This window comes from Micromys minutus (genome assembly GCF_963924665.1).
Source record: "Micromys minutus genome assembly, chromosome: 10".
In the NCBI taxonomy this organism is placed as follows: domain Eukaryota; kingdom Metazoa; phylum Chordata; class Mammalia; order Rodentia; family Muridae; genus Micromys; species Micromys minutus.
Window position 1 is genome coordinate 6,068,232 of NC_137979.1, and position 72,089 is coordinate 6,140,320.

The 72,089-nt window shown below is 41.7% G+C and overlaps 2 protein-coding genes across 2 annotated transcripts; one reads left to right on the plus strand and one right to left on the minus strand.

The window, feature by feature from the left end:
- Positions 1-4,973: 4,973 nt before the first annotated feature.
- Positions 4,974-42,640, minus strand: HSPA4 (heat shock protein family A (Hsp70) member 4). Its single transcript, XM_080924082.1, has 19 exons — positions 42,246-42,640; positions 34,137-34,194; positions 30,790-30,930; positions 28,485-28,607; positions 26,273-26,372; positions 25,707-25,840; positions 23,197-23,441; positions 17,958-18,034; positions 15,856-16,007; positions 15,188-15,294; positions 14,047-14,180; positions 12,867-13,048; positions 11,990-12,079; positions 9,629-9,781; positions 8,644-8,769; positions 7,760-7,867; positions 6,004-6,123; positions 5,375-5,536; positions 4,974-5,217 (listed from the first exon to the last, which is right to left on the minus strand). Exons 1-19 carry the CDS (start codon positions 42,350-42,352, stop codon positions 5,014-5,016), a joined length of 2,523 nt encoding a protein of 840 aa, XP_080780208.1. The 5' UTR covers positions 42,353-42,640; the 3' UTR covers positions 4,974-5,013.
- Positions 42,641-62,515: 19,875 nt separating this feature from the next.
- On the plus strand, positions 62,516-71,981 carry ZCCHC10 (zinc finger CCHC-type containing 10). The gene is made up of 4 exons (XM_080924083.1): positions 62,516-62,572; positions 65,904-66,062; positions 69,341-69,382; positions 71,058-71,981. Exons 1-4 carry the CDS (start codon positions 62,532-62,534, stop codon positions 71,317-71,319), a joined length of 504 nt encoding a protein of 167 aa, XP_080780209.1. The 5' UTR covers positions 62,516-62,531; the 3' UTR covers positions 71,320-71,981.
- Positions 71,982-72,089: the final 108 nt, after the last annotated feature.

The window sequence follows — 72,089 nt, forward strand, 5'->3', positions numbered from 1 at the left end:
TATGTGGCACGTGTGCAATACCCAGAGAGGCCAGAAGAGGGCACCAGATCCCCTGAGAATGGAATTACAGATTGTTAGGAGCCACTGTGTGGGAGCCAGGAACAGAACCCAGGTCCTCAGAAAGAATAACCAGTGCTCTTAACTGCTGAGCAATCCAGCCTTCAACTTGCTAGGGATTTTTGTTTTGTTTTGTTTTGTTTTATTCACCCATAGGGTGGCGCCACCCACATTTAAGGAAGCTCTTCCTTCTCTAAGTAAACATCTCTGATAAAAATTTCAGAGGCACTCTCTGAGATGTGTCTCCTAGGTGATTCTAAGCCGTCAAGCTGACAGTGAAGATTAAGCACCACAACACAACAGGGTTAGTGGCTAACACTCTCGCCTTCTAGCTGCTGTATGCAACCAGACTGACTTTGTTTACTTCGCCCAGCCCATAGATGGAGGAGCCACCATCTCTTCTGCAAACTTCTCCAAACATGAAGTCTGAATGGTGTGCTGATTCTGACCTGCCTAGCAACAACCCACCATAACAAAGAAAGAACGATGGCGCCCCCGTGTGGCAGCATTGGCACTGCAGCTCACAGAAGACCAGAACTGGCTGGAGAAGAAACTCAGGCTCTTAAGAAATGAGAGCTGGGTTTGGTGAGACCTGCCCCAAGTCTGCGGACCTGGGTTCAGTTTCCACACCTCACGTGGTGGAAGGAGAGAACTGTGACTCGTAAAAGGTGTATCTGACCCTTAGGAGCAGAGCCGAGCACCATGGTTCATCTGTTTCCTGCATGGTCTCATTACCCCACCCGCACCAGGATGGACTCGTGCCGTAGAAGTCCTTCCTTCATTGTATTGCTTTTTTAGGTACTTTGTCCGGGGGTGGGGGGACAATGCACCTTCCACTGGAGTAACTGACATATGTTCTTAGGCTGGATATGCCCTCTGACACAGCTCACCTTGCAAATATCTGGCTAGAGTTTGACCCGGAAGCTGAACCGAATGAAGCTTTACCTTTGCAAGCAGTAGCCAAACTTAAACAGTAGGCAGGCGTGGCTTTAATGTATAAAGAGGGGTTTTAAGACTTATTATTTTTAAGAGTGTGTCTGTGTGTATGCGTGCGTGCGTGCATGTGTGTGTGTGTGTGCACACGCTCGCAAGCAAATGCCTGCAGAGACCAGAGGTTTTCAGGAATTAGAGACAGCCCATTTTGAGCGCTGAGAGCTGAGCTCAGGCTATGCAAGATCAGCAAGCACTCTTAACTGCTGAGCTCTGTCTTTCCAATCCCAACTTTAAAGCAAGTTTTTAGTTCAGGTAGAAAACAAAGCAGAACAACCTGAATCCTGCATTGGTGGTGGGAAAAGCCTGCTAACTGGAGATAAGAAAAATAGTCACGGTACTCTCTCTTCCTCCATTGATCCAGGACTCCAAATTTTAAACAGGCACCCAGCCCTGAATGGATTTAAGTCTCGGCACAGCTCATGAAAGGGTCCGAGACAAACACAGCATTCTCTATGTCTGAGTGCTGGACTTGGATCATGCAAACCCCACCGAGTGATTGGAAGCATATCCCTCCAAGTCTCTCTCTGTCCTGAATGCATTCACTAAAACTGGATGGTAAGGTTAGGGCCAGCAGGTGACTGCCCTTGGGTATTGCACAAATCTAGAAGGCATGTCTGTATTGGTAACATTGCCTGGGCCCCTTCTTTCCCTGACCCCCCAGAAAAGCACACCTTCCTGCTTTCTGTCTTGCTTCCTCCTGATGCTGAGATCACATTCTTCCTTCTTAACCATTCTTAGAGCAGCCTCTGCTTCAAACAGCGACATCCAGTGCACAAGGACAGCAGTGTTCCAGGTCTGAGGGTCATGTCCTGGGCTTGTCCCCAGCAGACATCCAAGAAATGTACTGGCAGACCATGAGTCTCCTGGAGAGTAGTGAGAACCATCCTCATTTCCTTCTAGACCGCTGAACCCAAGCTCCTTAGGCTCAACCAGCTCCCACCTTCTGGAACATTCCTAAAGCATCTAGGCCTACTGGCCAGTCCATTTCTCAACAGTCAGCCTCCCTATTCCCAACACATCTGCTCTAAAAGGTTCTACTTCCTTTCTGGAAGTACTTCTAAATACAGCCTATACTCAGTCCAGGAGGACACCACCAGCCCTGAGACTTCCTTCTGTAAGGGCCTGGAACGACAAGTTTTCTCTATCCTCTACAACCTTTATAACCAGCAACTGACCTGCCATGACCCCCACAGACCTACTCCACCATCTTTTTCATACTTACGGCCTTTAAGTCATTTATTAAGTGCTTCCTTACTTTGGAGCATCCCACTGTAATGCAGACCAGCCTCACACTATACACAGAAGCAGATCTTGAACCCTGATGCTCCATCCTTTCAAACTCTACTGGAGGGGCTGGGATGACAGACACCATCATGCTGGGTTTATGTAGTGCGGAAGACTTAATGAACTCAGGGCTTTTTTGTGGCAAGCACCCCACCAAACAAGCTGTAACCCCAGCTCCAGTCTTCACTTCTCCTTTCGATGAGACAAAAGTATTACTGTATCCTTGGCTGGCCTACTACTCACTCTGCAGACCAGGTTGGTCTTTAACAGGAGATCCATCTGCCTGTCTTCCATACCATTGTGGCACATGCCTTTAATCCCAGCACTCAGGAGACAGGCAGGATGGGAGGCGGGCTTGCAGATGAAATGTGGGTTATAATATGAGGCCTTAGGTTTCATCTTCAGCAATCAGAAAGTCAACCAGACTCTAAGCCTGCTACCTCTTGCCCTGTCACTTGCTCCCCTAAAAGCAGCTAACGGTTTTTAACATAGGCTAAACTGGAGCCACACTGAAATCCTTCCCCCTCCTTCAGGTACATTTTGGCTGCAATGTATTTTCAGTCTTCACACTACAGAAGCTCAGCCACTGGTAATCGATCAGTAAGCACACGGGCAAGCAGCTGAAGCAGAGTGATCAGGACTCTTTATAAAAAAGGGAGGGGGCTGGAGAGATGGCTCAGCCATTAAAGGCTAGGCTCACAACCAAAAAAAAAAAAAAAAAAAAAAGGTAACTTCGTTTAGCCCAAATTATTCTATTGACAGTCTCTCCCCCCATCCCTGCCCACCCACTCAACAACCCAAGTAAATCTCCCCCAGTCTCTCTCTCTCTCTCTCTCTCACACACACACACACACACACACACACACACACACACACACACCAGCCCACATAAGGAAATTAGGAAATCCATTCAAGTTAAGACAGGTTTCTTTTATTAGTTTTTCCTAAACTTTGTCTCATGTTTACTGTTTTTCTTAGTGTAAGGATGTGACCTGGAGTTTTTAACAAACCACCATGGATAAACACTTGTTTGCACTCAAGGCATCAGTTGCCATCTGGCCTGCTCCACACAAATCCAACCGGCCTATATAGACAGAGCAGAAGCTGATCATCCGACTTCTAGCTTTAACTTTAAACCTCAAATTCATCCCCATCCCAACACCCAAACCCTCCCACCCACACACACAAATGTTTACGAGATCATCATTAAGGACAGTCAGTTGCATAAGAGTTGGCTTAATCCTGCAGCCTGAACTTGAGAAAGCTATTGGCCCCACAGCAAGGCCAGTGGGCACTCTTGCAGCACAGCATACATTCGGTCTGGGGCTCCAGGCATGTCCTAAGCGGGAGTCAGTTGCTTAATAAGCGTGCATTTCTTCCTCTCCAGCCAACAGCCTCTAAGCACTTGAGAGCTACAGCAGTCGCTGTGTAGATAGGAGCATAGTAATTCTAACTATGCATGGTTTAAGCTTATTTCCAACAAGCAAAAATAAAGAGAGGCTCTGTTACACAGATCAGTGATTACAAAGACCCAGAACATAACCACACTTGTAACTAAGGCAGGTAACCAACTCTGACCTCTACAGGAGGTACTAGTCCCTTTGTTTGCAGAACATCTCTTTCCTTTAGATTTGCCCCAGGAATACGTGGTGTCCTGACACTGGCTGTAGTCAACAATGAGGTGTTCGTGTGACCTCAGGCACCTTGTCTTTTACACTGATTTCAGACTTGTCCAGGGCAAAGCAGTGCGATAGCTTTACAATCTGTCGGCTGTTTTAACATACAGATTGGCAGATTCAAGACACGTTAACACAATACCAAACTGAGAACCTTGAACTCTCTTCTGTTCCATCCAAACCTCTAATTAACATACACCATCTACCACTCGAGCAGGTCAGGGTACAAATCTTCCCACCATACTAAGGATGGACCGCTCAGATTTACCATGCCTACACCCAACTGTGTTATTTACAACCTAACCTTAAGGTTAAACTAGACTTTTGATGCTTCACTATTAGTGAATGTTCTTTCAGGACGTACGGGAAGCCAGAGTCCAAGTCCCTTGATGCACTAAAGCTCGCTGTAAGTGAAGAGGGCACTTGGCATTTATACTGCTTGTGGACGGAAGAGGAAGACAGGGCGGGAAATAGAGGGCAATGAGAGCAGGCCCTGCTGCGCTCTTCACTCTCCTGTGTTAATCCATGCTTGGCCATTATCTAACCCTCAGAAACAGAGGAAGCACCAGCCTCATAACCCCACAGGCAGAGAATGCTGGGTGGTAATCTCCACTCAGACTTTCCAAGAATAATTTGAACTTCAGTCATGTTTAAGAAAAAGCCTGCCTGGTGGCTGTCACAGCTTTTGTTAGAACTCAGTTTCCCCAAACACACTTCGCTTGTAGAAGCATGATTAAAACAAGGAGGAAGGTAAGAGCTCAGAAAGACTAGCTGGGCTCTTAAACAGGACCATAATGAGAGAGAACAGTGCACTTCATCTCTGGATCTAACTATTTAGAAGTCAAAATGCTCCGTATGTATATTACCTATATACCCCACCCCCGAGATCCCCTAAAAACTGACTAAGAAATCTCCAGTATTTGCTTGCTCTAGTTGATATTCAGAACAAAGGTGACAACTTAAAGCTTTATAATAGTCTGTTTTAATATAAACAAGTGTTGAATCAATCAATGTCCATCTCAGGAAGCTTCTTGTCACCGTCAGAAGGCACAGCTGTGTCTGCACCGTGCTCAGCAGCCTGGGAGCCTGGGTTGTCTCCTTGGCCACCCACTGGTCCGTTCTGCTCTGCATGTTTTGGTTCCTCCTTTGGGGGTTCCACTTTGGGTTTGGGCTTTGAAATTATAGGACTGCAAATATTCGTCAGCTCCTAGAATTACGACAAAGAAAGAAAACTATAGTTTCTTATAAATTAAACAAATTTTATATGACAAACTAAAATCCAGTATTTAAGCCATAATGAAATCCCAACTGCTAAAGCAAAAGTGCTGTCAAGAAATGTTCACAGTAGACAAGAAAAGAACTACCTTAATTTTAGCTTCAATCTCCTTTGTCTTGACCACTGGGTCCACCGTCAGGCTCTGTTTGTTCTGCAGGTTCAGCTTGCTGTTCATCCACTCCATCGCTTCGTTGGTGCTCTTCTCTACCTTTGTCATGTCGGCAGCATCCAAGTGTTCATACTGGTCCTCCTACGATGGCAGTGACAGTTAAGTGGCGGATGAGCAACCGCCTGCCCAATACCACCTCTCAAACACTTCTCATCCTGGGGCTGGAGACAGTTCAGCAGCTAAAGACACTTGCTGCTTTTATACAAAACCGGAGCTCAGTTCCCTACATCCTCATTGAGCAGCTTAAAACCAACGTGTGACTCCAGCCCCAAGACAGATCCAATGCCTTCTATGTGCACAAGAATAAAACTAGTAAGATAACAAACAAAATCTTTAAAAAAAAAAAATAATGAAGGCTGGATGTGGTGGCACGTGCCTTTAATTGCAGCACTCAGGACACAGGGGCATAGAGTACTTTAGCTCAAAGATCTACAGAGCTAGTCCCAGGCCATCCAGGCCTACACAGTGAAATCTTGCCTCAAAAACACAAAATCAAACAAACACACAGTGCCATGACCAAAACTCATAGAAAAACGAAACTAAGATACCTTGTTTTTGAAAGAGCTGATCACTTTCATATACTGTTGGATTTGCTTCCCTAGTTCTTCAAATAATTTTGGTCTTTCTTCAGATTCCTGGAACCGCATCTTAATAGGTTGACCTAAAGTCTAACAGGAGAATACACAGGTTAGTATAGAGTAGCTTAAACTATCCAAGTTATATCGCTGCTATTAGGATTAAGAATAATGGGGTTAACTGGGTCTTGTGTGCACACACATGAATATGAATACACACAAAAATATATACACAACACATGCTTAAAATAACACAGGTTATTTTAAGCTAAATGTTTCTCTAAACCATTGAAAGTAACAGGCACCTTGTCCAGCCGCTCATGAGCACAAGTCCAGACTGTCCCAAGTGGAGTTGTTGCTCATGACCATGGCCCCCAATTCCCACAATAGGAGAACAACCAAGTTACCTGTCCAACAATTTTTATAAAACACACATGTACTATGTATGTATGTATGTATGTATGTATGTATGTATGTATGTATGTATGTATGTACATGTGTGTGTGTATGTACGTACATATATACGTACATATATTCCCAGTCCCAAGAGCTCAGACTCCTTTTGGCCTCCAAGGAACTGTACACACGCAGTGCAAAAACACAGACACATAAATAAAATCTCTAAAAGTTTTTTTAAAACCACATTAGAAATGTGATAAAAACCATAATGCCACTGTGTCAAGGAAAAAGGTGGCAAGTTCTACACCTAGAGAAAACTCTCCCACGCATAGACGAGGAAAAGCTGCAAACACAGGTGAACTACATGCACATTATCTGGGTCCCAATTCTTATGGACTAAATAACCAGTTTACTCAACAGTTATACTGGAGATTTCTGGTACAATAATGGTGCAGCAAGAGGCCATAGGTTTTACAAACTTACTGAAATATTGAGTTAAACATAACCCAAATCACAAAAACTTAACTTGAAGAAGGTACAGAAAAAACAGAACAGTCAAGGTGGCTTACATGATTAGTCTCAACTTTCTTATGCCTAGCATTTTCCAAAGAGAAATTTTGCACAGTAAAGGCAGACAGTAGTGGTACAGGCCTATACTTCTAGCACCTAGGAGGCAAAGGCTGCTGGATCTCTGAGTTCAAGGTCAACCTGATCTACAGACTGAGTTCCAAAATAGTTTAGACAACAAAAGAGAACCTGTCTTTTTTGAAACAAAAACCAAACAAAGAAAAGCATAGTTTAGCAGGACACTTTCCTCCCTGCCAAAGTAAACTAAGCCCCAGGCACTGTTCTTGAGCCTAATACTAAGGATAGCTACAAAGGCCCACTTCCTCCAGAAAGTCCACAGTAAAAGCCATAACAAAAGGGAAACTTCCAATTTCCTGAGTAAATTTACAATTTTATTTTTCAAACAAAAGCCTTAAACTAGGTAATACTTTCTGTGTTAACAATCCAGATTGACAACACGTTCCTCACACAGAGAGGCTTTGGTGGGCATGATGGCAAATGCAGCCCTGGGGAGGCTGAGAAGCTTAAGGATAGCCTCAGCTACACTGTGAGGGAAAGGTACATACACACACAGCCCTGACCCCAAACTATATAGCAAGTACCTGACACCAAGGACCTCAATGCTAATCCACTGGAACAGAAGTGAACTAGTTAAGATAAGAACAAGTTCAGAGTGATACAGTTCTTGCATACATTTTTATCCTGTGCTTTTTACTTGGAAGCTCCACTCTGGAAACTACAGAAGCTCAGATACCTCACTTACTTTTAATTCAGCCAGTTTGTCTACATAAACTTGCTTTGGTTGATCTTCTCCATCTTCATACAGCCAATTTTCAGTATCCTCTAATTTTAAAGTAAAATTATTACGATCCTGTAAATGAACAAACAAAACAGAAAAAAAATCATGTCTGTTTCTCAAACCCACACACACACTGTAATGGGAAACAATATAGAAAGCAAACCAGGGCTAACAGGATGGATCAGTAAGTAGTTATATGCTTGCCATGAAGTTTGAGGGCTCACATTTTGAAACCCAAAACCCATGTAGAACCCAAACTGAAGTGTCAGTTCCTCTAATCCAGCACTCAGAAGGCAAGAGATGGGAATCCCTAAAGGGGTTGCCTAGCTGCACTAGTTTAAAAAAATTAAAGGAAAAAAAAAAAAAAAATCAGCCAGTTGCAGGTTCAAAAGACTGCCTCAAAAAAATTTAAGTGGAGAATAATCCAGGAAGACAGCAGACATCAATTTTAAGGCTTTATACTAACTCATGTGAACCTTTAACACATGTAAAAATAAACATCCAAATAGTCAAAAAATTACAAATATATAACACCCAAACAGAAAGTTTTAGTTTTTAGATTTTATGCATATGAATGTTTGCCTGGATATACTTTTAAGTGTACCATATGCACAGTGTGTCTAAGAAGGCCAGAAAAGGCTGTCCATTCTCTACAACTACAGCTACCGACAGTGTGAGCCACTGTGAGTGCTAAGAACAAAACTCAGGCCTTTAAAGAGCGAGTACTCCTCACCACTCAGTTCTCTCCAGCATTTCTTAGTAATGTGATCACACACAACAGCAAAGCTTCCTTCTCGAGTATCTGAGGATTCCCCTAGACTTCAACAGTAAGGGAGCAGCACACTTACGTCTTCACTCACAAACTTCTCATATTCCCCACTAAGTTTGTCTCTCATCTCATACACATACTCTTCCACCGCATTCTTGGCGTCATTTCGTTCCTTCTCCAGTTTATCCTGCATTATCATCTTACCCTGGAAGAGCAGCAATGAATTAAACACAAAGACAACTATGACCGTTTCCTCTTAAGCATCAACTAACATTAAAAGCAAAGAGCTTTCCCTTCTCGAATCCTTCAATTCTTGAGTCACCCCAACAAAATAGACCCAGAAATAAAAAATTAAAAAAGCTTCTTCTTCTTTTTTTTTTTTTTTTTGGTGGGGCTTTGGTGGGGGAGATAATAAAACCCTCAGAAGAGTGGTGGTGTACGCCTTTGATTCTAGCACTCAGAAGGTGGATCTCCCTGAGTTCGAGGTCAGCTTGGTCTATCAAGTGAGTTCCAGGACAGCAAGGGTACACAGAGGATCAATGTTTTGAGGAAGGGTTGGAAAGGAAAGAGTCCCGGAAAATGTTTATGAGGAGAACCTTTTTGCCAGGCATAGTAAGACATGCCTTTATTCTTAGCACTTGGGAGGCAGAGGCAGATGGATCTCTGGCGAGGCCAGCATGAAATACATAGTGAGTTCCAGAACAGCCAAGAAGAGACCCTGTCCCAAACAAAATAAAACAAAACAAAGAAGCAAAAAGCCACTTGACAGAGCTAGCAATGTAGACATTGCTATCACACACAGAATATAACAAGACACAACTTAATATTTCAGTCTGCTTTTACTAATAATAATAGTCCAAACTGGCAGAAACCTTAAGGCAGTACCACACAACCCTTTCACAGGAGCCAGCTATCAGATACCCTGCATATCAAGACATTTACATTCCAATTCCTAAAAGAAGCAAAATTGCACTTAATGAAGTAGTAAGGAAATTATTGTTGGAGGTCACCATAACACAAGGAACTGAGTTAAAAGCACTGCCCTAAATGAAGTCCAAACATACCTCATTCTCTGTGTACAGGCCGAGCATCTCCCGGTCCAGTTGCCACAGCAGCTGGCTCTCAATGGGCAGGTCCACAGTGCTGGTCTTCACTTTTGCCTTCTTGGCTTGAGGTGGTTGGTCCGTCTTTTTATCTTTTGATGCAGCTTGAGAGGTCTAAAGAAACAAAAACTATGAAGAACAAAACCATACAGACTGACTTATATTTTAAAACAGATCAAATGTTAAAAGCTGATTTGGCCTCAGTTATTATCTAATTCATAATTATCATATCTAGAAAATAAAGAGTGAACAGTAAATTCAGGAGGAGAGTTCATAGAGGTCATTAGGGATCTGGGAAGGACAGGTGGAAATTTTCGTTCTCCGAGACTGAACGTAATAATGAATGCTACAGTGCTGTATGCTTTAAAATGTAGCCAGTTTACAACTAAAAATGAAAAATGTTAATACACATAACAGCCCTCTGCAATCTCATAACCAACATACAGACATCATCCAGTGTACTGCTACAGAGCACAGGCTGAGGCATCAGTTCAAGGAGAGCTTGAACTATGTGAGAACTTGTCCCTAAAATAATGAAGGGGGTGTGAAGGTGGGAGCTAGAGGGATGGATGGCCCAGCAGTTAGCAGCACTGACTAATCTTCCAGAGGATCCGAGTTCAATACCCAGCAACCACATGGCAGCTCACAACTGTCTGTAACTCCAAGATCTGACACCTTCACGCTAGAAACATACACGCAGGCTAAAGGCCAATGCACATAAAATAAAAATAAATTATTAAAAATAATACCACTTACAAAGCTATGGGAAATCTGTCCAATGAAAACAGATTAGATTTTAACTACCTATGACAGGAAGCTGCATAAAAGGCAAGGTACAGCAAGGACAGTGGAATTAGACGGCACGTCACTGCCATAAATAAAAGTAAACACAAAGGCAAAAGTAACCTGTACAAGACTTAAATATTACATGATCACCCTAAAATATTTTACAGTGTATCTAAACATAGTTTTCATAGTAATATCTGTGTGTGCACACATGACTATACATTCGTGGGTGAGAGCAAGCAAGTATGTGCCCAGGTACCCATGTAGAGGACAAAGGTCAGCAAATCAAGAACCTTCGAAGCTCTCCTATAAAAAACAAACAAACAAACAAAAAACAAAAACAAAAACAAAAAACCTGCCTGTATTACTTAGACATGTGTGCAGCTGTGCCACACCAATGTGTGGAGCTCAGAGGACAACTTGCAGGAGTTAAGTCGTCTGACTACCAAGTAGGCCCCAGGGATGAAATTCAGGTTGCTCGGGCTTGATGACAAAGCCCCCTGACCTGCTAAAACAACTTAACAATCCAACATCTTTTTTTTTTTTTGGTTTTGTTTTAAAGATTTATCTATTTATGTAAAGAGAATATTGGATCCAATTACAGGTGGTTATAAGAACTGCTGCTGGGAATTGAACTCAGGACCTCTGGAAGAGCAGCCAGTGCTCTTAACCTCTGAGCCATCTCTCCAGCCCAACATCTTATTTTTGAAGCAGGTTACACCTCACTGGACCAAGAGCTCACCAACTCAGCCTAACTTACTGACCTCAAGCCCCAGGGATTTTTGTGTCAAACTTCCCCATCTCTGCACCTACACACCTGCACTGCTGTATCTTCCTTTTCAAAACCTTACATTCTAAAGTGTATGTATACATGCACGCATGCTAAGGTATGTGTGGGTGAAGTTCAGAAGACAATTTGTGGGGAATCAGTTTTCTTTCCACTATGTGGGTTTAAGGAATCCAACTCAAGTTGAAAAGTTTGGCAACAGGTGCTAGCCTTGCACCGGGTGTAGAAATGTATCACTGGTACCCATCTTCCCAGTCACAGGGTAATGTCTTACAATAGGAGGTGTGGCCCTTCTTGCTCCCTAACCCTTCATGGCTGTTCTTGTTGGTAGCCATTCCACTCAAGAGGCAGAAAAATGGTGACCAAAGACATAAATCTCAACTAGAATAAATATTTATGTTGCCATGTGCTGCTGGTTATGACTTTAAGGATAACAATATTCTTAAATTTACAAATGTGTCACAACAGACTCATGAAAAGTAAACCAATCAAAAATTTTCTTTACTAAAACTTAGCAAAAGAGAAAGGAGGGCGGAAAGGCTGGCAAAATTCAAGAAATGAAAGAGAAAAAAAAAAAACTTTGTGTCTCACTGTTTCATCAGTAATTAAAAAGTAATGGTAAAGTTCTTTTAAGTGCATTATATTAACTGTATAATGCAGCTAAAATGTACACAAATAAGAACTAGCACAGAACCATATCCAAGCCAGGCCCTGGGGTTCCTAAGAGACTGAGAATTCTAAAGCTGTACCTCCATCTCCTCAGATTCTCCCTTGTTTTCTGCTGGTGTCTGTGGCTGTTGCTCTTCAGTATGTGGTTCTTCCTGGTCCACTTGCATCTTCTGAAAATAAAATAAAATAAATAAATAAACAGATAAACACTGAAACCACAAGATTCTAACAGAAAAAAACTAGGCAGCCTTCACAACATATTCAAAGTCACATGGCACAGAATGCCCACTAGACTTACCAGCAATCAATATACCAAGGCTCCAAATTCCAACTATGCACATTTACACAGAGCATCAAGTTTTCCTCTCTGAAGTTCAACATAACAGTGTAGTGCTTGCCCTGCCAGACATGCCCACCCTTCTAGGACTATGGAACTTCTCTGTGAATCACAAAAGACTCAATAGAGTGTGGCAATACAAACCCCAAGGCAAACTTGAGCTTGCCTTCCACATGCTTCCTCCCAGAGCCTTAACTTTGTGAAGAGACCAACAGAGAATTCTTTCAGCACCATTAATAAAGTCTGGGAATTATCTGAAACCAAGCTATCAATGTGGATGCTCTGCACAGTGCTGGTGCCTGAGCCCCGGCACACGCCACACATCTGTGGAAGAGCCAAGCTTTTGGATGTTTACAAAGTGTTGAATCTGATGTACAAAGAGACTAAAACCAGCATTTATAAAGAGTATGTAATGTCCTGTACTTCTAAAAACAATGAACAGACTTAGCAGTTTTCTATAATCAGTAGTACAGTGTTAAGATGAGAAATGGTCAGAAGGGAGAAGTCAATTTCAGTTCCTTTCCATTGGAATGAAATGCAAGAGTGGTTTGAGTGGCCTCAGTGCTCCTGACAGCCAGTCAGCTGTGACCAATATAAATGGTATCAAATGTGCAGGTTACCTCTTCTTCCTTGGCATTCTGATCAGTCTCCATCGGCTCCTCGCTCTCCTCAGACTTGTGCACCTCTACTAAGGCAGCACTGGACACACTGAAAATGCCATGCACGTTGACCCGGACCTTGACTTTCACTTTTGAGCTGGAGCCGTCAGACTGTGGAGTGACTTTCTGAACTGAAAACTGAGCTGTGGATTCAAGGAAAGAATGCATAGAAAGACTGAACTTAAAACATCCATATCCGTAGTAATAAAATAATCAGGATCTCAGGCCAGGATCATTTGTCAGAGTAGCATCTCCTTCCTCTCTCAGCACAGCTTACTCTCAGTATCCCCACACTAAGGGCTCAAATGTCTCCTACTGGGTTCTCTTTTCCTCCAGCCCCAGCATATGTCATCTGCATATGCTGTGCCAGATACTCAAGTATCCAATTCCCACAATTTACTTTAAAATTTTTCCAGTTTGTCATTTTCTAAGAAATAGTCATTTCTAAATCTCTACCATACCAAGAGTTTGTTGTGGAAGTTTATTTTCTTATCTTTTGTTTGAAGTTCATGGAAAGTGTGAGCTGGGCTGCACATCGTGGCAGCTCCCTAAGTGGGGAGGTTGGCCAAGTGCTGGGTCTCAAAGGAAGGCTAAGAAGCCCAATGTTTTAGTGAGCATGCGCAGGGAAGACATAGAAAAGAATACAGAAGTCAGCCTTTCTGGGGAAGATTGCCCTTCCTGTCCTACAAATGGAAAGCAGGAAGGCCAACTTTCTTCCCACAATTCACACAGGTCACTCAAACTGCTCTTGGCCCTTCATCCACTGCACAGATCTTATAGAACTCTTGGTTTCTGTCAAGTTACATTATTTCCAAATTGTAAATGTTCCCAATTTGTAAAGACTCTGGTCAACTTGGTTCCAAAATCTACAATAAATTGATACTGTAAACATCTTGTGATTTCTGTGCAAATCTTGGAACCCTGTATTAGAACCCAAATGAACTCCGACATGCTCTTCATCAGGGCCACTTTAATAACCTACAATGTGCACTCAGCCCAGGAACATGCCACAAAAAGCAAGCCTACATTGAATAACCATGTGACTGCTTCCACACCAAGTACTAAGGGCAGAAGATGTTTGCTTTGTGGCCTAAAGCACCTACGTTTCTGAACAGCCTGTCTTCGTGTCAGTTCTACTCACCTATAGCAGGGTCTGGATAGGGCAGATCCTGAGGAGAGCTGTAGTAGGCCTCAAGAGTAAAAGGTTCCTTTCTATAAAACGTGAGGACTTTAGAGAAAGGAGCAGCATGGTTTTTGGGGAAGACTTCACAGTCACTATGAAAAAAGAAAAAATAAAACCACAAAAATTCATAATACTTTTTTGTTTAAAATATTTCAATCTTTTTATTGGGGGGGGGGGGATGTTTGACAAGTGTGCATGTTGAGATAAAGGAACTTCTACCTTCTCTGAGACAGGAATCTCTGTTGTTTGCTGCCACCCATTCCAGGCTCTCAGCCTGGAAGCTTCTAGGAATTCCTGAACCTCTCATCTCACTCTAGCTTTATATTGGTTCTGGGGATCTGAACTCAGGTCTTCCAGTTTGTATGGCAAGCATTTTCCGCAGACAAAATTCACGACATTCATGACCTCTGACACGTATATCATAGGTTTATAATTACTGAACAGTCCTAGTTTCTCCTTGTCAGCTATCATCATCATCATCATCATCTCCAAGTTCTTTAAGAGAAGGTAGAGATGGCTCAGAACTTAAAGAGCAGTAGATGCTCTTCTAAATGACATGGGTTTGATTCCCAACACCCACATGTTATCTTAGAACTAGTGCCCTATTTCTGGCCTCCTCATACACTAAGCACACACATGATACACAGGCATACATGCAGCCAAAATACACAAGGAAAACAACAATTTTTGAAATTCTTTAAAGAGTGTTTAAAAAATAATATACTTTGTAAAAAATAAATAAATAAATACCCAATCAACAGAAAAAGAACCAAATCTGAATGGGAACAAGTATATATAATTTAAAAGGACAGGGTACTATAATTTATTTGTATCTTTAAAAGAAAAAAAGACCATCTTATGCAGCTCAGCCTCATATTCACTATGCAGCCAAGGATGACCATACCTCTCGATCCTCCTGCCTCCCTGTAACATGCTAATTACAGGGATTCACTATCGTACCTGGCCTTAAATTTACACCAACAACAATCACAGTGTCTCATGCATTAGACATATATATGTGTAAATTGAAATGAAGGACAACATACTGCCTAGATTCAACACCCAACTGAGTACATATAAAGAAGACTGGTAATATTACCTTGACCCCTCTTCAGCTGGAGAATTCCATCTCAAAGATATTGGATATGCTACCACATCAGTAATAGAAAATTCTCTGACTTTGAAAGCAGGTGATAAGATTGCACACTACAATGAAAATTTTTTAAATTCCATTGACATATACAGACAGTATAAATTCGTATTATAGAATTACACACAATGACTTCAGGAGGCCATCACTGATTTATTTAATATTTTCAATAGTAATACAATGGTATCTGAACAGTTGTACAAACTACTGTCATTGTCAAATTTACTATGTAACTAGTTAATTTTTGAAGTCCTCCTTTAACTGAAGTACACTATTTCATAAATCAACAGACCCTGCCCCCTCCCACCTCTGCCCCAAGACAATGTTCTTTGTGTATTCCTGGCTGTCCTAGACTCACTTCACTCTGTAGGCCAGACCTCAAACTCTGCCTCTACCTCCCAGGTACTAGAATCAAAAGTCCTACATCAGCACAGTCCCCAGCTTCTATATCTTCTGAACTCATCTTACCACACACTACTCCAATACCTTTTATGTATGTCAGCTATCCATTTTAAGCAAAGGCTTCAGAATCTTACACCTTAAGAACATCTTATACTGCCCTGATGTTAATGTGTAGATCTGTGCTTACTACGACCAATGAACAAGACCAAGCTCACCTGCAGAGCACAGCCTCGAGTGACAGCTTCGTCTGCATTTAATGTTGTGCTGAGTTCTTTACCAAAAAACTTGCTGATCTTCTCTTTCACTGCAGGAATGCGTGTGGCACCGCCCACTATCTCCACTGCATAGATATCTTCTTTCTTTAACTCTGCAAAAGAGAGAGAGAGAGAGAGAGAGATTTATAAAACAAATCTCTAATTCGTTTTTTTACAATTTAGAAAATAGTATAGCTGATGGTAAACGAATCCACAAACTTAGCTCCCTCACATCCACATCCCAAAATTCATCCGCCCCACACACGCGCGCACACACATATTCTCATTCTGTCTCACACATAGCCTCTGGTAAAAAAGTAGCCATCCTAACTCTCAAAATAATAAAATATAGCACAGTAATAATGGGGTCCGGAAGGCACTACATAAGGACACTCCACTTTTGCCTGTACAGGTCCTGCATCCCTTCAGAGTGCCACACAAAAGACTGTCAAGAGATTCAACATTCCATCCAGCATGTCATCCCCAAGCAGACTTCAAAATACTAAGTCATCCATGACCTGCCATGAAGAAAAGCAGTTTTAGCCTCATCTAAGCTCTCCAATGCTCAGTTCAGAGAACAAGGCACAGGCACATGGCCATGGTCTATGGTCTCCTGGGGATCTGGACATGGCAAGGCCCTGCTACTGCCCAAAACATATCTTATGCTAAGTACTTTCCAAGTCACACTTTATTTAACAATCACTGTTTCCTGAGAGGACCTATTACTTAAACAATCTTAGGGCTGGTGAAATGGCTCATCAGGTTAAACTTACAGGCTGCCCCAGAGTTCAGCGTCCAGAATGCTCACTAAAATGGAAAGAGCTTCAAGCTCTGCTTCGTTATTCTGACCTCCACTATCTCACAAAGCCAGGCACTTTAGGTATGTGCCTGTATCCTAGCTGGAAACAGAAAGGAGCATTGCCTGATTCCAGGAATTCCAGACCAGCCTACACAAACTCCCAAAATCCAACGTAAAAACACACTTACCTGTCATCAATACTGATTTAAGACCTAAGCCAGTGCTAAGCTAACATTACATCAGCACCCTAAATTAATTAGTGACTAAAAGAAAAGGTAAACATTATACCCAAAACTTAGTTAATAATGTACTCCTAAGGGAATTGTCACCCTTTAAAGTCTGAAACAAATTTAAAACATCTTATAAATCACACGAATGCTCCTATATCAACGTGACTCTCTACTTTATTTTTGCAGATTTGTTAAACTGTTTGTTTCAGGGGTTAGTTTTTTGGATTTTTGTTTTGTTTTTGAGACTGATCTCTTTATGGAGTGCTGGCTGTCCTGGAATTCAGAGATTCATCTTCTTGAGTACTGAGATTTTGAGACAGGGTCTATAACCTGGGCTAGCCTTAAAATTTGATGATGACCTTAAACTTCTGACCTGTCTGCTGAAAAGACAGGCACATACCACCATTCAAACTCTGTCCTTCAAAAACGTAACTTTAGAAAATGTATATGGTTGTTTTGTTTGTGTCTGTGCATGATGTCCATCCATGCAGAAGATGTTGGGACTTTGAACCTGGGTCCTCTGGTAGAGAGCAGCTAGTGCTCTACCCTCTGAGCCATCTCTCTAGCCTTTTTTTAAAAAGAGAGAGAGTTTCCACTGAACTAGGAGCTTATCTGCCTTCCCACCACTGGAGATTATAGGTGTGTGCAGCTGCACCTGGGTTTTACATAGATGCTAAGGAGCCAAACAAAGGTCTTCATGTTTGAGCAGCAAACCTTTACCCTCTGAGCCATCTCTCAGAGCCATCCTAAGTCAACAAAGGGCTCGGTGACAAAAACAGCACCACATACACATTGTCAAACAACTTCAGTAAATAGATTTATCCATCCTCTGTGCTTGAGACTGAAATGTATTACCCTGCATTCACAGAAGGCTTTAGGAAGAGGGAACATTCCAGGGAACAGATAAAGCTTATTGAAGTATGAAATTGACAGTGTTCATGCAGCAGATATTTGACTGGGAGGAGAATATGATAACATGCAATACATTCCCAGAGTCTAACATCTGCAATTAATTCAATGACAAAAGTACTTACTGGATTGTTCCAAGATGCTACGAAGTGGTGGCTCCACTCTTGCTAAGAGATCATCACACATCTCCAAAAACTTGCCTCTAGTAAAGAAATAATAAATTAAGCCACATTCCATTTGTAAAACAAAGACTATCACCAAAAATCAGGTAATCACAAGCACTGATAAGGATTTAGAAACTGGCAGCCTTACGTGTTTCTGGGCAATGTAAAATAAACACTAAGAGTTTGGCTTTTGCTTGGAATGCTTAATACAGCATTGCCAGATGACTACAATTCTATACTAGGTACACACCAATCACAGAAAAAACATGTACATGATAGGATGTGTTCCAACATGAATCATAAAACCCAGAAATCAGAAACAATTCAAATGCCTGTCAATGGTACTCAGGAAGAATAAGGAACTGACCTAAAAGTGTCATGCCAAACAGAAGCCAAACAATCTTTTATTCCGTCTATATGAAATACCCAGGATAGGTAAACCAACAGAGAAGTTTAGTGCCAGCTTGAGTGAAAAAAAATTAGGACATTAACATACATAAAATATTTCTCTATAAGATCAGTTTGGAATTAGGGAAAGAGCACAGTTCCTCTGTCCACACCTTGTGCACTAACCAGCATGGTGACTTTTTACAATTGGTGAGTTCTAACAAAGGAAGGAGTCTCTGCCAGTTGTCTATAGGCTTTAACAATGGGGGCATGTTGCTCCCATCCATCCCTACTTTTCCTCCAGAATCCTTGACAACCATCAATCTTTTTGTTTGTTTGCTTGTTTGTTTGGTTGGTTGTTTCTTTGTTTTTGTTTTGTTTTAACTATTTTGGATTTTGGTTTATCTGCTCTAAATATAATTATGTTAACAGAACTATGAAATAGTTATTTCAAAATGAGTCTAGTAACTAGCATGTCTCACAGTCTATCTGTGATTATTATATATCTAAATTCTATTTTTTTATATTTATGTATATGGGCATTTTTCCTGCATGCATTCATGTATATAAGTGCAAGGCCTGGTGCCCTCAGATCATAAGAGGATATTAGATCCGTTGAACTGAGGTTTTAGATAGTTGTAAGCTACCAAAATGGTGCTGGAACAAAACCCAGAACCTCTTAACCACTGAACTATATATGTATAGTTCCATATCTACATTTCAAAAAATAATCCATGTGATGAGCCAAGACACATTTTTGTTTGTTGGGGGTAAAAAAAACTATCAACAGCCCCTGGTAAGACAGGAAAGCAAAGGGGCACAAACTTAAGTTTCCTTAAAAGGAGTTAGATATGTGGCTCAGGGGTTAACATTTGGTTTTTCTAGAACCTACATGGTGGGCGTATAACTGTAACTCAGGTTCCAGAAAATCCAAACCCTCTTCTCAACTCTGAAGAAACCAGGCATACACAGTACACTACATACCAACAGGCAAACATACAGAAAAATAAATCTTTTAAATAACATTTTAAAAGCTCTCTTATAAGGGAAATATGACTGTATATAAGGAGAGAAAAAATAGTGATAAGCAAACCCAAACCGAGCAAGAAAAAAAGCAGTAAATTCAAAAGGAGGAAAAACCACTCTAAACACTGTTTCCCAAGGGCTGCAGATAATGTATAGTTTGACAATGTTTGTTTAGCACTCGTGAAGTCCTGTGTTCCATACCCAATATTCTTGTAACATGATAGTGATTCTTGACTGCACAATCCTAACACTCTGGAATAGTAAGTACATAAAGGAAAAGCAAGAGTTCAAAGTCAACATTCGAAATAATCTGTGTCCAAAAAAAGCAAACAAAAAGTTCTTCAGGCAGTGGTGGTACACATCGTTAATCCCAGCACTCCTGAGGTAGAGGCAGGTAGAACTGATTCAAAGTTCACAAAAGTAAAAAGGTCTGTAGCAGAAAACTGAAAAGGACCTGGAAATACTAAATTTCAACTAAAAATGCACAAAAGAATACACAAATCCAGTTTATGCCCAAGAATAGAAGGAACTATGGAGACTGCTATTAGGACTGACCTTCCGTCTCTTTTAGAGGATGACAAAAACCATTCCGTAATTAGACAGTGGCCATGAGTAACCATTTTATGAATATGCATACAAAACACTGAAATTTACATTTTTTAAAGATTTATTTATTTTATATGTATGAGTACACTGTAGCTGTCTTCAGACACACCAGAAGAGGGCATTAAATCCCATATGGTTGCTGGGAATTGAGCTCAGGACCTCTAGAAGAACAGTCAGAACGCTCTTAACCACTGAACCAGCCCCGAAGTTTACATTTAAAATGGTAAGTTCTTTTATATGAAGTCTACCTCAACAGCACACGCGCACACAAACAGGAAGTGAAAACTACTCACATATGAACAAAAATTAGATATGAAAACTAACCACAAAGTGTTTTAAGAGCAAAACAAGCCAGCAATAACAACACCCCAGAGACTGTCACATCCCAGAAAGGCAAGGTCCCTCCAAAAAAAGTAACACTGGAAAACACAAGGAACACTCAACTACTACTCAGAAAAGCTTACTGTGAGAACAATTCTATTAGAGCTGGATGGGGACTGGGAGACGGCTCTTCAAGTGGCTTGCACATACACATGAGAGCCTTTAAGAACTACCTCATGAGAACAATTACACTCCTAGGTGCACACCTCAAAGAACTAAAAACAGACATTGAAGTATCTGTTCAAATATGCCCACCTCAATTCTCAAACCATCAGCAACCTTGACTATGAATGCACATAGCCACACATGATCCAAAACATTTGCCAGAACAGGTAATGAAGCACTGGTGCACACTTCATGAATGAACCTCAAAACCATCATGCATTTACACACATGACACACATACATGGTTCCACTACTAGGATATGTGCAGAGAATGAAAGTAAAATCTGAACTGGTACCAAGAGAGAACTGCTGATAGACAGCACTTGGGGCTTATTTATGCAACGACTGTCTCCATTATAACCAAGTGAATATGCATATGCATCTATGTATGTATGTATGTATGTATGAATGTATGTATGTATGTATGTATGTATGTATGTGTATATATATATATACACACACACACACAGAGAACTGCATGCAGTAAATAAATATGACTAACTGGTCACTTTTAAATGTTTTATTGTATGATTTTTTTTTTTTGAGATAGTATATCTTAACATAGCCCAGGCTGGCCTCAACCTCACTTGATGGTGCGTATTCAAGCAGCTGCTTAACACCTTAAGACATCATCACATTTACCCAGACAGAAGATTAAATGAAGTGACATTTCCCCTGCCCTACCCAGTGCAGCAAACCCTTGTCTTTGATCACTGCCTCAAGGAAATTGCATGTTCAAAATAGCAATGTTTCAGGGGCTAGAGAGGTGGCTCAGCGGTTAGGAGCACCAACTGTTCTTCCAGAGGTCCTGAGTTCAAATCCCAGCAACCACATGGTGGCTCACAACTATCTGTAAAGAGATCTGGCGCCCTCTCTGGTGTCTTAAGACAGCTACAGCGTACTTATATATAAAATAAGTGAATAAATCTTGAAGAAAAAAAAAGATATCAATGTTTCATGAAAACCAAGCCAACCTCCAACTATGGAGCTAAAATTCTATTTCCTTTTAGTGAGTGTTGTGTGTGCTTGCATGTGTGACAGCATGTATATGGAGGTTCTCTTCTACTATGTAAATCCTGGGGATTGTCACAGGGCGTGACAGTACTCACCTGTTCTTGTCATCTCTCAAGCCTAATCTTCAACTTCTAGCCCTTCATCCTATCAACCTATTATGTGGTGCTAGAAACTAAACCCAGGAACTCTAACCAAAGACTCTACTTAATGAGCCACATCTGGCCATTACCTCAATTCTCTGTTTTTTGTTTGTTTGTTTTGGGGGGGGGGGTTGGTGGGGGGGTTTTTTGTGTGTGTGTGTGTGTTTTTTGTTTTTTTTTTTTTGATTTTTTGGTTTTTCAAGAAAGGGTTTCTGTGTGTAACAAAGTCCTGGCTATCCTTGGACTCACTGTGAAGACTATACTGGACTCAAACTCAGAGATCAGCCTGCCTCTGCCTCTTGAGCTGGGATTAAAGGCATGTCCCCATCACATCCAGCCATACCTCAATTGTTTTAAAACTAAAGACAATGCAAATTCATTAGACTGTATTGTCAAAAGTAATCTAATCTCAGTCATTTAAAAGGTTAGCAGAGTCAACCCCCAAGAACAAAAGGTGAAAGCTATAAAGTAATTTATAAAACAACTGTGTTGTTATGTGTTTAACAACAAGTACTTTAACAAGTTTTAGCACTCAAGGCTGGAGGGAGAGACAGCTGGCTCAGTAGTTAAAGACCCAGATTCAATTCCTAACACCCACAACGATGTTCCTCCCCTCCCCCGCCCCCGCTGTCTAGTCCCAGAGATCCTTCCTGGTCTCCAAAGACAATGTATACATGTGGTCCAGACATTTATGCAGACACATACAAATTAATTAACATTTGAAAAACAGCACACAGGCAAAACAGATTCGGAACACACATATTTAACTCTCATAAACAGCAAATGACTAGCACATTTCTGAAACATATTTGCCTCCACACCCCTCCCATGCACATGGGAGGGGGAGGCCCCACACTCATCAAAAACGAAGAAAATCTTCCAAGCAGGAGAAAGGCGTGAGCTAGGATATACTTGGACACTGGTCAACAAGAAATACCAGCTCAAATTTTTTAAGGGTCACTCAGGCACACTTCTCCAAACAAGCCATTAGTCTTGCCTGAATTCTACCAGAGGTTCACAGCCAAAAGAACATCTCACTCCCTCCCTCATCCAAGCAACACAATCAGGCAACAATAACACTGAGTGTTTCTGAAATAACCTTAAATGTCAGTTACCCAGAATTCTTGCAGTGCTGTACAAAAGGAATACTGCCCTCAAATGATCCTCAACTAGTCAAAAAGAACATTTTTTAATTGGTGTCTAAGTTAAATTCATCCTATTTCTGCATTAAAACACCGTTTACTAGTTTTATGAAAACCAATAATTTGTGTCTAGTACATATTTAACAAGTGTCTTTCAGGAACAATTAAGTTACCAGAATAAAAGTTTCAGTCTTCGTTACTAGAACCACCAAATACAACCTATACATGAAAACTGGGCCCTAAATGGCTTGTAATTTTTAACGTTAACCATGATTTCATTAACCAGTTAAACAAAATGGAAGGTCACATCCATTTAACATTAAGAATTAATACGGTTACCTATTCATAGTTCCGGATACATCAATATCATTCATAAAGCACTCAATGCTCAAAGGGAGGTCTGAAGCATTCGCACTCATCAATTTCTTGAGTTTCTCACACTCTTGAGAGAGTCGTAATAAAGCACGAACTTTAGATTTTATGTCTAGCTTGTATTTCTTTCCAAATTCTTCACAGAAGTGATTTACCAACACCTCATCAAATTTTCTGCCTCCCAATGTTGTATCAAAAGCTGTGGCCAAAACCTTCAAGAAAAAAAAAGATAACCCAAAAGTTAACAAATTGTAAAATTTATCATAATACCAACTCTATTTTATTTTATTGGTTTTCCAGATAAGGCTTCTCTGTGTAGACCTAGGTGTCCTGGAATTCACCCTGTAGACCAGGTTGACCTAGAACTCAGAGTGCTGGAATTAAAGGCTAGAAAATGTGTTCATTGAGGCTGAAAATAAGGATGTAGCTCATAATCCTTGCTAACACTACACTATGAAATAGGCAGTCCGTTTTAATCACCACCCAGGTAATATACTAAATAAACCTCCCTTTCTTTGGAGGGAAAGCACCATGAAGTCACTTTGAAAAGGCATGGCTCACCTCACTAACGAAAGCCTTCCAGCAGATGAGTCAAGACAACTGTAACAAGCCAGACCAGCATCAATAAATAACAGATTTCATAACCTCTACTTTACACATTATGTGGAAGATACAGAAAAAAATCTTCAAGTTGCTAAAACCTACTGTAGTAGAAACCACTTTAAGAGTTTCATACTCAAGGCCAAACACTTGTACCAACTTCTAGTCAACAAGCACTTACAAACAAGCCTGAAAGCCTAGGTTCAACCTTTAGCATCCCAAAAAGATAATACAAAGAGGCCAACTGAAATCCCAGAATTCCAGAAACAGAACACACCATCCTAAGCTAAGGTGAGACCTTGCCTCAAAATCATTTATTTATATAAATGTGAAAGTGTCAGATTTTTTAGAAATAATTCTATCAGTAGTTTGTGATAGTTTGAATAGGTATGACCTTACAGTCTCGTGTTTTTGAATGCCTGACCCATGAGAAGTGGCACTATTAGGAGGTGTGGCCTTACTGGAGGGAGTGTGTCACTGGGGAATCGGACAGAGGTACTTTGAGGTCTCCAAGGCTACATCCAGCATGCCCCAGTCTCCTTCTGCTGCCTTCAGATCAAGAGGCCATATCTACGTAGATACTGTCATACTTCCCATGATGATAATGGACTAAACCTCCGAGCTATAATATAAGGGAGTCCCAATTAATGTTTGTCCTTTATGAAGTGGTTTCTATATGGTGTCCTTTATATAATGCTCTTCACAGCAATGAAACCCTAAACAGTGGTTTTTTTTTTTTTTTTTAACACACTTCTTTACATATTTATTGTGAATACACGCATGGATGGAGAGGGTACAACGTTCAAAACTCAGCTCTCTCCTACCCTGTGAGTGATGAGAATTGAACTCAGGTCATCAGGCTTGCAAGCAAGCATGTTCATCCATTAAACCATCTCGCCAACTCTTATTTTTCCTGACTGTCCTAAGAATTACTTTATAGATCAGACTGGTCTTCAGTATGATACACTTGCCTTTGCTTCCAAAGGGCTAAGATTATAGTATTACCTGAACATTGAGAATTACGTCACCCACAATTCATAGCTATAAACCTTGTAAATATTAATTTCACAACCAATGTTCCAATATTTGATAGCACACAAACAAAACCCCCTAGAATATAGAAATATAGATAAGAAAGTAAAACAGAACCAAGACTATTATGGGGGGGCAAACAAACAAACAAACAAACAAAAAAAAACCAGAGCAAGCAAGAACCCAAAAATGCCCTCAAATGATTTCACATTAGGCCTCCCTACATTGTACCACAAAATAGGAGGGCAAATTTAAACCTTAGCACCAAGAATCTTGAAACACACTCAACTACAGCAGGCATTAGATAAAATTACCTTGCCAAAGGGACCACGAGCCTTTTCACTATGTGGCTCCAGTTGTACAATTCTATTACAACAGTGGTTACTCTAGAGCTGTAAATATTCTAGAAACCTAGACTATCACTTCTAGTCTAGTCCTTTATTTAGCATCCAAAACCTCCATCAACAGCCTCTTTCTAGAACTCTCCAAATGTCAAGGGCACCTTTAATACCCTCTCAGTTGCTCAGCTCACTTTACCAAAAGAAGAGACAAGGAAAATGCTCCAAAGAAGCCTGTCAGGATGCACTGCTTCCTACACAGTCCAAGTGAGAAAATCCTGACTACAGAGAGCTCAGGAACCTCACCTCAAAGTTCATGCTCTTTACTTCACACCATACCAACTCTACATAAAGCTTATTTTGGGCCTACAACCTCCACTCCTCCCACCATATCTGCATTCCAGCTCAGGTGACTCACAAGCTTCCACTGATAAAAAAAAATAATTTGTCATTCAAAACTCTGTTACAATCAAATTTTAATTTCCAGTTTTCTGGAAAAATACTTACTTTCAGTTTTCCTCTATTAAATGCACATACAGAAACTTGATAGGCAGAATGTCCCATATCTACAAAAACTACATTTCTTGGTTTTTCTTCTAAAGCAGGAAGGTCTTGTTTATAGATTCCATAAGCAAGAGCAACTACACAAGAAGGGGAAAAAGTAAGTTCAACAGAGAATCTCCTAAATTCTAAAATTCATTTAAGCAATTTTAAAAAACAAAGCAAAACAAAAGAATACATTTTATATCTCAGGAACAATCTACACAGGAGACAGAATCAAATTCTTTATAAACACTGCATAATTTTTATTCATGTGGAATATTACCATTACAGTGCTCAATGTGAACCAACTCAATGTTTCACATGTCCTAGAGTAGACGTTAACAGTATCGCATCATCTGTGGCTGTCTCATTCATTACCCCTTTCGTTTGTTTTTGATACAGGGTTTCTCTGTTTAATGGATCCCTGGCTGTCTATAGACCAGGTTGGCCTCAAACTCAGAGATCTGCCCACCTCTGCTGAGTGCTTGGAATAAAGAAATTAGCCACCTAGCCTCTTTAATCCCTCTTACCTGCAGTTGTTTCATTCATTAACCGCAGGCAATTGAGACCAGCAATTTGTGTGGCGTCCATCACCGACCGTCGCTCTGCATCAGTGTAGAAACTAGGAACCTATAGAAGAAAAATTCTCTTTACAAAGGCCTGCAAAAAGTTGACAACTAGAAATTAGATTGAGAAATTGTCTCCTCAGGTTAATTGTGGAGGTGCACACCTATAATCCCAGAGTGTTTAAAGGTAGCCCGAGATAAACAAACCCAGGCTCACAAAAAAAAAATTTTTTAAATACTGACTGTACTACTTAGCAATATAGCTGTGCTGACTACCTGCTGCTCTAAAGTCCAGAATGCTGGATAGGATACAAACTACAACCTGTAGGTGGAAAATGTATCAACTATGTTCCCACACCTTGTGCTGAAGGAATGAAGCACAGCTGTGCCGACACTGTGTCTTACTTCCTTCACAACCTTTGCCCTGTAGACTGCAGTGTCCTTTCACTGCGAAAGAATTCTCCCAGCACATCACTCAAACTCAGCAAGATCTTAAGGACATCTAAGCAAGAATTAGAAAAATTATTTTTTAAACCCCAAGTCTCTCAAAATGGGAGGAGGGAGGCCTGAAGAATGGTAGAAAGAACCTGACCCTGTATCTATACCTGTACCTCAGTCACTATGCCAGTGGTTCTCAACCTTCCTGGTGTAACGACCCTTTAATAGAGTTCCTTCATGTTGTGACCCCCAACCATAAAATTATTTTTGTTGCTACCTCTTAACTATAACTCCGCTCCTATTATGAATTGTAGTAATATAAATAAATATTTGGTACGCAGATTATCTGACATGCAACCCCCAAAAGGATCATGACCCACATGTGAAGAACTACTGCACAAAATAATCACTTCATCTGGGCTCCTAACAGCCTTTCTATTCTTCCAACCCCCAGAATGTGGACCATAACTATTACCCAATTATTACCTGCATCAGTACCAATTTGCTGGATAACCAAGGAATCTGCAGTGAAAAGAGCACCCAATGGTCCTGCTTTGCTAATCAATGTACCCATTAAGATGAAAAGACCAAAGAGCTAAAATATCAGTGTGGTGGATAGTTTTATGTCAACCTGACAAGTCATTTAAGGAGCTTCTACTAAGAAAACGCCTCCATAAGATGGCAAGCCTTTAAGTCCATAGTAGAGCTATCCCTCGGTTTGTGGTCCTGGGCTCTGTAACAAAGCAGGCAGAACAAGCCATGAGAAGCAAGTCAGTGAGCAGCTCTTCTGTGGCCTGGACAATCAGCTCCTACCTCCAGGTTCCTGCCAATGCTCGAACTCCTATCCTGACTTCCTTCAATGATGAACAGTAAGTTGTTTTTGATTGCGATGTTTCATCAGAGCAACAGTAACCCTAACTAGAACAATCAGATAATAATGACAGGATGAAAGTATTACATGGGAAAGGCAATAGAGAAACCCATACAGCCTCTAGACAACACCCTACAAACAGCCAGGCTACCATCACAAGGACACACAGAAAACTAAAAGATGTATATTAGTGTTTTCTAGTACTAGATACAGGCAGGAAGGAAAAAAAGATGGAGGCAGACAGCTAACGTTTGATTCAATCAAGTAGCAACTCTGTCCCTAAGCGCTACACTAGATACTTTAAAAAAAAAAAAATCTTAGGAAAAAGTGGGATTTCAAAGGAGGCTTGAAGGACAAGACTTAGTGGAATCCTGAGAAAAAGGCAGAAGACTTGAAAGTGAGTATGAGGCTGGGGAGTTGGCTCAGATTGAGCGAGTAAGCAGGGTGGTGATGATCTTTTTCCTTTCAGCCAGAAAAGCTGAGCAGTGCCCAGAATTCCAGCATGGGTAAGAGGGACAGAGAGAACAGCAACCACGTGCAAGTCTACATAGCAAGCTCTCAGGCCAGCCCACACTACACAGTGAGATCCTGTCTCCAAAACTAGAAAAAGAAAAAGAAAGAAAACCAAAGAAAAATGAGGACTAGATTTCTGAGCATAGTATCATACTAAAATTCCAAACACATGGGAGACAGACGCAGAAACATTTAGTTGCTGGGGCAGCCTGGGCTACACAGTAAGATTCTGTCTCAAAACCAGGAACTTCTCAAAATTACCAATACAACACAGTAACAATTTTTACTTGCAGTAAAAACAACTTCCTGTCTCTGGTTCTTAAGGCAGCTCCCTAAAACCAGAGCCAAACTCACCGATACAACACAGTCTACAACAGGCTTCTTAAGAACATTTTCTGCTGTCTCCTTCAGTTTCGACAAAAGCATGGCAGTCACTTGTTCAGTGGTAAAATTCCTTTCTTCTTCCATATATGTAACCTGCAGGAAAACAAAATGATCCAATTTTAGTCCACTTCACGTCCTAGTCAAAGTAGCACTGCCTCAAGAGATAACCATAAAAGGTTATCTTTACAAAGAGTATTACCTTCAAAAAAAATCACTATTTTGCTTAATATACAGGACACTTAGCAAAAGACAACCACAACCTAGAGCAAACCTTGAGACAATTGCCTGATCCAAAAGCAAATCATCCTGCCCTGCCATAAAAAGGACTGCTAGTAGAAACTGCCTTGCCACCGGAATATTATTGTGTGGACTGTACACTGTGTTTACATTATTCATCTTCCTAACCAGGTCACAAGTGGTTTTGGGCTCATTATGCCCCAGAACCCACAGTCATGATAAATGCTTATTGTGTTAAGGAATAAATGATGACCAAGTCTTAGGAAATATTTCATGATAAAGCTCTGCCCTAGATAACCCATCCTTCCACTCTTAGCTCTACCCAGCAGTTAACATCCAGAACAGATCCCCTCTCAACTCAGAGGAGCTTGACTGAGCAACCATCTCCCTCCAATCCTAATTTGGTGCAAAAACTAATGACACTTGGTCACTTTACCTGACAGAGACAAAGACAGACTCCCCTCCCCTTTCTAACCTGCCTCACCTACTGACTCTCTGCTCGGCTTTTGGTCAGTCCTATGACTTTTGTCTACTCGGACAGACTAGTTCCCCCAGATCTTCTTTCCTTCTTTTCCTACACAGCTGTCCTGTTTCCTGATTCTAACAAGTCCCCATTTCCTCTGCAGCATTACAGCCTTTTCCCTTTGTGAGCCATTCAAACTTTTCTGAGATTGCTGCCAGTTACCTTACATAAACCAGGTCATCACTTTTAAATCACATTATTCAAAAGGGTGGATGCCTGCCACAGTATGTATAAAGAGATCACCTGGAGAACAACTTTCAGGTCAAGATGAAGTTCACAAACATTGAGTCTTGGTGACAAGCACCTTTACTCAATGAACTGGAAGGTAATCAATCTTTAGAACCTTTTGCTCTTCATCTCAATTCATCTCAATTCTCATTGTTCTCCTACTTCTCAGTATCTGTCAGGTGGTTTTTTGTGGCAGTAGGTTTGAATCTCGATCTACTACTGGGCTCTATTCGCAGCCTCATTTGAATCTCAATTAAGATTCTCTCAGGATTCTTATTTCTTCTATAACTGCTATGGTCTCAAATACCAAACCTGGCTGAGGATGGTGACTAACACCTGTAATCCTAGCACTCAAGAGGCCAAGGCAGGTGAATTCAAGGCTAGCCTAGGCTACAGAATAAGACCTTGTCTCAAAAACAAAACCATAACATATGAAACACCATTCTTATGCTCACTTACCTACATTCCTGTGGCTCTGCTGAAAAAGATACAGGTATATCACCACATCCCATATCACAACCTTAGTGTGATGGGGTCACTATTGCTCCAGAGATTCCTCTGCAAATGTTTCCTAAAACATCTGTTTGCAGCTTCAGTCCTACTGACATGACTACAGCAGTAAGACTGGCTAAAAACTTACAATTACTCTTTGGCCTTATCTTCTACAAAGCTTCACTAATATTACCCTGGAAAGGTGGCTCTCTCTGTCACTCCCCAGGATCCCAATGCAGAGGAACAGAACCATCAATAGCTCATAAACCATTACTATCAAAGACTACCAGCCTTGGGCTGGAGAGATGGCTCAGCGGTTAATAACACTGACTGCTCTTCCAGAGGTCCTGAGTTCAAATCCCAGCAACCACATGGTAGCTCACAACCATCTGTAATGGAATCTGTTGCCCTTTTCTGGTGTGTCTGAAGACAGCTACAATGTACTAATATAATAAAGACAACCAGCCTTAATCAGCAAGAAATGTTCTTAAACATTTTCATTATAGGGTCTGGAAAAATGACTGAGTGGTTTAAGAACACTGCCTGCTCTTCTAGAGGATAGAAGTTCAATTCCCAGTACCCACACATGAGGGTTCAAAACTGTAACTCTGGTCCCATAGGATCCAGTATCCTCGTCTCAAATCCAGGAGCACAGGTATACACATTTGCACACTAATACACATGCAGGTAAAATACTCATTCATGAAAAAAACATATACATGTAAGATAAAAATAAAGGTGTAAACAGAGCATCCATTAAATGGGGCCTCATAACACAGGACCTGCAGTCCTTACCTTCATGCCTGTCAATCCAGTGGGCAACTGCACAATATCATATGCAAGATTAGATTTTTCTGCTTCCACAAATGGATCTGAGAAAGCACGCCCATGAAATCTTTTAAATCCTTGAACTGTGTTCTTGGCATTAGAAATTACCTAAAAAAAGAGAAATGCATTAAAAAAAATTCCATTTCCAATTTTCAACAGCCTCTGGTTAGTTAGAATCCTTTTAGTTCGAAAAATTTCCTTCTACGGGTAATAGCAGAAAAATCATCAAGTTCTAGACCAACCAGAGCTACGTAGGAAGACATTGTCAAAAGAAAAGAACACCACACACACATACTAAGCCAACAGGCTTCTAAGATATGCTTTTCCCTCAGGTGCCTAGCCTACTCCTATTTCTCATGTGTACTTTCCCTTTCTTAATAAACTGTCCTATTTCTCTATTTCTAACCATGTGTCCCTGGTAAAACTCTGCTCTGGGACACAAGAACATGGCTACTTCACTAATCCATCTAATGTAACAATCTTAGAAATGCTCAAACACACAAAAAAGGGAGGGGGATAATAAGATGTAAAGAAAAGGTATCCTTACCAAGTTTCAATTTTCTTTAGACATTCAACCTTTCTAAATCAAGTAAAATGAGAACAAGGAACTGACTGAGTCCCACTGCCAGAGATGAAAACTATCTAAAGCATGTTTTTCCTCTCCATTCAAGTCAGGCCACTGCACTTACCAAAATATTTTGTTCCTAAACATTTAATATTTACAAAAAATTACTATTAGCCTCTAAAACTGCTCAAAGTTTATATGCTTCAAACTTTTCAGAAACAAATTCATCAATACTTATTAATTCATAAATCCCATTAAACAGATATAGTGTAGGGCTGAAGGTGTAAGAACACACACCCAGCATGTACACTACTCTGACTCAATCCCTAGCACACACATACACACATACAGCCCCATGAAGAAAAAAATTACCACAGTACATTTACAGAACAAATGCTACTTGGAAAGCGTTTCTAACTATTCTTATAACAAAGAAACAAATTATATCTCCAACTACTGAGATACTGTAAGAGGTGCTGGAGCTATGGTTCAGCAGTTAAGAGCACTGACTGCTCTTCCTTCCATAGGTCCTCAGTTCAATTCCCAGCAACCACATGGTGGCTCACAACCATTTGAATGGGATCCAATGCACTCTTCTGGTGTATGTCTTTAGACAGCTGCAGTGTACTCGTTTAAATAAAAATAAATACCTCTTTTTTAAAAAAGACTTATTTTTTTTAAAGAAAGACTGTAAGGGTAATACTTTTTAAGTAGAAAAATACTTTTTTTCCACTTTTAATAGAAAAAAACACTATCGTAAGATCTCATTTAGGGAAAAGAAACACTGCTAGATGCTTACAAAGACAAAAATTTCATTTCTCTACATAATAGTTGACTTCCACATTCCATACACTTTTCTAGATTTTTAATTCCTCTAGAATAGACAATGACTAACAGAAACATGGTGGACATTCTAAGTTCCAGGATAAATGTTCCTACTCACAGCACAGGAGCCTGCAAAGGTAGAAAAAGCTCTCTACAGAATTCCTCATGACCAAGCCAGTGAGACCTCCAAAGTCAGACCTGGCCTGAAACAGAAACTCAGTGTATCATAGTCACTTCTTGAACACAGAATCAGGCAGTCAGTGTAAAACAGTTTTAACTATTCAGCAGAGAAAGCAGTTTCAAACAAATTCAGTGATGTTTATAAAACAACTATTTGAAAGTCAACATAAATTTGTTATCAACTGCCTCTAAAATTTTTCCAAGCACCCTACAAATATGAAACACTCAAGTAAAAACCAACTAACCAAGCACCATTTTCTTTAAGACAGGGTCTCTACTCATTTATCCCAGGCTGGCCTTAAACTTGTTATGCAGCCAATGGTAACCCTGTTAATCCTAGTTCTTCCATGTACTGGCTGGTTTTATGTCTCCTTGACTTGACGAAACCTATAGTAATGGGAAGGAATGACCTTCAATTGAGAAAATGCCTCCATAGGATTCAGCTGTAAGGCATTTTCTCAATTAGTGACCAGTAGGGAAGGGCCCTGCCCATTGTGAATGGTGCCATCCCTGAGCTGATTGTCCTGGGTTCTATTAGAAAGCAAGCCCAGCAAGCTCTGGAGAGCAAGCCAGTAAGCCTCTGCATCAGCTCCTGCTTGGGTTCCTATCCTGACTTCCTTTGGTAATGAACAGAGATGTGAAAGCATAAACCCAATAAATCCTTTCTTCTCCAACTTGCTTTCTGGTCACGGTATTTTGTTCCAATAGAGCCCCTGAGACACTCCATCATTCAAGTGCTGGTATTATAAAACAAACTGAGGGGCTGGAGAGATGGCTCAGTGGTTAAGAACACTGACTGCTCTTGCAGAGGTACTGAGTTCAAGTCACAGCAACCACATGAAATCTGGTGGCCTCTTTCTGGTGTGTCTGAAGACAGCTATAGTGTACTCACATACATAAAATAAAATAAGAAAAACTGAGTATGTGTTTATGTAATGCTAGGAACTGAACCCAAGACTCATGCCTGCTACCAACTGAGATCTATCCCCAGGCAAAAAAATTGATTTTTATGTGATGTGCACATAAATCGATATTAAGTTTTCTCTACTTTTTCCCACTGGATTTTCTGAGAAAAACACTTTATCCACTGAGCCATCTCCCCAACTCCAGCAGCAGCATCTTGGGCTCATTTTAGGTTCTGCTTGGTCAAAAAACTACTCACACACTTGCTGCTCCAGATTCAGCTGTATCAAGGTCAAACATGCAACTCCTTAACTCTACCTCTGTTGCTCTGGTTACTCAAGAAACAAGCAAATATGTCAAGATCTGGTTGACAAAGAACAATGCAAGTTGTTACTAAGCCTCCTCAGGTCTAGTAACCTTTCTTGTGGCACCTGATTCACAATAACCTTAGATATGAAGATGGAAGGCCTAGTTTCAAAGAGCATTTAAAATACCAAAAGTTAACAACTCTGCTTTTGAAAGATCTGCGCAGACTGAGTGCTGGCACACAGCACATGAGAAGCTGAGGCAGGAATACCGAGTTCGAGGTCAGCCTCCACTACAGAATTCTAACAAGACCCTACCTCAAAAAAACAAAAACAAAACAACCCAGGCAACACAAAGACAACGTACAGTAGGGATTCCAGTAGGGATACAGCAGACAACACACAGTAGGGATTTGCATCAAGTCAATCACATGCTACTGTCATTTACCACAAATAATAAAAAGGCTCTGGTGCTGAGTGAAAAAAAAGACAAATCAGAGAAATAAGTCATTTTAGGAGGAAGACAGACACTATACCTGGCTCTTAGCTGCTGCTCCAATTGAACGATTCTTAGGACCAAAAGAGACACAAGCCCTAGAAAAAGAAAAATCAGACTTTATTATAATATATCTGAAACCCCAGCTGGTAAGATCTGAGTATCACCTAAAATCCATATTTTTTTTAAACTTTTGAATTAAAATATAATTACATCATTTCCCCCTTCCATTCAACCCTTCCCACACTCCTTAAATTTGCAGCCTTTTTAACTATTACTGCTAAACACACATACAACACACAATATAATCTGCTGGATCCAGGTAGTGTTTGCTTCTATGTGAATTAAAGTGTAAGCCATATATTAACAGCACATGACCTGTCTGATTTCAACATTTCTATTTTGTAAAACCATCCATGGTTTTACACAGGCTGCCTTAGAATGCATCTTGTCATTTCGAAGCTGGAGCACAGGCCTTGATATAACTACCTATTTAAAATACTAGAGAGGTAGACAGGACAAGACCTACCACCCCTAACCTTCCACATCCCATGTTCAAATTTTAGTACAAAGCAACATATTCCCCTATCAGATCAAACAGTTTTTTAACACAGTTGAATTTCAAAATGAATACAGTCTATAAAAGCTTAAAACTCTTGGGTTTAGTGGTTAAGAAAGCATTTCCTATACTTGGAGAGGTCAGGAGTTCCAATCCCAGCATCCACATGTTCACAACCATCTTTAACTCCACTTCCAGGGAATCTGGCGCCCTCTTCTGACCTCTGTAGACAGCAGGTATGCAAGTGATACAGACATACATACCTATAATACACTCATACATATAAAATAAAAATAAGCAAAAAACTCTTGCCCTACTTGTGTGAGAAAAGTTATTTATTCAGAACTATCTTCCAGACTCAATAATATACTGCCAAGAAACTTTATTCCCACCTCCTAACACTTCTCCAAATCAATCATACATATACTGGATTGATCTACTTGCTTTTTAAAAATATCTTTATTACTCTATATATACACATATGTCTGCATATGATTGAGGAAGACAAAGGGATGTCAGTCAGATCTCCTAGAGTTGGAATTACAGGCAGTTAGTTGTGAGATGCCAGAAATGGGTGCTGGGAATTGAACTCGAGTCCTCTGAAAGAACAGTATGTACTCTTAACCACTGAAAAATTATTCCAGCCCCTTTTGCTGCTTCTTTTAAAAAGCAAAACCAGAAACCTGCTTGTTTTAAACACAGTACTAAGATTAGAGAGGACTGCTAGGGAGGTGATGTTTTGCTTTGTACACTTGATTTGCAAGCTAACAGCCATAGAACCAAGTTATATTCTCTTTATGCTCATGTGTCACCTCCCTTTCCAGGAACTGGCTTTCTCTTCTTTGCTTTGCTAATGGTGACTTTACTGGTTGCTTACTTCATGCATTATCCTATTTACCCTCAGAAGCATCCCATTTACCTCCTTTACCAGAGAGAAAAGGAATGTCATCAGTACAGTAAGTAGATTTCTCTAGGGTCTGAAAGTGATGGACTCAGACCATGTCTATGTACTTCATATTCTAGCTCTGACTCTAACCCTCCTTAAATATGAACCTTCATTTTCCAATTTAGCAGAATAAGAATTAAGAGTCCTAGAGGGGCCACCAAGACAGTCTACATTTAATCTCCAGGCCCCACACAGTAGAAGCGAACTGATTTGCCATAAGTTGTCTTCTGAACCCTGCAGGCACACCATGGTATCTGAAAATACTCATGAGCACCCATGCAAAATAAAGATATATTAAAATGTTTACATTACACCAAAGGTGGGAGGCTGGAGAGAATGTGAGGCCTCTCTGGGCTTCAGAGGCTAAGAACCTTATAAGCTCATCTACCAGATGGTACAGACCTCTACATGCTATACTATCCCACGGCAGATAGAACACTGCCAGAGAGCTCATGAGGTTTTCTCTGAATCCTGAGCTTTTTGTTTGGGCCTATATAGAAGTAGTCCTTTTTTTAACAGAGCAAGTGCCAAGCTATGAAGAAAGAAATCACCTAGGAACCACTTAAATGCACTATCACAAGAAACACTGCCCTTTAAAAAAATAGCCCAAGCACCCTTACCCAACTAATCCCACTCCAAAAAAGGCTGCCTAGCCTAACCTTTGGCAAACTTCCATCTTCCTACAAATCACCAGATCTGACTTCTGAACAATACAAGACCACAATCCCAACATAAAGCTATGTTATTCACCTTCCGTGTTTCCTGTGGCCCTTTGTTCAAACTCTAACCTCAAAATGTTACATCCTCAGGCATGGGGGAAGGTAAGTGTGACCAGAATATACTATACACCTGGATGAAACTGTTGAAGAATAAACTAAGATCACATGACGATGAGTTCAAGTTACAGTGGGGGGGGGGGACCAGTAACCATGAACTGAAGCATTGGCAATACTGTAAGCATATATACTGCAGGTATTAGTCTCAGTGGGTTCTAAGGGTGGGAGATGAAGTTGGGATGAAAGAATATGGGGAGCAGGTGTCCAGCAAGAGTAAGAAAAAGGAAGGGGTAGATATATCCAAATTACACTGTATATATCCATAAAATTCTCAAATACTCATCACACAGTATGCTATGTTTTAAAAGTTCTGTACCAACACCAACAACTGAGACCTTCGGCATCTCTACTGTGCTATCAATATGGGTGATGGAGACAAGCATGAACAAGCGCGTCTTTCTAGCTGGGTGACTCCTAGTCTGAATTGTAGTTTACTTATATGATATGGGGGAAATTATAGCATCCATCTCAATGCATTGCTAAAGATCAATTTTGATTATCCACTTCTAAAAGGGCTCATATCACAGACTGGTAACACCATAAATTAAATTTTTTTTAAAAAGCTATTACAGCTTCAAAAAGCCATATAGACTAGGCTTCATACAAAAATATGCCAAATTGTTTGCTCTGTAAATTGACTTTCCAAGCTGTCCTCTAAAAGCTAACCACCTACCTTTTAAATTGTTTACACTTGCTCATCTTAAAAACTGATTCAAGACAAGTGCTTCATAAACAGCTAATAAATTGCAACCCTAGAATTCAAAACCAGGGCTTTGTTAAAGACTGCAGACAGTGAGCATCTGTGCTTTTATGTGCAAAGGTGCCTGTAGTTATGTCTGTGAACTTTCCCACAACCAATCAACCCTGCACAAGCCCCTAGGAACAATCACACGACAGCCTAACAGTATTTTTCCTCCATTCCAAACTACAAACTGCTACAGGAAATCAATTCACAATTAAGCTCAAGATCAAGTTCTAAACTGTAAATCCTACAAACAGGCAGAGAACACTTGCTCTAGTCTTTTTAGATGATACAACTAGCCAAATATTCAGGCATTTCAACAGGTTAAGATGAATGCAGAGGTCCGTAAACACAGGTTCATGTAACTGAGTGGAGAGAATTTAGTAGACATTAAAGAAAACATTACTCTTTTTTCAACAGACTTGTCTCTTTAACTGGCCAGCCTGGTGATGCATATTTCCTTAAAGAGTACTCTCTGGTTACGGACCTTAAACAAGAACTAGAAAATAACAAGCTAATACCAAATATGCCAAGTACTCAGATTTTAAGACCTGCAGTTCCTAAATTGGATGTGGTGATACACCCTTTTAATCCAAACACTCAGAAAGCAGAGGCAGGTGGGTCTCTGTGAATTCAGGAACAGCTTGGAACATACTGAGTTCTAGCTATGTAGAAAACCATGTCTCAAAAAAAGAAAAGGAAAAGAAAAGAAAAAAGCAGCTCCTAAATTAAACAAACTCTTAGTAAGCACTGCACATTTAAAGAAAAGGAGCGGGGCCAGCAAGATAGCTCAGCAGGTAGACAATTACTATCAAACCTGAGGACTGGGCTTAATAACCACAAGACTGAAAGTCAACTCCCACCTCCAAAGTACACATATACAGACACACATAAAATTACATAAATAAAATTGGGGGGGGGGGCTAGACAGCTGTGAACTGAAAGCACTTGCTACTCTTTAAGAGAACACAGGTTTGGTTCCCACCACCCCACAGCATCTCAGAATTGTTTATAGCTCCAGTTCAGGGAATCATAAATGCACTCTGACCTCCAAGGGCACATATGTCCATAAACATATGGTGTAAATGAGTAAAATGTTTTTAAAGAGTGCACAAATTTCCATGATTTTATCTTAGTGTCATTATAGTACACCAAGAGTATTAACAAAAATACAAAAGGTCCAGGTATGGCAGCTCACACCTGTATCAGTGCTCAGGAAGCTGATGCAGGAGGATCATAAATTTGAGCCCATTCTTGCCTGGGCAACACAAGACTATCTTCAAGGAAAGAGAGAAATAAAATAAATAAATAAAAAATAAAAAACTATTGGCAAATATTCTGGCACTATACTATTATTCTATGCACTGAGTCAAGAAGAAAGCAGGCCAGGCATACTGGTGCACATACACATATAACCCCTGCTCTCAGCACATGGAATCTAAGGATCATGGGCTGAAACTCAAGGTCACTCTTGACTACACAGTTCAATACATGGGTTACATTGTGGTAGAGCTCCCAAGTTGTCCTCGGACCTCCATATGCACACACATGCCATGGCAAGTGAGCTCAATAAAAACATGCACAGTACTAGAGCAAGAAATTAACATTAAATTTAAAGCCTCTGGTTTACTCAAAAGCTGATCATTTCCCTTCCATTGCTACTACACAAGGAGAAAACAAATACTACACTCTCCTACTTTCAACCACCTCTTGCATATCTCAGATCCATTCTGTTGTGGATTGTCCTGGAGCTGTTTGTATTTCGGTGTAAATTTTACTTCCCCCAGGAGGGCAGTCCAGCCAAGTACCCAGGTGATTTTATCAGAACCTTTTTCTCATTTGAATCTGCAGAATAAAGGAAAGAGCCCATTGGGCAAGGGAAGGAAAGGTGGAGGAGGTGGAAGAAGATGGAGCCAAAACACGTGGCCTGGAAAAGCCTCAAGTTATAAGGGATCTCATAGCTGCGGAATAGGATAGTGTAGTGGTAAACTGCCCAATCTAGGCGCATAGCTTGTATTCATAATTACTAAATTAATTGTGTTTTCATTGAACAGGCCTATTCGGGTTGAAGAGATTACAACAATTCTCATTTCCTCAGAAGCTAATAATTTGCTTTTTGAGACACGGTCTGTGTAGCTGTAGAATTTGCTCTGTAGAGCAGGTTAGGCTAGCCTCAAAATCAGATATCCGCCTGCCTCTGCCTTAAGAGTGGTGGGGTTAAAGACATGCTGCCAAACACATCTCTAAAAGCTGGGTCACATTCCACTGCACCGACATGAGAAACCTTAACCATTTCCCACGCCTTGCCTCAAGATGAGCCACCACCAATCTGTCAAAACACTGCTTGCCTCAGGTCTTCCACTTGCTCAAGTAACTCCTTCAAACCCACCATGGCCTCCATGTAAACTCATGCCTACCTTCCAGGTCACAAATGACATTTCAGATGCACCCTCCAACTCCAGCCCACACCTCGTAGTCTCATCGTATTCTGTACTTTCCCACCTTGTTCTTCACCGTATAGTATGCTCTTGTTTAGCCTATGGTTTTCCCATTACCATGATGGCAAGACTGAGTATTTTGTTGTTCATCACAGTATCTCCAGTGCTTGACACATAGCCACAGTCATGCCACATTATCTGCTAAAACCAAGAAGATGGAAATGTAGATAGAGATTTGGCTACTCCTCTGGATCAAGTAAATCCCAAAGTAAAAAGAAGTGCAAAAGCTTTACCTGCCTTTACAGAATCAGGTCAAACTAGGATAGTGTTAGAATAAAAATGATGTGCATCTGTCACAGCCAAACCACTTGGGACCTACACCTTTACACTTTCACCTTAGAAGAAACCTACACCAGTCTCTGCATACTTCTAAGACTTAATCCATTCTTCCACAATCTGAAAAGACACTGAGCTTTCTGCTCCAATTTTTAAAGCCATACCCCCAGCATAGAAATCTGTTAATCAAATGCATAGCACAGAGTATTTAAATGGAGCCAGCACTCAGGTGGTGACAGTTCTGTAGTTCCTTCCAAGCTAGTCTAAGAACAAGGCCTTGTCTCAAGAAGAAACTACAGCAGGGTGTGGCAGTGCACACCTTTACTCCCCGAACTGTCTACAGAGTTTTAGGACATCCAGAGCCATACCTGTCTCAAAATGCAAAACAAGTCAGGGGATGAAGAATAATACACAGGAAAAATAAGCCAGTGTGCACAATCACAGGATTAATGACCTATTCTGTCTTTATGCAAATTTAACTGGCAACAAAAACAACTCCTAAAGTTTCAAATAATCAAACTCTTGGCAAAACTGCTACAGCTGCCGCCCAAGAGGAACAAGTCAAGGCAATCTAAAGGAAGGGAAGGAGCAGTATTTCCCCAGGCTGCTTCTGGTCAAGTCTGCCCAACAGCCAGGCTATGTTCCATTCTAAGCAGATGAGGCCCAAAAAACCAGATTCTTCAGCTCAACATGTTGAAATTCCTTGGAAAGCCAATCTTTACAGATGAAGGAGCCAGAAGAATCATTATCAAATATGAAATTAATGCTAAAATGCCTATAAGCAAAATTTTTAACTTTTCAAAAAACAGTACCATACACCTCTGTAGAAATACTAATCAAAATCCCTAGTTTAAATATGACAAAAGAGAAAGCAGAGCTTGGCCACTGGGGGGAGGGGCGGGATGAAAATTGACTTTGATAATGGTACCAGAGCTTCGTGGCACCGAATGAGAACTGTGTTGGCAATAGCGGAGTTGGTAGAGTGCTTGTTTTGTATGCATGAAGCCATGGATTCAACCCCTACTGTACATAAAACTGGGTATTGTGATGTACACTTGGACACTTGAGACATGGAGGTGGGAAGATTAAGAGTCATTCCCAGTTATTTAAAGACAGTCTGGGATACAGAACACCTGCCCCAGAAGACTGGTTAAAAACACTCGATAAAAACAATGATCTGGGACTGTAAGCCCAGAAACAGAGCTTCTTCCAAAGTTTATCTAAAGGAATTCGGCCGATGAAAATCTTTTTTAAGACAGAGCTTTACTGTGTAGCCCTGGCTGTCCTGGAATTGCTGCTCTGTGAACCAGGTTGACCTCAAACTCACAGCAATCTTCAGTCTGCCCATGTCTCCCGAGAGCTGAGATTAAGGGCCTGTGCCACCACAGCCGGACCAAGAAAATTTTAACACACCTGTAATCCCAGATACTGGGAGACAGAAGCAGAATACAAATTTCAGGTCTTCCTGGACTACGGGTGAAAAAAAATCTACATATATTTTAAAGGTAGACTCCCTTTTACTCCAGCAAGACCTGGGTGAGTCATCTCTTTTGCAGATTTGTCTTCACTGGTCCCACAACTTCGTGTAAATTCTAGAAGTCAAAGTGAGCCCTTGAGTCATGCATTAACAATTGTGGCAACCTTCCGGCTGGAATTCATTAGCATGAAAAACTGCTATTAAGAAATAGGTGAGCAACCTGGGTAAAGAATTACCCAATATAACAATATGAAAAAACGAATGGAGGGACTTAAAACGCTATCAAGAAAAGCATCGGCTTTATTAAATCTCGTTATGTATCCTGGTTACCCCAACTGAGAGCTTCCAGGGGTGGGGCAAAGCCATGGGTACTCAGACTACCCATCTTCCGGGCGCCACCCCGCCCCCACTCACGTGGGACTCAGACCGCTTCCCAGTCCCGAGGCCACAATCTGCAAGTTAACTTTTATTAAATGCTTGCCGTGTGCAGAATTCGGACCTCTATTGGGTTCAACTAGCTCAGCAAGCCCTGGGCCTAGTTTCAGACCTAACCCCCCAACACCCAAAAAAAGAGGTGAGTGCGGTCCATCCTACGGTCTCAGGCCCGCCTTCCCTTTCAGTTCCTACTCATGCCCTCCGCCGATCAGAGTACCGGCTCAAAGCCTTCGTTTGGCCCGCGCGAAAGGCCTCGTGACTGGCTCAGGCCCAGGCTCCGAAGCAGGTGACGGCCGCGGACGACCCGGCACTCGGCGGGGGTCTCCTGCGGACCCACCACTGGAAAACGAGGCGACCCCACCAGCCAAGCACACACTTACGGCGTGCAGCGGTCGCTATACTCATTAGCAATCGTCTCGATGCCGCCGGCGCGGGCCACAGCGACATAGCAGCTCTGAAAGCCCAGGTCTATGCCCACCACCGACATGGCGCCGGCTACTGCTCGGGCTCGGGCCCAGGGCCGGCCGCCGACACTGCACACGGAACCCGGCGGCTTGGCGCGTAGAGAGGACAAGCCGCGTGGGCTGATGGAGCACCGCGGCTAGGCGGGCGAAGCCGAGCGACCGTCCACGAGGATGCTAGGATCCTTGAAAAAGTGGGCCTCTACCACTGAGGCCGGTTCCGGCTCCACGGCCGCAGAGGAGGCGCCGGTAGCGGGGGCGGAGAAGCTCTCGAAGGCTCTCGTAGCGACAGGAGCAAGGCTGCAGCGCGAGAACTGCGCTGGAACGAAATGTTCTCGCGAGATCCCAGCTCAGACGCCTTTCCTCCTGAGGCTCCTCCCGGATGACGAAGTATTGCGTCACGTCCTGGCACAGGAAACGGGAAAGGAAGTGGGAGGACGAAAGCTGTCCGGCGCGAGGTTGTCAACTGAGCCTGCGCGGAGAAGCTCCTACAGCCTCATTGAACTGTAGTGAGCCTCCCAGCCTGGTTAGGCGAGCAGGAGACAATACTTCAGAGAGCCCACTTCCGCCGTATTCGTCACCGCGGAGGAACTTCCGGCAGTGACTTCGCAGGCCCTCCATAGTTTTTATAAGGCCCCACAGTGAACTCGAGCTAATCCTACAAATTGCTAAGGGTCCTCTCAGCTTGGCTCTATGTAAAACCTAGTGTTAAAAACAAACACTAACGAAGAAAAGAGGAATCTACTTTTCAACCTGTTTTAAATCACTCATGTCCCTAAGTCAGATAAGGGACCTTTTCAGTCATAGATGTCCCTGAGCCGGACACAAGGGTCCAGAAAACATGCTCCGAGGACTGGAAGGTCTAAGACTAGTGCCAAGTTTATGTGATGCTAATAGATAATTATATATAGAGTAGGTGGGAAGGTGACAAAATCTCAAATCTCATGCAGTGTCTAAGGATGACCTTGAAATTCTAATTTTAGTAAAGTGCTACGGAAGTGAGCACAACCTTGAAATTCTAAAGTCCTTAGTGCTGGGATAACAGCCCTGCCCTGCTTTATGCTAAAGAATCTGAAACTTTAGTGACCCCAACTTTAGCCAGTTGCTGAGAGTTTGAAAGGAGGCCAGCTTCAAAGCATTTCTGATAATTACCCACAGATTGCAGAAGAAAAATCCTGAGTTCCCCAGTTTCCGGCTGTTTTGTGGCTGGAGATATGGTACAGTGCTAGAGCACTTGCAGGCTCAAGACCTCTGACTGGATCCCCAACACCACAAAATCGTAAGCATTTTTAAATTTCACTTATTTGTAACCTCTTTTTTAAAGGTGCCTAACAGTGTAAGCTCCAACAATAAACTGTGCCAGAGAGATGGCTCCACAGTAAATATTTGCTGGGAAACCATAAAGACTGGGGTTTGAATTTCACCACAGCTGTAATCTAGAACCTAGCAGGACAAAGACAGGAAGGTGACTAGAGGGGCTACAGATGACTAGCAGCCTAGTCCAAAAACTAGAACTTCAGTTTCAGAGAGAAACCTTGCCTCCAAAATGTAGATCAGAGAACAACAGAGGATAGATGTCCTCCCCTCAGACTCTTGTGTAGCACATGGCCATCCTCACAACACCTCCACGCAGGTGCACAGGCAAATGCCCTGGATTATCCCTATCAGGAGGGAGCAATGGGATTCTAGTCAAAGTTAAGAACCTAAAGGCCTCAGCACCTGAGAAACTCCCTTCTGGTAGTCAGGAGCAGGAAGGCTCCAAACCAGGGATCAACATGGCAGAACTCCTGACAGATGCCAACACAGTAAGGACTCCACCAAAATGTCTGAGCATGAGAAAGCAGAATATAGGTCTGCAGAAAAATCTTCCCACCCAAAAGTTTCCTATGAAATCTCAAGCCCCCAGAGCTCCGACATAGTCTCCTCTCCCAGGAAGGAAAAGCTGTCCTTCAGTTGTTCTGATGAAAATATGATTCTGATCCTGTAAAAGGCTAGTCTTCCCTTTAATGTCCACATCACCTTGATCAAGTCTGGTCTAACAAGAGTCATAGGCATAAAATGGTGGCAACTAGGAAGACTTTCCAGAAAAGAAAAGGGCCATAGTAGAGGGAAAAAACTATCAATACAGGCTGGAGAGATGACTCAGTGGTTAAGAGCACTGACTGCTCTTCCAAAGGTCCTGAGTTCAATTGCCAGTAACCACATGGTGGCTCACAACCATTGGTAATGGGATCTGATGCCCTCTTCTGGTGTGTCTGAGGACAGCTACAGTGTACTCGCATACATAAAATAAATGAATAAAATCTTTAAAAAAAAAAAGCTAGCAATACATCACTTAGTATGGTTTCAACAGTAAGAGATTTTTTAAATTGCATTTATCAATCTATCTATGTGTCATGGTATGAATGTAGAGATCAGAGGACAACTGTGAGTTCCGGGGATTGAACTCAGGCATAAAGCTTGGTAGCATCTGCAAATGTGGCCAGCCCTTACATTGTGTGGCCTACAGTAAGTTTTGTATTGCTAGACAACAGATCCAGTAAGGGCAACCACCCAAAAAACTAATGCCCAAGCAAATAAAGCACTCTCCCATTTTTTGAAGGAGGAGTCTCTCTGAATTTATTGCTGCCTCTGGAGGCATTTCATTCTCTAGTAGCTAAAATGGCAGCACCTTTAAATTTGCCAATTACCAGAAGGTTCTCACATTTGAACTAAAGACAATAACCAGATGCTACTGGAAAGGGCAATAGGCTTTTATAAATGGATACAAGAAAAACCTTTAGAAAATGAAGAGAGAAAGCTAGGGAGAGTGGCCTACTCCTGTGATACCAGCAGTTACAAGGCTGAGGCCATAGGAACAGGAGGAGATTAAGTCTAACCTCGGCTACATAGTTAAAGGACAGCCTGGACTACATGAGACCTTAAAGAGCAACACATTCACAAGCCAAAAGGAGGAGGGCATAGCTGTACATGCCTGTAATCCCACTCCTAAGAGATAGAGGCACAAGGACCAGGCCAGCTCTAGAATAACAATAAATTTAAGGCCAACTTGGATGACAAAAAAACTATAGCCATAAATAAATAAGTATAAAAATACTCTGAATGTCTAATAATGGCTAAGTAGGGGTTTTGCTGTTGTTTAGTATGTATTGCAGTTTGCACAGTAAATAAATTTTTACTGACATATACATATATATGTATATATATGTGTGTGTGTGCATGTCTGCATATGTGTATATATGTATATGTAAATATATGCATATACATGTATATGTAAATGTTATATATTTAAAATACACACGCACACACACACACACACACACATATTGAAATCTGCAGCCTTAAAAAAGTTAATGAAACTAAGTCAAGTATGGTAGCACAGATCTTTTATCCCAGCACTCAGAGACAGAGGCAGATAGAGATCTGGGAGTTCAAGTCCAGCTAGGTCTACACAGTGAGACCCTGTGCCAAAACAAACACACAAAGAACGAATGAAACTGATACAAGCAACAGCATGGATGGGCACTGGAACATGACAAAGGAAAGAAGCCGAACTCCACTGGAGAAACTGTACGTGACTCTGTGATAAACCCAGAATGGCCTAATAAGATACTTACTGATTGCAACAGGCTTGTGAGTAGAGAACCGGGAGTGTTACTGTGTCAGAACAGTTTCCCTTATGATGAAAATTTCAGTAACATTGGTGTAACCTTGTGAATATATTTGGTGATAGTGGTGTGAAAATTAAAGGCAGGGTCACATGGAGCCCACATTGGTTTTGAACCCTGGGTTTTTTTTTTTTTTGTTTTTTTTTTTTGTTTTTTTTTTTTTGTGGGGAGAGGGTTGTTTTGGTTTTGAGTTTGGATTTAGTTTCTTCTTCTTGTTGTTACGAGACAGGGTTTTTATGTTTAACAGAGTCATGACTGTCTTAGAACTCACTCTGTAGACCAGGCTGGCCTCAGACTCAGAGATCCACCTGCCTCTGACTCCTAGTACTAGGATTAAAGGCATGTGCCACCACCTGGATAAAATGGTAAATTGTATGCCACAGATTTTTTTTTCTTAAATTTTTTCAGTTTTACTCTATGTGTATGAGTGTTTTGCCTGCATTTATGTCTGTGTACAGTGTGAATGCCTGGTGCCTTCAGAGGTCAGAAGATGGAGTTGGGGGTAGCTGTGAGCTACCTTGTGTACAAAGACCAAAAGAGGGTATCAGATTTCCAGAACTGAGTTAGAGATGATTGTGAGTTGCCTTATGGGTGCTAGAAATCAAACCCCAGGCCTCTGAAAGAGTGGCCAGTGCTTTTAACCACTGAGTATTTTTTCCAACCATGTTGCATACTTTGTATCACAATTTTTAGAGGTTTCAGGAAATCAGTGTGGATGGTGTTATATACCTATTGGTTCAGCTATTTGAAAAGCTAAGCAGAAAAAGCCCTTGAAAGACAGTCATGGCAAACACCCATAATCCTGAAACTAAGCAAGAGAAAGCAGCAGGGTCAGAACTTCAAAATCAGTCTCAGCTACGTCAAAATTTCAGCCTGGTCAACAGAGATTCAGTCTTGATTTTGTTGTTTCCTTGTAAATGTATTTATTCAGGTGACAGCAGGATTGTAAAACCTAAGTAGCTTGGAACTCACCATATAGAAAAGGCTGGCCCTGAACTCACAGATCTGTGTGCCTCTGCCCCGCAAGTGCTGGGTTCATAGACAGATAGGCAGATACCACCATTCCTATGAGTTCTTGTAAACACAAACCAAAAAGATCCTTTGGAGCCAAGAGTTCAATGATAGCCTAGTTAACATAGCAAAAACCAACTCAAAAAATAAATCAGCTAACCTTTTTTTTGGGGGGGGGGTGCTGGCTGGTTTTGTGTCCACTTGACACAGGCTGGAGTTATCACAGAGAAAGGAGCCCTAGTTGAGGAAATGCCTCCATGAGATCCAGCTGTAAGGCATTTTCTCAACTAGTGATCAAGGGGGGAGGGTCCAGCCCATTGTGGGTGGTGCCATCCCTGGGCTGGTAGACCTGGGTTCTATAAGAAAGCAGGCTGAGCAAGCCAGGGGAAGCAAGCCAGTAAGTAACATCCCTCCATGGCCTCTGCATCAGCTCCTGCTTCCTGACCTGCTTGAGTTCCAGTCCCGACTTCCTTTGGAGGAACAGCGATATGGAAGTGTAAGCTGAATAAACCCTTTCCTCCCCAACTTGTTTCTTGGTCATGATGTTTGTGCAGGAATAGAAACCCTAACTAAGACGGGGGTAACTAGCCTTTTTTAAGGTTAGCCATGATCTTCCTTCCTCCAATTTTTGTCCTGCCTGTAGGAGAAGATACAGAGCCCCTATGATTGTATTGGTTTTACTTATGACAGAATACTGTGTCATCTGAGTTATCAAGTGCTGGGCAGAGTCCAGGCTGCCTAGCCCAAAGTGTCCTAACAACCTGAAAGATTTACTGACTTTCTACTGATAGCAAAGATGTTTAATTCCAGCACTTGGGAGGCAGAGGCAAGAAGATCTTTGTGAGTTCAAGGCCAGCCTGGTCTACATGCTAAGTTCCAGTCCAACTAATCAAAGCTATGGAGTAAGACTATGTAAATTAAAAAAGAGTGGAAAAAGCTGAGACTCTATCTGCCTTCTCTTGGATGCCTTCCTCCAACCTTTGGCTAAACCACTAAATACACACACACACATACATACATACATACATACATACATATATATATATATATATATGTATGTATCACAGTTTTGTACCCAACATGCCCCATTGGCTCTACCACTATTTTCCATTCATAATGTCACAGCCAAAACTGAGCATATCAGTGCATATTTTTAATCCCAGCACTCAGGAAGAACTCTGTGAGTTTGAGGCTAGGGCTGTTACACAGAGAAACCCTGTCTAAAAAAAAAAAAAAAAAAAAAAAACCAAAGCTCACAGCCCAATCTTTTTAACAATTTGTCTTTCTCAAATAAAATATATCAGTCCCAAAGTACTCATCCTGTTAAAAATAGTTTCCTGGATCATCAAACTTATAGCTCAAGAGGCTATTCTGGGATATTTAAATACACAAAGTCAAAAAAAGTTATTTGAGAATTGCAAAGAATCTGAATGGCAGGGTTCCCAGAGTCTCAACTGCACAGCCGTGGAGTTTCCAGGACATGTGGTGCTGGAGGCTGTGTGAAAACTCATTTTATCACACAGGTTTTCATCCAGCAAGCATCCTGGACATTTTAGAAACAGGAAGTTATCTGGTGTTTTTCTCTGGTATGGCTTAGTTCTGGTTAAATTTAGTTCTAAGCACTCAAACACAGTATTTATTTTGAAATATGCAGCATTCATAAGGTACTCACCAAGAGACAAAAAGTTCTCAGTCAGTTGAGAACTCATAATCCCCACCAACCAAGTGGTCACTGGAATCCTTGGCCTTCTGCCAATCACTGGTGTCCTGATGAAGCTCCGTGCTTGAGTAATGATATCCTTGTGGCCTCCCACATCTCACAGTGAGTAGAACAATGAGCCTCAGTCAAAGCAACTCCCTGCTCTTAAATTCCAAAACTCCAAGCTAGATGTGGTAGCCTACACCTGTAACCCAGCACTGTCAGAGGCTAAGAGAGAGTTTGAGGGCAGCTCAGGCTACATGGTAAATTCCAGTCCAGCCAGGGACATACAAGAAGATTCTGTCTAAACAAACAACAAAACAACAAAGACAGACTGATTGAGCCGAGTTTAGTCCCCTGTAGTTTTCTTTTTTTTTTTTTTAATTATTTATTTATTATATATAAGTACACTGTAGCTGTCTTCAGACACACCAGAAGAGGGCATCAGATCTCATTACAGATGGCTGTGAGCCACCATGTGGTTGCTGGGAACTGAACTCAGGACCTCTGGAAGAGCAGCCAGTGCTCTAACCACTGAGCCGTCTCTCCAGCCTGCCCCTGTTGTTTTCACTGCAACCGTTTCCTGTTATGCTTTTCTGACATAAACACTGGGCAGGGATATGGTTCAGTTGCTTGCCCAGCATGAACAAAGCCTTAAGTCCTATGCCTAAGCACCACATAAACTGACCTGATGTTGCATTCATAAGCATCATCCACTTCACAGTTTGAGGCCTGCCTGTGTTACATAAAACACACACCCCCACCAACAAACCCTATGGTTCAATTCCATCCCATACCAGTGACATCAACGGTCTACTTCCTTAGCAGCACTATGTATCATTGAGTTCTTCCCCCAAAGCCACTCCCTCTTGCCCTTATTCAGGATGCCCCTCCTACACATCTGCTCTGAAGCATCATTAGGCTTCCCAGTCCTGTGCCTCTTCATGATCCTAAAATGCTAGGTGAACTTTGCACAGATTTCTGCAGGCCTTATAAGCTGATAAGAACCAAGTTAACGCTAAGCCCTTTGATCGCCAATAATTTTCCTGGTATGAGTCACAGTCTCTTTATCTATCCTCGCCTCAACCAGCCCCAGGCTGGGCCTTCTTCCATCTCCGGCAGCTGACATTCCAGCTCTAGGCCTGAGTCCTGTCTGTTGGCCTTGTCAGCTGACAGCAGAATCAGCTCGCTCCAGCTCCCCCCAACCCCAGCAGGAGCTGCTCTCTAATTTCTACAATTTAAAGTTTCTGGGCCATTTTTAATTGTGATGCTCAGGCCAATCAGTACTTAGCATATCCTGGGCTGGTTTCCATCTGGCCAAACCACAGTCCTCTTATCTCAGGAGGTAGCACTCTTTGGTTCTTGGTTCGTAACAATGATTTTAAAGCCTTGTGACCCTTACAATAGATTCATTTTCAGAACTCCTCACAAAGTTTGAGCAAGAGGCCTAAGGGTGTTGTTCAGTGATAGAACATTTACCCAGCATATAGGAGAACCCAAGTCTAATCCCTAGTATGGGGTAGAAGCAGAGACAGACAGAGAGAAAGGAGAGAGAGAAAGAAGCAAGTCAGAGAGCCTGTAACCTGATACAGGATCAGAGCTAAGTGAACTAGCAGCAAGTTCCTGTGGCTCTCAGCCCAGACATTGCTTCACAACCAAAGGGCGACCATTTATTTTCCCGTTGTCATCTAGTTAATGTGCAAATGCAGTGTGAGTTCAAACTCTAAATATACCCCAGATGCTTACAGGTTGACACTTGGACAGCAGCAGTGCCTGCCCTAACTTGGTCTCTAGGGAATGGCACAGAATCCAGTTGTAGCTAAAGGCAGGAGCAGAAACAGCCAGCAAGGAGATGAAGAGCCGAACTCTGTGGGAGCATCAGGAGTCTTTCTACAAGTCAAAGGCAAAGCCTCAAACAGAAAAACAAACCACATCCAAAAGCAGCTGCCACTACAGAGGTACTGCAAAGTAAAAAGCACAAGGCCATCTGTGTTCTTGAAATGCTTCGAAAAATAAACTCAAGAAGCTATTCAGCAAAAAATAGAGTAACAGAGGCATTTTTCTCAGAAGTAGGTAACTGAAACTGGATGGGGAAGCACAGACCTGGGAACCCAGAATTTGGAACTGTGGAGGCTGGAGGGTCAGGAGTTCAAGATCATCCCCAGCCTTATAGGAAGTTTAAAGCCAGCCAGTAAAACTGCCACACACAGACAGACAGACAGACACACACACACACAAAATTGTCTTTTCCGAATTCTCTGTAGTCAACTACACATAGATATTAATTTATGCCATTTCTGTCAATGTCAAAAGTATGCTCCTGCACACACACACATAGACATACACACACACAAAATTTTAAGAACTTATTTTTTATCCTGAAAGTGTCACAGTTCAGTTGTCAACTTGACACAAACCTAAAGTCACTTGGAACAAAGGAACCCCGAGAGAATAATTGCTCAGATCAGATTAGGCTGTGACAGTTTCTTAAGAGCTAATTGAGGTAGGAGGGCCCAGCCTGGTGTGTGATTCCATCACTGGGTATATGGAAGGATGCCTCCTGTACATGCTGTCAACACTTGAACATGTCCAGAGGAAGGCTTTACCAGTTCTGGAGCCTGACCCAGGGAAGATGTTGTGAACTAACAGTACGTCTGAGGCACTGGGACCTTTAGCAGGGCTGTATCCAAGTCAACATGCATTCACTGAGGACAGTTATGACTCCGTGGGGAAAGGTACTTGCCACTTTGCTTGACAATTTGAATTGAATTCTGAGACCTCCATGATGGAAAGAGAAAACAAACGACAACAAGCTGTCCTAAGGTCCCTGCATATGCGTGCACGTGGGTGCACATGTGCACACACAAACATACACACACACACACACACACACACACACACACACGAGTACATACATACATTTAAAAATGCAAAAATATTTTTTTAGTTGTAATCATTAGAGTCATTCAGTTCTCCCAAAGGAGTAGGTAGACAGACCTTTAACATTTGCTCCAGCCAGCATCAAGATTCCATGTGCCCTGTACCCACTAAGAGTAGATCACCAATTTTGGATAAAGTAAAGGAATTCCAGGCTGCAATGGACCCATTGGTTGAATTACAAGCTCACCAGTCTTTGCTTCTAGAGTGCTGAGATTAAAGGCCTGTACCACAGACCCAGCCCCTGTCTGTTTTTATAACAAGGTTGTTTTTGTCAGGGTTACTACCACTGTGATGGAAAAGCAAAACTACACATCTATGTATCCTGGCTGTCCTAGGTTTTAATATGTAGACCAGGCTGGCCTTGAACTTGAACTAGATATGTCTGTCTCTATCTCTAAGTGCTAGGATTGGAGTATGCCTTCACACCCAGTTTAGCCTGTTTTCTTACAGAACCCAGAATAACCAGCCCGAAGGTGGCCCTACCCACATTAATCACTAAATAAAATGCTCTGCAGGCCTGCTTACAGCCCAGTCTCATGGAGACAAAAGACTCACTTCTAAAGCCTCACTGGGTTGCAGTTTTCTATGGACCTCAGGCTTAGAGACTGTAATAATGGGATTACAGGTATGCACTGCCACACCTAGCCTTCTGTTCTAATTGTCTTTCTGTAATGAATAGTGGCGGTTGGAAGAGAACCTTTGAGAGAAGGTTGTCTCCTTCTATCCTTGGGTTATGGGGATCAAAAGTCATTAAGATGGGCAGCCAGCGCCATCTCAGCAGCTCTCTTTATGTAATACTTTCTGTGTACCCCAGGCTTGCTACAAGCTCACCATTCTCCTGCAGAAGCCAAAGAACATTGGGACTGCAGTGATAGATAACCTCAACCAACCAGAAGCTTTGGAATCAGTTACTTGTTTTGTTTCAAGACTGGGTTTCTTTGCGTAGTCCTGACTGTCATGGAATTCACTCTGTGAATGTACAGACAGGCTGGCCTTGAATTTACAGAGATCCACCTGCCTCTGCCTCCAGAGTGCTGGGATTAAAGCACCACACTGGCTGATGACTTCTTTGTAAATAAACTTGCATTGCCATCACACACACACACTCACACACACAAGTTCCTTCTCTTTCCCCATCACCACCCCCCCTACCTTACCCCCGGCACGGCCCCCTTTCTCCTCATCCTATGCATTGGCTTCTCCTTGGCTCTAAAAGTATGTGCAGGGCCAGCTCTAAATAAACATGGAAATTGAAAACCTGTGGTTTTTTTTTTTTTTTTTTTTTTTTTTTTTTTTTTTTTTCTGGAAGAAGATTCACCCCTAAAACAAGTGAGTTCCATCGAAAGAGTCTGATTCATCAGCTTAGATGAGTCAAGCAGGTTTGATCAAGTGTACCTGGGGGCACAGGGTGAAACTACACTCAGTTTTGCCATCAAAGTCTAGAAAAAAAAGCAACCCAAAATGTGTGACAGTTACTTTAGGAAGAGAAAGGGTGTGTGCTGCGTTTCCAGTTAGCTAAGGAATCTAGACAGGCCTGGGCGGGCTTTGAAATAATCGTGGATAGGAGGGAGACTTTCCTAAGATCCTAAGGAGTGTCAGGGGTGATGAGTACAGGCTGAGGCCTGGGAAGGAGTAGATGAGACTTGATCCAAGAGGAAGGAGCAAAGGACATTGAGATTCAGAAGCAGGGAGTAGGGATGGCATCTGCCTTGAGACAACCTTTCTCTGCAGCCTCCAAATAAAAACCATGAGGCGCTTGGATTTGTGAGAACAGCAGAGGAGGAACTAGCTTCATATCTGGATGAGACATAGGACAGAACCAGATGCCAAAGGGAACATGGAAATGCTGGGGTGAGGCTGGGGCAGAGGCCCTAAGCTCAGCCACTGCCAACAAAACTAAGTTTCTCTGATGACAACTAGTTCTATTTTCATGTTTCTCTCCCACCCCCTCCCCCATTTCTTTCTTTGACAGGTTTTTATATATCCCAGGCTGGCCTTAAACTCAAAACCAAAGATGGCCTTGAACCGATGACTGTCCTGCTTCTACCTCCAAATTCTGGGTCTCAGTCCTATGCTACCAAGCTCAAAAAAAGAAGAAAAAAAATAAGAGGAGGAAAGGGATTTGCTTTGTTTATAAACTTAGTGTTTTAAAATAATAAATGAAAAAACAAACTAGGCACAGTAGCAAATCTTCAGCTATGTGCTGAATTTAAAGCCAATCTGGGATACATAATATCCTGTCTTAAAAATAACAACAACAGGCCTGGAGAGATGGCTCAGTGGTCAAGAGCACTGACTGCTCTTCCAGAGGTCCTGAGTTCAATTCCCAGCAACCACATGGTGGCTCACAACCATCTGTAATGGGATCTGATGCCCTCTTCTGGTGTGTCTGAGGACAGCTACAATTTACTCACATATGTAAAATAAATAAATCTAAGAAGAACAACAAACCAGAGCTTAAGGTTCCCTTTTGTGATCCCAACACTTGAGGCAGAAATATTGCCACGCTCAAGGCCAACCAGAACTACATTCTATGCCCGTTTCAAAAGAAACTCTTCCTCCCTTTGAACCCCTTCTACTCTTGGGAACTCCTTCTCACTTTTCCTTAATAAATCTATGTTCTCTTTGCTCAAAATTAATTAGCTAATTAATTACAAATCATCAAAGTAAACAAAAGAGAGACTGGAGAGATGGGTCACAACTCAAGAGCACTGCCACTCTTCCAAAGGGCCAGGGCTCCATCCCAAGCACCTGAATAACGGCTGACAACTGTCTATACCCTCAGTCCCAGAGGAGCCAACAACTTTTTCTGGTCTCCAAAAGCGTTGTGCACATGTGTGCAAAGCATACATTAAGGCAAAAACACCCATATACATAAAAAGAATTTAAACAGATGAAAAATAAAACCAAAAAGGAAACAATACAATAATTAAGTATTAAATTAAAAGGTAGCTGTGCATGGCAGAGTTGGTCTTTAATTCCAGCACCCTAGAGACGGAGGCGGTCAGACTGCTTGTGATTGAGAGGCCAGTCTGCCTGGTCTATATTAGCAAGTTCCAGGACACCCAAGGATAGGTAGAGAGAGGCTGTCTGGAAAAACTAAACACAAATCCAAGCATTATGCTGGCTCATACCTGTAACCCTAGCATTTGAGAGTGGAAAGCAAAGAGGTCATGAGTTCAAAGACAACTTAGTCTAGAAGTGAGTCCCAGGCCAACCAGGGTTGCATAATGAGACCCTTGTCTGAAAACACACACACACACACACACACACACACACACACAGAGCACTTGACAGGAAAAGCCTCCAGCTTATTGCAAACACAAGCTCTTCCTCATGATTAGGTCAGTCTGCCCTGGAGCCCTGTTGACCTGTGTCAGACTAGACACAGATGCTCCAAATTCCCTTTTCTTGTCTCATAAACTGTGTAAACCATTAGCTGAACTATTTGTCCTCTGAAACTGGCTAGACTTGAAGATAAATATTTCCTGCCTGGCTGACCGACTGAGACTCCCCCTAAATACAAAACAGCTAAGTTACTAATAGCTATTAAAGAAGAAGAATGTGTTAACTATCCCAGAGCCAGTTTTGAGGCTACACTGATACACTCCTCTATAAACCCCAGCACTGAGTCACATTAGGAGGTCCTTGTTCATCTAGAGTTAGTAGAACTTCAGAAATCTATAATGGGAGATAATGTGCGTCTTCTCCCGAGTTAATTTCTCCCAAAAGTTTTATCTTTATGATAAAAACTGATTTATTTGATTTGTGTGACTGTTTTGCCTGTATCACATGCTTACAGAAGTTCAGTAGATGGGGTTGAATATCTTGGATATAGAGTTACAGGAGACTGTTGGCCACCACATGGATGCTGAGAACCAAACCCAGGTCCTCTGCTAAGGTAGGAAATGCTCTTAACTGCTAAGCCATCTCTACAGCCTGAGGTTTTGTTCTGTTCTGTTTTGTTTTAAAAAACTGTCACAGGAGAGCACTGTGGTACACACTTTTAATCCCAGCATTTAGGAGGCAGAGACAGGAAGATCTCTGTGAGTTTGAGGCTAACTTGTTCTACACAGTGAGTTCCCGGACAGCCAGGCTATTTAGAGAGAGATCCTGTCTCAAAAACCAGTCACAGAGTTGCAAATTAGAATAAAGTCATTAGATACTGCCATGAGCAGTCAGTAGGAGCTTCCCCTCCGTTCAGCTGGCTTCCCCTACTGCGTGCCAGATCAAACAGTTTGACGGAGAAGTCTTTGCTACCCAGTACCAGCTCTCTGCCTTGTCATTTCACACACACAGATTTTACAGACAGGCCCTCTTCCAGCATGGAGTGTGTCTCCTTGGATTTGCTGGACAGCATTTTTCTCCTGACATGTTTCCACCCTTTTCCACATTTTCAATGACCTGTTATTTATGGAACCTCACGCCTCGATACAGGGCAAATGACAGTTCAAGGCGAGCCTGGTCTACCAACCTAAACTGTGTTTCCAAAAGAAAAAAAAAATGGTGCATACCTTAAATCTCAGTACTCAGGATGCAGACACAGGCAGATATGTGTGAGTTCAAGGCTACGCTGAACCACAGAGAGGGTTCCAGGCTAGCTAGGGCTACTTCTCAATTTTTTTCTCATTAAAAAACAAAACAAAACATAACAACAAAAATAAAAACTAGGTTAGACACATAGCTCTTTTGGTCAAATGCAAGATCAGCATGTAAGAAGCTGTAAGTTCAATCCCTATCACCAAATGAATTTAAAATCATTGTTGATAAAAGTAATCATAGCACAGACATGGAGGCAGGAGATTCAGAATTTCTAGGTTATTCTGTGCAGAGAATTGGAAACCAGCCTGGACTATTGTGTATCCTTGTCTCAAGAAACAAAAGAAAGAAGGGAGATTTAATTTATTGTAAGGAAGCTGTGATAATTAACAACCAAAGGACAGGACAGCCAAGTTTAGGAAGATCTATTTCTGTTTTTTTCAGCACGTCAAGTTCTTTCTCTCTATTACTGCTGACAAGCTCCCTTGCGTAGTTATTTATTTATTATCTTTCTTTTTTGAAGCTCAATTAGTTCCAGCTGGCCTTGAGCTCATTATGTATTCAAAGATGACCATGGATTCCTAATTTTTACAGACCTGTGCCACCATCCCAGCTCTGCAGACAAGCCCATCCTGAACGTATGATCAGGAACTGTGTGCTCTCTCACTTTGTTTGAAAGGTTGCACAGCAGAGGGCTGTGGAATAATTTAAGGACTTTGGGGAGCATGCTCAACTGCATCTGAAGATGAGAGACTCAGTTACAACCTTTTGCTTCCAAGCTGTCTTAGAAAGGAGAAAGCTGGACTGCAGAGACCGCTCAGCAGTTAAGAACACTGACTGTCCTTCCAGAGGTCCTGAGTTCAATTCCAAGCAACCACAAACATCTGTAATGGGATCTGATGCCCTCTTCTGGTGTGTCTGCAGATGACTATAGTATACTCATTTAAAAATAAGTAAATCTTAAGAAGAAGAAGAAGAAGAAGAAGAAGAAGAAGAGAAAAGAAAAGAAAGTAGAAAGCCCAGTTTAATCCAGCACTGAAGAAGAAGAAGCACACGGAGTTCTCAGCCAGGGGAGATACAGTGTGAGACACTGTCTCACGTAAAATAAGGATGAAAGGAAAGTGGTTAAAGCAAGATGTCACCGCACTGCAGGCGCTTCAGGCCCCACTCTGGCCTCTTAAGCCCACAGACCCTCATTCATATCCCATTGCCCAGGATACCTATCCCAAGATACCTATTCATAATTCTTTTTTTTAAGATTTATTTATTTATTTCATGTATGTGAGTAAACATGTATGTAAAAAACTTCTGGTCTTTGGACACACCAGAAAAGGGCATTGGATCCTATTACAGATAGTTGTAAGCCACCATGTAGTTGCTGAGAATTGAACTCAGGACCTCTGGAAGAGCAGTCGGTGCTCTTAACCACTAAGCCATCTCTCCAGCCCCCCCCCCCCCAATTCATATTTCTTTTGCCTGCCACTGCTTTAAAATTAATCAAGTAAAGTTCCAGTCAGGGTTTCTAATGCCATAAAGAAACAGCATGTTGGGGAGAAAAGAGTTTACTCAGCTTACACTTCCACTTGGCTGTTAATCACCAAAGGAAGTCAGGACAGGAACTCAAACAGGAGAAAAACCTGGAGGCGGGAGCTAATACAGAGGCCATGGAGGGATGCTGCTTATTGGCTTGATCAGCCTGCTTTCTTATAGAACCCAGCTCAGGAATGGTACCATCACAATGGGCTAGGCCCTCTCTCAAGCAGAGTCTGAAGCCAGCTGGAACTAATTGAGACCCAACCTCAAAAAAATGACTTACAGCTGGGTCTCATGGGAACATTTTCTCCACTGAGGCTTCTTCCACTATGATAACTCTAGCTTGTGTCAAGTTGATATAAAACCAGCCAGTACAATTAATTAATTTTTTATTTATTTGTGTAATCATATTTTATTTATATTATTTTAACTTTATTTAATAGATTTATATTTTATTTATGTATAAGTACAAATGTCATGTTGTGTTTGTGGAGGTCAGAGACCAATTTGTAGGAGTCAAATCTCTCCACCATATGGTTCAGGGGTCAAACTCAGATCAGGCCTCGCCTGCGGCCACTGCTCTTTACAAAACAATGTTCAGCCTGCTCTAGTCTCAATCTAACCAGGTCAGTCACTTCTTGTCTGCTACTGTAAAAAGGCTTAAGTGATGTCACAGCAGATGTTTGATTGGGTTTTAAGATTACCAGTTACAATGGTGAGGTTTCTTGAAGTTACTGTTAACCTATTGCATAAAAGAATAAGAGGATCAAGAAAGCCATTTAAAAACCATCCTATCAACCTGGAGGGAAGAGGTTAGTTGTGAATTCTAGAAGTTAGTTCTTTCCTTTTACCACATAGGACCTGGAAATTGAACTCAGGTCTTTAGGCTTGGCTTTATCTGCTGAGCTTTATCACCTTCTTCTGATCCTGATGGTTTACAGTGTGCACAGAATCTCATAGGGTCATCCTGGAACTTCTCAGATTTAGGAACAGCTATATAACTTGGAGGAACTTTGAAAGTAAAATGAAATGCTTTCCGGTGGTGGTGCATGCCTTAATCCCAGCACTTGGAAAACAAAGACAGGAAGATCTCTGTAAATTCAAGGACAGCCTAGTCTACAGACTGAGTTCCAGGATACCGGGTGCTACACACAGTAACTCCTGTCTCAAAACAAAACAAAAAAAGTAAGAATGTGGACCTGCAGAGTCAGTCAGATCAGCATGGGCTATATCAGACCCTATGTAAAAATAAAATAAAACCACAAAACAACAACAACAACAAAAATTGACTGTTTTTCTGTTCAGTTTTCATCATAACCATGGGAATTGTAATAGGCCTGTACTCCAGGACTTTCCATCCTCTCTCTGCTTTTATTAAGGCATCTTATAAAACCAGAATACACTTTAGGAGGCCACCCAGAATAAAGAATCAGCTTTATGTCTTGTTAAGTATTTACTCATGCTACATAGAAACTATTTGTAGCTTTTTTTCATGGGTTTTTAATTTTTTTTCCAGCAGTATTTACAAAATCATCATGTTCAAAAATTATCCTTGTTCTTCTGGACCAAACCTCAGGAAGCAGATGGACCAAAGAGCTACATTGGGTTAGTCTTCTTCTGAAAATACACATAATTATTGTGTTTGAATATATGTGTGGTTAACCTCTAGGCTAAACTGTCTAGGAGGGCTCTTAGTTAATTTTCATAGTCTTTCCAAACTGTACAACCCAAATATTGCAAGTAAAACATTTGCCTGGTGCTCACTTCAGCAGCACATAGACTAAAATTGGAACAATACAGAGATTAGCATGGCCCCTGAGCAAGGGTGACACGCAAATTCATGAACATGCAAATTCATGAAGTGTTCCATATTAAAAAAGAAAGAAAGAAAACATTTGCCTCCTCTTTCCTATTTCTTTTACCTCATGTTGCCTCTTACATTCTTATGCTTTTCTCTAGTAGAAATCCTTTTAACATTGGTTAACAAGGAAGGGTTAGATTATTCAGTGGGCAAAGCTGCTCACAGCCAAGTTGGACAACCAGAGTTTAATCCCTGGGACTCATGGGGTGGAAGGAGAGAAATGTCTACAGTCACTTTTACTCTGATATCCACACAAGTGCCAAGGCATACTTGTGTTCCTACACATACATGCACAATAAATAAATAAAATATATAAGTACTTTTTAGAAATTATCTAATAAAAGGAGGGTGTAGTGGCATATACCTATCCCAGCACTCAAGAGGCAGAGGCAGGCCAAACTGGTCTACACAGTGAGTTCCAGGATAGCCAAGGGTACATAATTAGATAATGTTTATAAAAAAGTCTTAATATAATATTATTGTTAATATCAGTTGGAGTTTATATTGCCATGAATTGATGCTATGACCACAGCAATTCTTATAAAGGAAAACATTTCCTTGGGGCTGGCTTACTGTGGGAAACATGGTGGTATGCAGGCAAACATGGTGTTGGGGAAGGAGCTGAGTGTTCTAAAACTGGATCCAAGAGCAGCAGAAGACTGCCATACTAGGCCTACTTTGAACAAATGAGACCTCAAAACCTGCCTCCACAGTGACATATTTCCTCCAACAAGGGCATACCTTCAAATAGTACCACTCCCTCTGGGCCAGCAATCATTCACGTGATTTTTTTGGGGGGCCATTCCCTTTTAAACCATCTCAATTATTGTGTAAGAACCTTGAACATTTTATACTGTAGTGTGAAGTGTGTGTGTGTGTGTGTGTGTGTGTGTGTGTGTGTTGCTAGGGAGATGAAGCCAGTGCTTTACACATAGGGGGTAAAAACTCTATCTCAAGCCCCCAAACTTTCACTCAAGAAATTCATCTGGAGGGGGGATGGTTACAAGAGGGGCAGATAAGAGAGGATGGGGAGACTAGCAGGCCTGGGGCGCATGATGTGAAACCCACAAACAATCAATTAAAAGTTAAAAAAAATTTTTAATCTAGGAAAACAAACACCTAAAAGCAATAAATCAGGAATGGAGTCAGGGAAGAAATAATGAAGAGTGATTTGGTTTTGTAGATATAAAAATAGACCTAAAATCAAAATAATGAGACAGTGACAAAGGCAACAGAATTTCAAGCTTTTTTTTTTTTTTTTCTTTAAAAAAAAAAAAATCTTTGTGTTAATGCAGGGTCTCATGTAGACCAGGCTGGCCTCAGGTTTGCTATATAGCCCAGGTTGGCCTTGACCTCCTTGTCCTCCTTTCTCTATGTCCTGAATCCTGAGGTTAGACACTTGTGTCATAACTTGGGAATTAGACTAGTCTGAGCTAAGTTTCTGGCCAGCCTGGAAAATTAGAGATGTTATCTTTAAAAATAAAAAATAAGAAATAGGGAGCAGAGAGCTGGGTCAATGGTTAAGAACACATGCTACTTTTGCAGAGTGTGGGTTCAGTTTCCTAGAGCTGGGTCAATGGTTAAGAACACATGCTACTTTTGCAGAGTGTGGGTTCAGTTTCCTAAACATCATTCACAATTCTAGTTGCAGGTAACCTACCCCTGTTCTGACCCCCTCTACACCAGCCATGCACATATGAGGTACAATCACATACATGCACGCAGACAAAACATTCATACATATTTAAAAAAAGATGTATTATCAGTGAGACCAACACTGGTCCAAACAGAACTGTAAATGTATTTTTTATTCACCAGATGTAATTGTCATCTTAGAGGTTTACTGCTGAATAAATTCTTCCTTTCTGGTTCTTTCAGAACTCTGTATGTTTGGTTCGGCCTAAACTCCTCTATGATTGGATTAACTTGCTCCTCTCAACTTCTGACAGAATCGCTCTGCTTGGCCTTAAACTAACTCTGGCAATCTGTTCTGATCTTCTGTCCTTCTCCCTCTGGCTCATTCTGTCCACACCTGCAACCTGTCTCTGTAAAACTGTCCTGGTAAAACTGCTTGTTCCCTCTCTGTCTCTCCATCTCTCTGTCTCTCCGACTTGTCTCACCTCTGTCTCTCTCTCCCTACCCCTCCTGCTCTTAAACCACTGACTCAACCAAACGGACTAGAATTCAGAGATCTGCATGCCTCTGTCTCCTGAGTATTAGGATTAAAAGCATGTGCCACCACACCTGGTTCTAAATGTCTTTACCTGAAACCGGCTCTGTACCGTGCTGGCGTGGTACCCATGCCTGTATTCCAGCCAGTTATGATCCCTTTCAAGAGCAGCCATGTTGCTGGGTTAAAATTCCTCTACACAGATCTTTGAAGGGAAAAAAACAAAACAAAACAGAATGATCCAATCATCATGATGATACCTGTAATTTCTTGTGGTTTTTGGTGTTTGGTTTTTTGAGACAGAGTTTCCGTGTGCAGCCTCGGTTTTCCTGGAACTCTCTGTGCATACGGGGCTGGTCGGGAATCCTAGCAAGTGTTGGAATTAAAGATGGGGGCCGTTACTGCCTGGCTTTTCTGTTTTGCTTTGTTTTGTTTCGTTTTGTTTTTGAGCTAGGGGCTTATGTTTTCCCAGGTTGGCCTTAAACACACTGCAATCCTCTTGCCTTAGCATCCAAAATGCTGGGATTATAGGATTTTTGAGTACTACAAAATTCTACTCTATATAGATTACAGATCCCTCGTTTGAGATCACCCTTCAAGGCCCTCCCTATTCATACTGAATATAAGACCCACATTAGAGACAACAAACCAGCTAGTAGCCACCCATCGCCTCTGGTTAGACGAGCTCGTCTGGCCTCGCCCAGGACCGCAGAGATTTTTAAGGGCCCGCCCACCCGCCAGAGTTTCCCAAAACCCCGTGCGGCAGACTCCCCGCCGCTCCAAGATGGCGACTCCCATGCATCGGCTCATAGCTCGGAGGCAAGCGTAAGTAAGACGCCTAGTGGGGTCTGCGGGAGGGCTGGGAACCTGCAGACGCCGGTCGGCTAGCTACTGAACCGGCACCGGTTGCGGAACTGAGCGGGATCTGAAGAGAATCCGAAATGAATCCAAAAGTTGGTCGCTGGGTGGTTTGAGTCCCTCTGTCCGTTCCACACGTCAAGGGTAGCCTGGATGTATGGTCCTGCATCTTCCCTTTCAAGGACCCAAACTTTTTCCTCTGCAGCGTTTCCCTATCGCTTTTCCTAGAAACAAGCCTGACTTGCAATACTTATTCCTTTCCTATATACCGTCTCACTTTCTGCGGTTCTCTTCGGTAATTATTTTGGTCCTCCTTGACAGTTTCAGTGTGAAGAAAAATGTATTCAAGACACGCAACTTACAGTTTTATTGTGGAGCCTGTTGATACTCTAAACAAGTACAGCTGGTGGTTTAAATAGCTTTGTAAGAGCTGGACCTTGGTGGTGCTTTCAGCGCCCAGGAGGCAGAGGCAGGTGGATCTCTGAGTTCGGAGCCAGCCTGGTCTACAGAGTGAGTTCCAGGACAGCCAGGGGTACATAGAGAAGTCCTGTCTCTCTAAACAGAATTAAGCTTTATAGGAAACAAGAGGCCGTGATGGGGAAAGGCAAAGGCCTGTTTCTAGTTGGACTAGAAAAAATGCATTTGTGGAGGGATGACATTTGAAGACAGACTAAAAGCCATAGAACGGCCCGAGTCACCAGAAGATTCGGGGGATGATAGACATTGGGGACAGGTATAATTGCTTTGAGTCAGTTAGAATTTTAGGGGTGAGGTGGGGTGGGGAGATTTAGGAACAGGGTTTCTCTGTGTAGCCCTGGCTGTCCTGGAACATCCGTAGACCAGGCTGGCCTCAACTCAAGCTATTTCCCTGCCTTCTGTGTGCTGGGATTAAAGGCTTGTGCTACCATGGCTACCTTAAATAAATATGTATATATATATATATTTGAATCTCAGTTACTATCAGTCCTGGAGGCAGATGCCTTTAATCCCAGCACTGGGGAAGCAAAAGCAGGTGGAACACTGTGAGTCAAAGCCAGCCTGGTCTACGTAGTAAACTGCAGGCCAGCCACGGCTATATAGGGAGACCTTGTCTCCAAAAAGAAAAAAAAAAAAAAAACCCAAAACTTCTTAGCTACTCATTCAGTGGTGTAAGGTACTTGAGGGGCTGAGACCAGTTACTTGAATGTGAATTTGAGTCCAGCCTGGGCAACATAATAAGACCCGATCTTAAAACTCTCCAGCAGTGTTATACCTAGTCTCTGTATGGCCGTGTGAGGTGCCATGTTGTTTCTCAACCCTATCAAAAATCATATGAAATGGAAAGGAAAACACTGTTTATGGATCTAATACCCTTATGCTTAAAACTTTCTTGCTTTTGACCTAAGCTGTGATTTATTAGTTAAAAACCTGCGTGTTGAGCCAGATGTTGGTGGATTATGCCTTTAATCCCAGCACTGGGGAGACAAAAGCAGGTGGATCTGTGAGTTCAAGGCTAGCCCATCCGAGACTACAATAGAGACCATGTCTTAAAACCAGAAAACAAGAAGTGTTTTCCAGTTGAAAGTCATCAGTCTTTCCTTGTTTCATATTGCTTCTCTTCTTTTGGTTTTTCAAGACAGGGTTTCTTGAGACTGACCCCAGACTTAGAGATCTACCTGCCTCTGCCTCCTGAGTGCTAGGATTAAAGGTGTGCAGTTATATTGCTTTTCTTAACAGGCTTATCTTCATCTTTGCTAAATATTATTTGTTAGATTTACCACACAGTTCCATTGTCCAGGCCTTTTGGCTTCTGGCTGGCCATCCATCATATTCCCTGTTCCGTCTGTGTCGTTTGCACCAGATCTCCATTCCACTGTGTTCTCAGTCCTGCCCCACCCCTCAGGATCCTGGGATTACAGCTTAACTTTCTTCTTTAGGTAATATTTCTAGAGGCTGAACCGAGGAGCAATGTACACCAAGCAAAAGTCCCACCACAAAACTGTCTCCCCGACGTCCCTCTCTATGTGCCAGTTCTTAACTATTTTTTAAAGATATTTTATGTATGAGTGCTTTGGCTGCTTGTCATCTCCACAGCACGAGTGTGCCTGGTGCCCTTGGAAGTCAGAAGAGGCTGTCAGATCCCTTGGAACTGGAGTGATAGATGGTTATAAGCCACCATATGGAATCTGGGAACCAAACCATTGGTTCTTTGCAGTAGCAACAAGTGCACTAACTGTTAAACCTTTTTTTTTTTCAGCTCTAAGTATGCTTGTTTTGGGACTGTAGCTTGTATGACAGGTATAAAAATTTCCATTTGTGGTACTTTGGTGCTCAAAAAAACGTGACCTCTATTGCAAGAGGGTCTTACCCATAAAACTTAACAATAGGCAAAAGGTTTTTTGTTTGTTTGTGTGTTTGGTTGGTTGGGGGGTTTTTTGTTTGTTTGTTTCTGGGGTTTTTTTTGTTTTGTTTTTTTTGAAGCTCAAGGACTATTAAAGTACAAGGTGGGTGTAGTGGCTCACACCTTTATTTCTGGGATTGTGCCCACTGAGCTATTTTACCACCACCACTTTACATTAGTAAGTAAAAAAATGATAGCCAGGCACAGTGGCGCTCACCTTTAATCCCAGCACTTGAGAGGCATAGGCTGATCTATGAGTTCGAGGTCAGCCTGGTCTACAGAGCCGAGTTGGGGGGGGGGGGAATCAAAAGTAAAATCAACCAAACAACCTTTTTTAATTTGTCTGTGTATAGGAGTAGAGGTCAGACAATAATAGCTTGTGGGGGTCAGTTCTCCTTCCACTACACAGATCCAGGGACTCAGCTCAGGTCTTTGGGCTTACAGCAGACACCCTTACCCACCCAGCCATTTCCCATTTTAAAAGTGTTTTAATGGGTTAGGGGTCTGGCTCAGTAGTAGAGCATTCATGAAGGAGGCTCTGGGTTTAATAGCTAGCATTACAATAAATAAAATAAAATCTTTACTATCCTTTGTATTCCGAATGCATCATTACTGGAACGGAAAAACTTAAAATTTTTGCTGTTATGTTGAGTCAGGGTCTCTCTCTGCAGCTCAGGCTGACTTTGAACTCAGAGCCACCCTCCTACTTTGGCCTGAAAAGTGAAAGCGCTTGGTGCTGGGTTTTCCAAGAGCAAGACTCAACTCCTTTGACTGAACCCCAAGTTGCATGCATTGACCACTCAAAGTATACTTAAGTGACTACTAGAGTAAATAGCACTTGATACTTTGTGCTCTTTTAGGTCAGAAAGTGTCCCAAGACAAAACTTGTAAGGCTTGTATTCTGTTTTTTCTTTGTAGTGAAGCCAATAAGCAACATGTAAGATGTCAGAAATGCTTGGAATTTGGACATTGGACTTATGAATGCAAAGGAAAAAGAAAGTACCTACACAGGCCTTCGAGAACAGCAGAGCTGAAGAAAGCTTTAAAAGAAAAGGAAAATAGATTATTGCAGCAAAGGTGAGTTTACATGTGGTATCCAGGGAAACTTTACCAAAAATCGTTATAATGCTAGCTGGAACTTTTGTTTATGTTGGGGGCTGGAGACCAATTCACTGTGTAGCTAAGGCTGTCCTTAGGTTTGTAGTCTTCCTGTCTCAGTCTCCTGAGTGCTGGGGTTACAGGTGTGCTCACCACATCCAGCTCATGTGAGTGTGAATGGTTACTCTGTGTCCAGGCCACATCCAGCTCATGTGAGTGTGAATGGTTACTCTGTGTTCAGGCCCTTTGCCTGCTCTTTAAAGTATTTGCATATGTAAACCTCAAATCTCTGCTAGTAAGGTGGCTATTATTAACTTGTATGTATGCTCACATATATATGAGCCTGTACACACATGCTAATTAAATTAAAAAAAAAAAAGAATAATCACCAAATTGATGCATGATGCTTTTTCCAAAAAGAAATCTGTAAGGATTTGTCTATTGATGTCCTTTTTTGACGTCTTCCTCTCCTACCCCTTATTATAAATTAAAAACCTGGAGAGGCCGTTAGTCCTACCCAAAGAATAAATAAGGACAGCGTAACAAGATTTTCATTTAAAAAGATCCTATTAAAAAACAGATCCTCACATGGCCAGTGAACGGAGATTATAAAATTAGTTCTCATGCAGAATTTACAGCTTAATTCCTACACTGGACAGGAAGGAATAAGAGTGAATTGTCCTATGTGATACTCCTGACTACATTCCTGTTTGCAAGTTCAGAAGACACTGAGCATTTCTGTTTCATCCACTTCAGCTGTGTGTGTGTGTGTGTGTGTGTGTGTGTGTGTAATCCTAGCATTTATGGAGTAGGAGTGTCAGGGTTATCCTTGGCTACATAGTAAGTCAAAGCAAGCCTGGGCTATAGAACCCCTGTCCCCAAGTTGACAAACAGAGCCAGGTATGGTGTCTGATCCTAATCAATTAATATTAGCACTTAAAAGGCAGAGGCAGGTGGAGTTTTTTATTTGAGGCCAGCCAGTGTTATACAATTACATCCTGTCTTCAAAAATAACCCCCTCTCAAATTGACAAGAAAGACGCTATAAAATTAAAAAGATCTTTTAGACAGTAAAGAAAATTGCTACATGAGTGAAAAACAAAACAAACCAGCCTACCAACTGGGCCAGGATCTTCACCTGCTAAGAACTGATATTTAGAGTGTGCAAAGAACTAAAGTCACTACACAGAAAAATCGCCCAATTTTAAAATTCAGACTAAGGAATTTAATAGTAACCAAAAAATTCAAATGGCTAATGACGATTCTTTAAAAGTGTTTTAATGCTCACTTTAAAAATTAGCCATCAGGGAAATGCAAATTAAAACTTCAGTCTCACCCTGTTCAGAATGGTCACCCATCAAGAAGACAAAAGCTTGTAAGGATCTGGGTAAAGAGAAGCCTTATTCACTGTTGATGGGAGTGTAAACTTGTGCTGTGACTACTGTGGAAATCAGTGTGGGCTCTAAAAGCAGGGAAAGCAAACAAACAAACCAACCCTAAATAGAATTGGCATATGACCTAGTTATAGTGTGCTGGGCATGTACCCAAATGGCCCTGATCCTACCACAGAGGTGTTTTAACTGCCATGTTTATTGCTACTCTGCAGAAAGCAAATAGAATCACCAGTGGGGAAAACAAAGAGGCTTTGAGAGAGGAGGAGGGCAGGTGTGGCACCCATGAGATAGGAAAGGGTTATACAGGATGTGACTGCACAAGGAAGATAAGACCAGAACAGCAGGATGCAGTTAAGTGCTCAAGTGCCTCTTAGCATGCATGAGCCTCCACCCCCAGCGCCACACATGCCCTCCCCCTCCTCCCCCTCCCTCTTGTGTGGCATTTCTGTATCAAAACTTTATCTCTTTGGGTAAGTCATGTTTCTCAAGGATGAATGTAAAAACTAAAGTTAGAAACTGAGTTAATACAAAACTTTGCCAGATTCTAACAATACTCAGCCAGTCTGGTGGCTCACACCTTTAATCTCAGCACTCTGGAGGCAGGAGCTGGTAGATATTATAATTTCAAGGTCCAACTGGTCAGCATAACTAAATCCATGTTATCTGGAGATAAGACCCAGTCTGCAATCCACTAATATTGAGCTCTACCAGGGCTGATGTCTGACATACCTCTGAAGTGGGCTCTCACAAAACAAGGCAGTACCTGCTCCCAGATAACAGAATCTCCTTCTGTTATACCAAAGAAAATGGAAGTGGACACTGCTCCGCAAACTTTTTTTTTTTAAGATTTATTTGTTTACTATGTACAAGTACACTGTAGCTGTCTTCAGACACACCAGAAGAGGACATCAGATCTCATTACAGATGGTTGTGAGCCACCATGTGGTTGCTGGGAATTGAACTCAGGAGCTCTGGAAGAGCAGTCAGTGCTCTTAACCACTGAGCCATCTCTCCAGCCCCTCTGCAAACTTTGAACTAAAATTCTCTAGAGAGATTGATTAGAGTGAAACAATATGCCTGTAGGGCTTGTGGTGGTTCTGTGGGGGCGAATGTCTGTGGCAGAATCAAACGTGCTCTCCTAATCAAGGAGCAGAAACTTGTTTTGAAAACCTTTAAGGTACAAGGGTAGACCGTGGGCTGAGATGTAGCTCAATTTGCAGAGTGGGTGCCCAACATGCACAAGGTTCTGAGTTCCATCCATGACACTGCATAAAGGGAAGCTGAAGGATCAAGACTTTAGCATCATCTTCAGGGAATAAATACATGAGTTCAGGCTTAGCTTGGGCTACCAGAGACCTTGTCTCGAAGAAGAAAAAGAAGAGATTTCACTACCCTGCACCAAGTGTTGAGTATCAAAGTGACAGGAGCAATTCTCTGAAAGCTGGACCAGTGTGCATGCTGATGGCAGAAATTCAGATCATGCTCGATTGCTCTCTATGTCAGGGAACAGTCTTGCAGCAGTGAATTTCCATGGTTTTGTTTTAAACAATAACTAAATTGAAATGGCCATGCATAATTCCAGGAAGCCAGATTGCAGCTGTTGTACTGTTGCTGGCCTCGTTTGTTCAATAAGTAGTTCAAGTTCTAAACAAAAAGGAAACAAGTTTGTGTGTTCATCGTCTTAGCTACTAACAAACTTGGACCGTACAAGAGATAAGATGTGCTGTTGAAGCATGGATCCCATCATGTGCACTGTGGATATCTTGTGGACACATGTAATGAAGAACAGAGCCAGTCCGAGGGTAGCAGAGGAGTTTGTGGTCATTCTTATTAATAGGAGCTTTTGTTTCCCTTTGTCCCTTAGCATCGGAGAGTCCAACATAGAGAGAAAGACCAAAAAGAAGAGGTAGGTGGCTTTCGGTGACACTACCTGGGGGAAGAAGTTTGGCCTGAAGTCTTGTTTGCAATTTCTTTTTTTTTTTTTTTAATTATATATATGTGGGAACATTATCACTGTCTTCAGACACAACAGAAGAGGGCATTGGATCCCATTACAGATGGTTGTTAGAGCCACTCTGTGGTTGCTGGGAATCAACCTCTGGACGAGCAGTCAGTGCTCTTTTTTTTTTTTTTTTTTTTTTGTTTCATTTTTTAATAGATTTATTTTATTTATTAGTAATATGTAGCTGTCTTCAGACACACCAGAAGAGGGCATCAGATTTCATTACAGATGGTTGTGAGCCACCATGTGGTTGATGGGAATTAAACTCAGGGCCTCAAAAAGAGCAGGACCTCTTAACTGCTGAGCCATCTCTCCAGTCCCTGTTTGCAATTCTTGATTTTCCTGTGTTTTCTAATATTTTCCTCTTATGTGGAATTTATTGGCTCCATTTTTCTTTTTTCTATAACATTCTAAAATCCTTAGACCTATAAATATACTGCTACCCTGTTTTGACCTAACAATAAAATCTTACAAGATTTTGCTAAAGAGGACTGGAAAAATGGTCCAGTTAGTAAAGTACTTGCCATGCACATAAGCAGATAGCTAGGTGCAGCAGTAGAGGCTTCATGCAGCCACATTGCTGGGGAGGTAGAGATGGGTGGATCCCAGTGAGTCACTGAGCATCCAGCCCAGATGAGTCAGTGAGCTCCAGGTTCAATGAGAATGTCTCTCCAAAGTATAGAGCAATTGAGGAGACAACCTGATATTAACGGCTGCTCTTCATACACAAACATATGTATATGCATAATGGCATGTACTTGTGTGTGCACACATACCACATAAAGACATAAATGAAATGGAGGCAGTAGGAGGGGAGATTCCAGATGCAACATGGAAACCGACCTATATGTTTCTCTCTGTGCATCTCTAGCTTGATGAGGTTGTTATGGTTATTTCTAAGGGTTTCTATTGGTCTAATATATCTTTTCTGGATGGGCAGTTTGTATCTTTGTCCGCTGGTTGTAAGCTTATTGTGTAGAGGGTTTGTGGATTGAGTGGATTAAGAATTTAACATATAAACCTGTTTGATAAGTTACTGGGTTGTGGAGTCACATTTGTACCAGGCAGTGGAGGAAAGGAACACACCAGGGCAGTCATATTCACTTGGAACAGAAGCAGCAGGGGCCTGAGTTAGTAGAGGTGGCATAGAGCGCCAAGTTAGGAATCTCCATAGTGCCAGATGGCCCCGTGGGTGCCAGGGAAGCACAGGATAAAAGGTTAAGCCACCTGTTAATATTTACTGCAACACTTGTGTTTCTTTTTGGGGGTGTATTTCTATGGGTATGGGTGTGTGTGACAGACTAGCCTTGACTTTACTGTGTTGCTGGGGATGACCTTGAACTCCTGACACTTATGCCTCTCCCTCCTAGGATCTCAGGCTTGTGCCAGCATGCTCTGTGTAAAGTAGTCTGGGAGGTGCGCCTTAATCCCAAGAGAGTTGCTGAAATGTCGAGGGCTGGTAGTGTTTGAGCAGTTAGGCAATCCCCAAACATCGGGCTAGCGCAGGAGCTCAGCATGAGCATTCTAAGCACTGACTTTCACATCTATTTCCCATGTGTGCACTTTGTGTAACTAATAGGTCCAAGAGTGTCACGAGTTCCAGTACCTCTAGCAGTTCAGCCAGTGAGTCTTCATCAGGGAGTGAGACATCTGCCTCATCCTCTTCAGAGGACAGTGACTCAGATGAAAGCCTCTCTAGCTCCTCCTCCTCAGCCTATTCCTCCTCCTCTTCCTCCTCGTCCTCATCTTCGGACTCAGACTCCAGCTCCTCCAGCGGCAGCAGCAGCAGTACTGAGAGCAGCTCTGATGATGAGCCACCGAAGAAGAGGAAAAAGAAGTAGATCTCTCTTACACTGACCAGTGGGTCCACTGAAGACATGCTCAAGCGAGCAAGTTAGCTGGTCAGGCTTGTTCCAAGCCAGAACTTTCTAAGTATTCGCCGTCGTGTAGGATATTTAAAAAAAGATGCTATATATAAAGATGTTTATTTTAGGAATGAATATTGGGTTTTTGCTGTTGCTTTTCTTTTTGTAAAGACTGGGTCTCATTTTGTAGATCTGGCTGGCCTTGACTTCAGATCTACCTGTCTCTGCTTCTAATGTTGGGGCTAAAGATGCGTGCCTCCATGCTCAGCTTTTGTTAACATTTTTTAAAAAATATTTGAAGTCTATCTGTAGTACATAGTCAAAGCTGAAAACCAGGAAATCTATTTCGGTGACAGACAAAAGTCATTTTTTTCCTGCTTATGAAATGAATGCTTAATGTGCATGTACATTAAAGTGTGTATGGGACAGTCTTTGACAATGCTGCCTCAGAACATCAGGAAGTTTCTTGTGCTCCTTTGGCTGTGTTTATTATGTGAGATTTAACACGTTGTTGTATGTAGTTTTCCTACTGTTAATAAATGTGCTCTATTTTTATGTTTGTATCAGAAAATTATTCTGATTTTTTTTCTATCCTAAATATATAAATTCAAAGAACCTAATACAGTACATTGAAATGGTGTAAGTTTCAAGTTTTTTTCTTTAAGGTTTATTTATTTGTATTTGTGTGTATCCTACACAAGTTTGTGTGCACCACACTTCTCTGAGAGCATGTAGAGGCCAGAGAG

Coding starts and splice junctions, on each gene's coding strand:
- HSPA4 (XM_080924082.1), bottom strand. CDS start 42,352: ATGTCGGTGGTGGGCATAGACCTGGGCTTTCAGAGCTGCTATGTCGCT. Junction 26,373..28,484: donor TTGTAGACTGTGTTGTATCG/GTGAGTTTGGCT, acceptor TTTCTTCTATAG/GTTCCTAGTTTCTACACTGA. Junction 14,181..15,187: donor CCAGCTGAAGAGGGGTCAAG/GTAATATTACCA, acceptor CTTTTTTCATAG/TGACTGTGAAGTCTTCCCCA.
- ZCCHC10 (XM_080924083.1), top strand. CDS start 62,532: ATGGCGACTCCCATGCATCGGCTCATAGCTCGGAGGCAAGC. Junction 66,063..69,340: donor AATAGATTATTGCAGCAAAG/GTGAGTTTACAT, acceptor TTTGTCCCTTAG/CATCGGAGAGTCCAACATAG. Junction 69,383..71,057: donor AGAAAGACCAAAAAGAAGAG/GTAGGTGGCTTT, acceptor TGTAACTAATAG/GTCCAAGAGTGTCACGAGTT.